Below are 69,546 nucleotides of genomic sequence, written 5' to 3' on the forward strand. Positions count from 1 at the left end.
GAGAAGGACTTTCGGTCGGCACCAAAGTGTTTCTGGAAAACTGTTCGCCACCTCAGGAGGGGGAAGGGGAACCATCCAAGCTGTGTACAGTAAGGATGGGACACTGTTGACCTCCACTGAGGAGGTAATAGGGCGGTGGAGGGAGCACTTTGAGGAACTCCTGAATCCGACTAATACGCCCTCTATGTTAGAGGCAGAGCTGGAGGATAACGGGGATTGTCGTCGATTTCCGGGCGGAAGTCACTGATGTAGTCAAACAACTACACAGTGGCAAAGCCCCGGGATTGATGAGATCCGTCCAGAAATGCTCAAGGCTCTGGGTGTGGAGGGGTTGTCCTGGTTGACACGCCTCTTCAACATTGCGTGGAAGTCTGGGGACGGTGCCAAAGGAGTGGCAGACTGGGGTGGTGGTTCCTCTTTTAAAAAAGGGGACCAGAGGGTGTGTGCCAATTATAGGGGTATCACACTTCTCAGCCTCCCTGGTAAAGTCTACTCCAAGGTGCTGGAAAGGAGGGTTCGGCCGATAGTCGAACCTCGGGTTGAGGAGGAACAATGCGGATTCCGTCCTGGTCGTGGAGCGGCGGACCAGCTCTTCACTCGCAAGGATCCTGGAGGGAGCCTGGGAGTATGCCCAACCGGTCTACATGTGTTTTGTGGATTTGGAGAAGGCGTATGACCGGGTCCCCGGGAGATACTGTGGGAGGTGCTGCGGGAGTATGGGGTGAGGGGTCTCTACCAGGGCCATCCAATCTCTGTATGACCAAAGTGAGAGCTGTGTCCGGGTTCTCGGTAGTAAGTCGGACTCGTTTCAGGTGAGGGTTGGCCTCCGCCAGGGCTGCGCTTTGTCACCAATCCTGTTTGTAATATTTATGGACAGGATATCGAGGCGTAGTCGGGGTGGGGAGGGGTTGCAGTTTGGTGGGCTGGGGATCTCATCGCTGCTCTTTGCAGATGATGTGGTCCTGATGGCATCATCGGCCTGCGACCTTCAGCACTCACTGGATCGGTTCGCAACCGAGTGTGAAGCGGTTGGGATGAGGATCAGCACCTCTAAATCGGAGGCCATGGTTCTCAGCAGGAAACCGATGGAATGCCTTCTCCAGGTAGGGAATGAGTCCTTACCCCAAGTGAAGGAGTTCAAGTACCTTGGGGTTTTGTTCGCGAGTGAGGGGACAATGGAGCGGGAGATTGGTCGGAGAATCGGCGCAGCGGGTGCGGTATTGCATTCAATCTATCGCACCGTTGTGGACGAAAAGAGAGCTGAGCCAGAAGGCAAAGCTCTCGATCTACCGGTCAGTTTTCATTCCTACCCTCACCTATGGTCATGAAGGCTGGGTCATGACCGAAAGAACGAGATCCAGGGTACAAGCGGTCGAAATGGGTTTCCTCAGGAGGGTGGCTGGCGTCTCCCTTAGAGATAGGGTGAGAAGCTCAGTCATCCGTGAGGAGCTCGGAGTAGAGCCGCTGCTCCTTTGCGTCGAAAGGAGCCAGTTGAGGTGGTTCGGGCATCTGGTAAGGATGCCCCTGGGGGCGCCCCTAGGGAGGTGTTCCAGGCACGCCCAGCTGGGAGGAGGCCTCGGGAAGACCCAGGACTAGGTGGAGGGATTATATCTCCAACCTGGCCTGGGAACGCTCGGGATCCCCAGTCGGAGCTGGTTAATGTTGCTCGGGAAAGGGAAGTTTGGGGTCCCCTGCTGGAGCTGCTCCCCCCGCGACCCGACACCGGATAAGCGGACGAAGATGGATGGATGGATGGATGGACATCGCAGTATCAACTGGCGCAATATACATATCACGAAAGGCACTCAGCAATTTTTTTGTGTTAGTTGAGAGAAAATGTCAGTAGAATGCTGCACTTAAATGTAACTGCCATTCTGTTTTTAGTGCTGCCTTTTATATTCAATTCAATGTTCAATTTGTTCAATAAGAGAATGTTGGAATCGATTTCCTTTCATTTGTTTTAAATTCAACAAGCAATTCGTTATATTTTACCAGAATACTGGGTTCACTTTATTATCTATTTATTTATCTCAAGTAATCTCGTTATCGGGATATTCAACAACATTATCGCATTTTTTCCTCATATTGTGCAGCCCTATTTTTGACCAAAAACTTTGATATCGATATTGCGACGATATTGTAGGATTGGCAGTTGGTGCTTTCATTAAATATTTACACAATAAAATGATAAACATCAATGATGTGGATAATGACTAAGTGGGTAAAGGCAAATCATAGAACAGTTACAACAGTCTGGTAAGTTCAGAAAATGATGTCACTTTACTTTAGTGCAACCTTTAAAACTATGGAAAGACAACACTAATAAACACTTACATATTATGCTATCCAAAATCTAAGACGATATCTAATCTCATATCACGATATGGATATAATATGGATATATTGTCCAGCCCTACTTTGGCTCCTTCTTTGAAGGTGCAGTAGGTAGGATTGCGAAAATCCAGGACTTAGCCAACAAATTTGAACATCAACAACTTCTCAGTGCCTTCCCCCCTTTCTGCTTAAGCCCAAAACGGTCTCATAAGCCCCTCCCCCCCACAAGGGAGAATGAATGCGTGAGCTGTGATTGACACACAGTTAGACACCCCCCCTGGACCTGATTGGTGCATCTGAACAGGGAGCGGTGGATTTCTGCAAATCTCACTACAGGCTGTAGGTGGTGCCAGAGGAGCCGGATTTTTTTTTTTTTTTTATTACCTGCTTCACGTAGTTCTACTCGAATATAGGGTCACTTTCAGCAAATATGACAGAAAGTTAGTTTTATAAGTCTTACCTACTTCACATTTAAGAGGCCGAAGAAAAAAAAATCGGAAATATTTGCTTCTTATCATAAGATGGAAGCTTCAGGGAACTTAAAAATATTTTTTCCATATCAATAAGGATATAGCATTTGAGTAAAAGTATTACAATTGATAACATCTCACATGACTGTCAGTAGGTTACTGCAAATTGATAAACAACAGCAACAACAGAAACCAAGATTAGCAGATAGCTCAAGACCTGGACCCAGACAAAAAAAATACCATATTTAATACTTTAAACTTTGTATAAATCTTTCCATTTTCATGTATAGTTAAAATAATTTCGACAGATAAAGTGAACTTAGCAGTACGTATTGACCTACATAACAGTTAATGACATGATGGACAGCAAATTAGATAGTAAGAAGTGTTGTTGCACATAATTGTAATTGTTTGAAATATTCCGTGGAAAACACGGATGTAGCATCTGTGATGTCCCAGATGATCTGGGAGGTTTTGAAGTCTGGATTTGCGATCATCACTTGCCATCTTGGCAGTTACTGAAGCCAGAAAATCCAAATTTTGGCAAAAAGAAGGGAGCCTTGATGGTGCTGAGGGGGGGTGAGCAAGTTGCAACCACCATAGCTGAGTAACATAGGCTGAGAGACCTATCAATCAAGGAAACACACTCTTAAACCTTCCTATCTCTGAATGTTATCTCTTTATGAACTACAACAGTTTATTTTTAAATTGCCACCTACACAAACAACAAGAAGTTGAAGTGAAATGAACTCTCGGAAATAAAGTAATTAACTGAAATCACTGCCAGTGTCACTGTGAAGCCTTGAACTACTCCAAGAGTGTTTTGAAGCATATAAGTACTTGAAAAATGATAGTTTGAGTTTCTTATGTCTCCTCCTCCTTGTTTTAACCTGACCTCATGTGCCATTCATCATATCACTCCTCAGCTAGCTGAGGACTCACTCCTCCTCTCCCCGCCACCAAACAACAGTCCATCTAGATTCCACCCTCTCTCCTCCCAGCAAACACTGTTTAAACAACCTGGTAAACATGTCTGTCTTCATTCATTACCCTGCTTCTCATCATGATCAAGCCTCCCGATTTAATGAGGCAAATAGATATTTCTGCGGTGATTGTCTCGCTCTCCCACAAAGTATTAAGACTATTAAATGGACACATCTGTTTTTAATTAGGAGCTAAAGTCACCTCAACGCTGCCTTCCATGTTAATGGACTCTGATTCCATCAAGGCTCCGACAGCCTGACAATGCCGCGCAGTGTGGTTTGTAGTAAACAAAGGGCCGAAGACGTGCTAAGTAGGGAAGCACGGGGGATACTGTAACTCTCCTCACTCCAGACAAAGACGATCTACATCACTTTATGAGTATTCACATCATTTGAAATATCTACTTGTCATATTTATTGATGATGATGATGATATTCACTTATTCAAACGTTTTGCGTGTTGCAGTAGAAATAAGGTTGTAGGAGGCCTGAGATTTATCCAATTTAACACTACAGCAGCAGATGTTCCTGAATCAGGGAAATCTGTAGTGAAGCTGTCCAATCAGAGTCCAGTTTTGTTGCCCTTTGTACCTGTGAAGACTTCAATTAATTCAATAAAAACACTTACAGCTAAAATACATTCACCGAGTGTGACTGAAAAAATATAATCAACAAAGCCCTCTCTTGTGGATAAAGATTCAAAGAAGTAAGCAAATATCTTCTATTTTCTGTTTTAGTGAAATGAATTATGATTACATCGAGCTTTAATTAACTGCAGGTTGTAGCTATAGAACTTCTCTCAGGGGAGTGATGGTTGAAGAGTTTCACTTTTGTTAACATCACAGTAAAAAGTTTGAAGTCCCAGTTTATGTTTGCATATGAAAGACAAAGTTTAAATTGTATAAAGGTGTCACCTGATGCCCCAAAGACTTTAACATCCCTCACTCCCCGCGAGCCTCACCGCCTGTCAGCATTTACATACAGCATTTCATAGTAAAGGTTAATTTCCACATTATTTAGTGTGTGTTTTTTTTTTTTAAAGAAAGTGCCACATGCTCACAGCTCCACTACAGTGTTTCCTCACGGAGGGGAGCTGCAGTGCGTTGTGGGAGCAGGTTACTGCATTCCCCTGGCATGGGAAAAAAAAGAAAGAAAGTGGGCAGGTGTGATACTCCGGGAGGCAGCTCCCAGCAGAATAAGACCTGATTAGATGGAAAACTCATGAGCAGCTTCAGGGGAAAGAAACTGAGGCGGCGAGTCTCTGAGCTCGACCTGCCATCTAGTGGAAATCATATTTATGTGCACATTTAGATACAAATTTGAATTAGAAACAGATTTGATTCTTTGAGGACAACGTTTTAAAGGGGCTCTATGCATAGACAGCATATAATGGACCAACAGATCCCGTTGGTCTGGACGGAGACCAGTGAACAGACTGATCTCATAAAGTGGCGTATGTATGACACGCTAATTCCTATGCCGTTTTTGCGTGTAATCAAGACGCATAATCGCTTTTTAGCATGTTTATCAACCCTGTTTGGCCGCCATTGACCTACATTACGTGTGAAGTTTTGCCGTAGTGAGTAGTATAAAGAGACATAGGTCCACGGATGGGTAAAACACAGGACTTTCACCCAGGAGAGCCGGGATCACGTCCCGCGTGTGGCGTTTGTCAACTGTTTTTTATTTCTTTTATTTTTTTTTATAAGTCTTCCCCAATGTTTCTTTCCTAAAGCCAACCATTTGTTTTCCTAAGCATGTGACGTTGGGTCGTTTTTTTGTTTTACTAAAGCCCAATGTTCTTTTCCTAAACCCAACCTTTTTTTTTTCACTTACACATCCAACCTTTTTTTTTTCACTTACACGTGATGTGTATGTTTACATCCACTGTATACAGCGTAGACGTGGAAAGCTCAAAATACATACAGATAACTCGCTATTTGGCTTTAGGAAAGTGGCGTGTATGTTTATGCCAAGTCATGATGCCTTGTTGCAGTGAAGGATATTAGAAGCACTTTTCCGGTGAGCGCTGAGCGTTACTGCGCAGCCTCCAACTGAGAGAGACAACGTAAATGTGACGTGAGCAACGTGTCTGAAAGTTGGAAGTCTTCTGGTAGCTGTACCAAGAGAAATCTCAATCATTCCCAATCTTACAGAGATGGAGAGTGTAGGTATATGTAGGGAGATAACATGGGCACAGGCTAATTATTGCTAATTAAAATGCTAGTTAACATTAGTAATTAAACTTAAACAGCTAATATAAGCCGTAACTGCCTGCGAGCTTCTCCTGTACTATACGGTAATTCCTCTACTATGTGACAGCAAGTCGCTTGGTTATGACAAAATAGTTAGCCTATTTTTTAACAAACACGTCTTCTACGGAGCCGAAACATGAGAACAAGGTAATGGAGACTTTTATACATTGTTGTTTCTTTAGAAATAAAATATTGAAAAAATAAAGTCTTTAAACACTTCAGATGTAAAGTTATTCGCAGTCAAAGTGATGTCAAAATGAATGGCAGTCAATGGGATGCTAACGGGAGGTGATCGTTTGGTAGCATCAAAATGGCGCCATAGGAGGTTCGAGTTCTGAAGCGAAGCTTTCCCCCCCTTGGCTCTATGCAGTTTTGACAATTTCTTCGCTATTTTCTTGCTTTTTGCTCGCAGGTTTCTCTATAGATCTCCCCCTAGAGCTTCGGAATAGATATTTGGCAACACTGTGTAAAAACTCGCTCGGTCAGTCTGCCGTTTCCTCCGACAATGCTTGATAGCTTTTTCTTCTTTTTTGCCGGCTCAGCCATGAAGATAGCGTGAAAAACTCCATCGCTACCTTGTTCTTGCTGGCCGGTTCCTGGATGGGGGCGTGTATGTGTGCAGTGCCGGGAAGCAATTCATTACATCGCGAGACCTGATATCACGCGATACTTCCTGACGCTGAGGCCGGCCAAAAGTTGCAAGGGTGGTTTTTCTGCTCACAGGCGTTAGGGGGGAGCGAGACGACCACCATTAAACTCGAAAAAAGTCATATGACCATTCCAATGACTCCAAAGCTGTTCAGTTAAGGTAAATTAAGCACAAAAAAAACTGCATGATTCCCCTTTAATCAGTCATAAGAAGAATTAAAATTTGAGAGAACTCTGATGAAAATTTGTGAAAAAACTATTATGATGATTACCACCGCTGCAGACATTTGGCTTCATGTGAAATGTGCTGACGCTGGCCCTCGCTCGCCTGGAAGCAGCCAACATGAAACATTAAAACAGGTCATGGCTTTATTTAGAATAGGAAAGGCTGTGTGGACAGCGTGCATTTGATGTGCAGCAGTGCATTAGTATCGAACTCCCCTGTGACTGCAGTACATTTACATTACTTCTCTTCGGCCACCAGATGGCAGTAGACGGCCACTTTTAAAGTACATACTTACCCAAATCAAAGACTGTATCATGGAAGGCTTTTCAGGCTATTCTTTATTATAGTTGTGTTTAAACGGTTGAATGAGTTAATGAAACCTCACAGTACTGTTCTTTGTCCATGACAATATGAAAGCCTTTTTTAACATCGAAAGCACGGGACTACAGATGAAAAATAGCCTTTTGGCTAATTCTGGCTTTTTTAACCCATGGGAAATCATGTGTTTTATTAATTTGCGCTGTCCCCTTTTATAAATAAACTAAACTCAAACTCAAACGCAGTGGTTTTTGACAATAAAAATGTTGAGTCTTATGGGCGTAACTCAAAAAACAAATCACCTATCAAGATTGAATCAACATGCTTCAAGGCCAAAACACTGCACCTAACTAACATGTGAGTGCAAGGGTTAAAGCCATACAGCCACAAGATAGAATAAAATCAATATTAATCCTGTAATTCTTCAGCAAATAATTGTGTTTTAAATATCACTAAACACAATACATCTTTGTTCTTTAGAACAATGTCGGAAAGGAAGCTTCAGACAAAGCAACAGAAAGCTGAAGATAATTCAATCAGGAGTCCAGTCACTTAGGAAAGACATTAGCAATTACAATTGTTAATGTTTGACCACAAGAGCTCCAAGGTATACTACCACTACTACTACTAATAATAATAATAATAATAATAATAATAATGATACATTCACATGCACTGACATTGAAGGGAAGACAGCAGTATTTATCAAAGTATAAAAAATGTCGTTTAGTTGTTGAGATGATAGCTGATGGACCTTCACACTCAGCCACACTGTTTGTCTTTAGTGCAAACACAATGTTGTGGACTTCCTCTTTTTCTCTCTCTTAACAAATGGTTATTGTACCATACTGTTTCCCTTCTCTTTCTGATTCCCCCTCTCTGGTTTTTCCGCTCAAACAATGGATCATAACTCAGACAGGAACCAGCTGCTTCAGCAATTGCATTAATATATGTCCCAGAGTTTATTGGTTGACTGACCACTCTAATCAAGTCAAAGACAACGAGGCTGTCCCTCTTCGTAACATATAGCTCTCCCTCAATCTGCTCTGTAGGGTACAATGTTCCTCTTAACCATTACATCCCGTCAAGGCAAGCTTGAGTTATGGTGTCGGACACACAGGCAGCTTTGAGAGGAGAAATAAGCAGTTCAGGCCCCGCCAACGTGCCTCTGAGCAAGCCAGGCGAGACAAACGGTCCCGGTGACTGCAGTGTTACATCAGCTGCTGTCACTTCACGTACTTTAGTGACTGCATTGTGCAAGAAGAAGGCGCCATTATGTGGTAGAAAGAAGCAGAGTATAGTCTGAGTTTGTTTGGGGAGCTGTCGAGGGGAAGAGAAATCCTGACAGCGCAGTTATGGCACCAGTCCAAACAGAGCCACGATGTTCAATGGCAAGAACAAGTCGTTATTGTGTCACACTCTGAGAAATACATTGAGCTGCAGCGTGACATTGTCTGTAACAACAGGTCATTCAACACTACTTCCTCCGTGAAACCTCTGCCAGCTTATTATTTAGCAGCAGCACTGATCAGATGCATGATGATTATTCCAAAGCAACAATTAACCAGGAATGGAATTTTGGGGATTTATTTTGGACAAAAAGTCCCAAAGGTTTATCTGTTAAAAGAATAGTTCAACATTTCCAAGAGCGAGATGAGATCAATATCAATCTCGGGTGTGTCTCTCCAAAGTTTAAAAATATGCCCAAAGAACCAGCACATTTAGAGCTCACTGATTTACATTCTCCATCTATTTAGTTTATTCTATACATAAACAGTGCTGTAACTATTTCTTGGCCGAACGATTAACAAAGTATTAAAAACCTTCACTGGGAATAGCTTCTCAAATATAAAAATGTGCTGCTCTTTGTATTTAACATCATTGTTATTTTAATATATTTTGAATTTGGACTGTTGGTCAGACAGAACAAATTATTTAACGACTCAGTATTGATTGTAATTGATTGATTATTTGGTGTAAAATAAATAATATGTCAATGACCGTTGGCCACAGTCGAATGTGATGTCTTGTTTTGTGCAACCAACAGGCCAAAACCCCAAAATATTCAATATGTTTTTATAGAAGCCGCATTTTTGCTAAATAAAACAAACTATTAGCCGATTATCAAATTAGTGGCCAGTGTAATAAAAACACTCTGAACCTCTATCTAAAGGCTATGGCTATGGATATCACCAAACAAAATTAAAACCATAAAACACTGGCAGATAAATATGAATCCATCTGCTAATTTGGTTACAACCTGAAACATTGGTTGGTCATAAAAAAATCCTCGTCTTGTTAAACACATCATGGTTTAACAAGCCAACTTGTTAAACGGTGTACCCTGATGGACATTAGTGATATAAATGTCCCTTCCTTTAAGGAACCTATCTCTTAGGCAGGCGTGCAAAACTGTATCTCATCCTTCCAGCTAGGGCTGCACGATAAGACCTAAAATCAAAATCACGATTAATTGCACATTTTCCTTCGATAACGATAAATGAATGATAATAAAAAAAACAATTGTGACTCGTTTTTTTTTTTTTTTTTTTGTCCTCATAGTTCTTTGGCAAGGTTTGTTCTGTAAATAGGCTCAACTATTGAAGGTGATATATTTTTTCTAATTCAAAAGTGCTTATTTTTGTGATTTTAAAATAATTGAAGGAAACACACAAAGCGGGAACTATTATGACTATTTATTTAAAATGTATAAAATTGAAATATAAAGGCACACATTCCTTGAAATAAAAATGTCTTGTGAAAAAAGTCACATTTTAGTTTTATAAAAATGATCGAAATTATCGTCATGGGAAAAATAGGTCGATAACAACTTCAGACTTTAGATGTGGATACATTTTGGATGAATCGTCCAGCCCTATACTACCAGCTGAGGGAAAGAGTGTTATTGTCGGCTGTGTTATCACGGCAGCTGCCCAATTTCTAGGAGATTCCTCGTTGGCTCGGAAAGGAAAGGCCTGTCTTTCAGCCTTAAGCCGAGCACTACGTCTGCATTTAGTGAAGCTCCTCTGAACACTGCTCGTACTGTATATGCCTCGTCAGTCTCTCCTTTAACTGCGCAGTGGGGCTCATGACTCGGTCATGATCCTGGCAGCGCTCAATCTGCGGCAAAGGCACTAAGTGCTCCTGAAGAGCAACCACTTGCTTCCCACAAAAGGAGAAAGACGGCGCTCTGGGACAGGCAGTTTAGTGACTAGCAGAGCATGAAATATTCACAAAGAAAAGATATGAAGGGTAGTGGGGAAAAGAGGTAACTCTGCCACAGCTTGTGTTGCTGATGTACGCCAGGCCTGGATGCCTCGAGGCGAAGAGGTTCTTGTGCAGAATAACAGAAAAAAGTACAGAGGAAGTAGAAGTATACAGGGATTATCAGGTAACTTTGGATGTTCTATCAGGTCTTATTTGTCAGTACATGTGCAGCGGATTGATATTGTTAGTGTTGTTGCTGAGATTTCTGGCTTTCTGGTCTGTATTTTATGTTAAAACCTACTGCCAACGGACATTGTTGTTATTATTGCCATTGTTATAAATAATGGTTTTTCCGTTCGGTCCATGTCATCTTCTAGCCTGGATGCCAGCCGAACTTAGCCCCGCCCACAACCTTTGAGGTCGGGAAGTTCGGACTGGACTTGTTCAAATTGGTCAGGGCGGGCTTTATACGGTGATGGACAGATGATCAACAGTAACGTAATCAACCACGTCACCAAAGAGCGCTTGGGTTGAATTTGTTTATAACAAAAATGGCTGCCGCTGGAGAATTGAGATGTGTAGATTCCGCCATTGTGTCTGTTATAGAAGATACCGACAGCGCCTTAATTTTAAAAGAGGAACAGAGAACCGTGATCACGTATGTATACACGTTGCCATACCTGTCCACACGACACGGAAACTGCCGCCTCTGCCTTTGTTCTGTCGAAGCCTGCCTTTGACGTGCAGCTTCTGTGACGTCTGTCTCCGTTGCTCTGATTGGTTGTAGGTCTATCCAATTGAGTGCAGAGGCATTTTCTTTCCTGGTTAGGTTGAAATAAAAACATTTAAAAAATACCTATAATAATGTACTGTATGTGGACAAAAGTGTTTACCCTATAATTGTTTTTATAGTTTTATAACGCCAAATGTTTATTCCAGTGTTTTTTTTTCTCATATACTGTATTTCTTCTGCAGCGGCACAAAAACATGGCAACTGTCTGTGGTTAGTTCACATGTCTGTAATAACAGCAGGACAGTCGAGTGTGTTAACAGCTGAAGTGAAGATAAGTAGCCTACCGGTTACAACCAGGCTGGGTAGTGAACTACGCACTAGCGTTGCAGACAGATTCAGTGTTTTGGGGTTTTTAGCTGAGCTAGACCGGCAAATATTCTGTTAAAACAGATGGATGATGCTGTTTTACCCTCATTGTTGTCCGTGAAGAATCTATTGCCAAAGTGTTTCTGGTTGGCAATAGAGGTAGATAAAGGTTATTGATTATTGTTAATGCCCCTTCAGAAGTAGTCTCACTTTAAGCGGTGTTCACTCAAGCGCGGACAAACCATTTTCAACATATCGGCTTTCGTCAACTGTGGATATCAAGTCATCTTTGATTTTAACTGGGTCAAATTTTTCTTTTTTAAATGTGAAGCTCAATGCATTGAAAAAGCAGAAATCTACCAAAGTCGAACCAGGGCAAATATAAAGGGAACTATCTGCATGTCCAGATACCACAACTAGGAGTAGCAGTGCACACTACAGTTTGCACTTTCTTCTGTGTGTCATGCTTGGCTTTCCAACCATGATGAGCTGCAGCATATCACATGTCAGCAGCTGTCTTTTTATACCCATATGAACATTGTGTTTTGGGGTTATTTCCTGTAGTTGCAGAAACCATGTCCTATAACCAATATTACATTGAGCCACTATACCAGGGATCTTCAACAGGGGGTCTGGGACACTTTTTTTTTTTTATTAAAAAGTCTTAACATAAATCAAACATATTATTAGCAAATATAAATCCCCACTGATGATAGGCTTACTGGCCTATAGGTAAGGTAGGCACTAAGGTAGCCATCCACAGATATTGTATATGCTGAGCATTCACTGAGCCACATGTATGTTTGTTTTAAAATTAAAACATGATTTATGAAATCATGCCAACAATTATAAGGCTATTTTAGAAGCTTAGTATTGTATGCAAAAAAAGGTATGTATAAAGGCTTTAGGCCGCCCTACATGTAATTGTAGGCCCGGTTTAATATGCAACTTAATTTTATACAATATCTCTAGTAGGGGGTCCCTGGCTTAAACATTTTTTGAAGATCCCTGTACTATACCATTGGACAGCTGTGGCATTAATGCTTGAATGATCTAAGAATTTTTTTCTTAGTCCATAAAATGTCAAATGCCAATCCCAATTTCTAAGAGCCCATGGGCATATCTTGAAAAAGCTTATTATTACTTATTAGTATTGATATTTGATCAAAGTAGTTGTCAGTTCCACTTATCAGCACCTGGGACAATATCTAGTCAAGAAGAGGAGCTGGGTGCACTGAGGTTGTAGCCTGGTTGACACCAGACCCTTCTCAGTTGTAACGGAGAGTGGGTCTGGGCAAGCTTCATTCACAGCTCATTTCCAAAGGGGCGTCACCAACGTACGCCGCTCAAATGCCTCTGGGCGCAATTGGATAGTCCTTCAACCAATCAGACCAACGATCCGGCTGACGTAGCAGCGACAGCGGCATCAACGGGTTGCTGCGCTTCGGCGGGCGTCATGGGCGTCATGTTGAATGCGCTATCGTCATCGTGTAAAGCCCGCCTCAACGGCTGTGATTGGTGCCTCAATTTGGAAAAATTGGAAATGGGCTCTTGGCCAGACTGACTTGCAGAGCAAATCTCAAATTTGCCGGAAGTTCGTCAGGGTTTTCCCAGGCTACTGAGGTTTGAGTATGATCCTGTTGACATTTTCAGTACAACTGTAAAATCATTTAGCACAGTGTAGTATGACACAAAGCCAACCTTTGGGAAGTGTTGTCACTAGTGCCAACCAAACCCCTGGCTGTCACAGTTTTTGTGACCTTTTGGCCATGTTTTCTTTTAATGTAGAGCTCAAAAAAAAAAAAAAAAAAAAAAAAAAATAAATAAAAAAAAAAAAATATATATATATATATATGTATATATGCCATAATATATATACATATTGAATAACTGAATATCATAGGGGTTTGGACTGAAGGTTGAATAAAAGATATCTGGAGAAGCCTCCTTGAGTTCTGGGAAATTATTAAGGGCAATTTTCATAATTGATTTGATGTTTCAGACAATCTCCTGCTGAACCTGCCACTGCAGATAATGTCGAGAACTGCCTGAACCTTTAGTCATGGGGAGATGTAGTATACCGGTGGTATCGTTTTCCATTATTTTGACTGAATACCCAGCATGCCCGTCTCACAGGTCACTGACAGCACCGTACACTTTCACACGCTCGCTGCTGGGCTCAAATGTCATTTCAGCTGATGAGGCCAACTGCGGGGGCCCCGTATCGGAGATGAGAGCGGTGCGTTCAGTGGAAGGGACGGAGGACGGATCAATAACCTGAGGGAACAGAGTGAAGAAGAGGGGGAGAAGAAACAAAGGTGTTAAAAGAGAGAGAGAGAGAGAGAGAGAGAGAGAGAGAGAGAGAGAGAGAGAGAGAGATGGATGGAGGTGGAGTGTGATGCATTTAGTGACCTTTTACTACATTTGGGACCTCATCTGTAAAAGGTATCTGGGGGCTGTCCTGGTGTCAACCCCGTTTGGTTGCAGAGAAGCTACCGCAGGACACAGTGACATCCACATCCAGGACGGTCTAAACAGAAAGCACCTTGCCGAGAGCATGTCCTGCACAGCCTTTTGTTTTACACGTTGTCCAAACATTTCCCAAACAGCTCATCTGAGTGCCACCGCTCTGCTGTAAACACGGAGGCTCAGGCCCAGACTCATCCATCCGTCCGTCCATCCGTTCATCGTCTCCGCGCTGCTGTTGCTTACTTCTGGGAATGTGTGCAGCGGCGAAGAGGCCTTGTCTGCTGTCTGTGACGGCGGCCGATTGATTCCAGACGACGTTTACTGTCGAAACCCTCCACAATGAATCTCGTGTTGTTTGCGTGCCCGGCCGACCCCTCTGCAAATTAAGAGCGCAAACCTTTAAATACTGATAATGCTGTCTGCTTTCCTACAGTCCTGAATACCAAAGTTTCACTCATTTAGGTGTATGTTTTGACTTGGAACAGCCGCTATCATAACATTTTCACATCGCACGTAATGTAGTTGTAGAAGAAAGCATACTTATCCCTTAAAGTTTGCTGAACTAAACCTGCACTTCTGCTGTGTTCCTGAGAAGTGTTTGGATAAATCAAGTTCTAAGCTTCGAGAAATGGTCTGGTGACTTGATGGTGGTCAGAACGAAAGTTCTTATTTCATTTTGTTTAAAACCTATGTAGCATTAGAGAAAGACCTGCAGCGTTGACATTACATGACGGTGTTTAATGATACCCAACAAGAGCAATCTGCGGCTATCTACGGCGCGTACAGCTCATAAAATCCATTTCACTGAATCAACAGTGCCCCAACAGTAACACTCGTCAAGAAAAGCTTGTTAAAGAGTGCATTAGAGGGCCATTCTGGCCAGGTTACGTATTCTTTACACACATTTAAGCTAACTGCCGAGCCGTCTGTTGAGGCAATAGAGCCGCAGGAACATGTCTGGTGTATTTATGTTTGCAGGGCTTATCAGTCAGTGATACGACAGGTAGGCTTTTCACTTTTTATAAGAGCAGAGATCATTAAGGTTAACTCCTTTTTTTTTTTTTTTTAAATATACATCGGCTGCAAGCTGATAAAAGATTTTAGTGATTACTTATAAGTAACAAAAACAAACTCAGTCGCAGCTTATAGCAATTTTAAAAAATAATTTTTTTCTATACAGATCCATAATCTTAGATCCTTAGATCTATGTCCTCTAGACTTGTCCCAGGTCTGGATTGTAGTCAAACAATGATCAAGCATTTGCATTCGGGGGCCTTAAATGTAATTTACTCTTTGTGTAGGTAAAGTTTATGCGTGCTGGCCAGTATCTACACAGCTGGCGTTGTTCTGCTTTCGCCTGTTACCTCTGAGAGAGTTTGTGTGTGCGTGCTGAAGGCCGATCCATCTGAAGCGAGCTGAATCGATTAGGTTGCTGCAGGGAGGAGGGGAGCGCATGATGGGATCACACAGACGTAACTATTTATCAGGAATAGTGTTGGGCATTTTGATTTTAACGATTCACTGAGGGGGAAAATAAAAGAGCTGCAGATGGACAGATGGGCATTGTCATTTAACAGTCCAAAGAGAACAATAACTGTATGTGTGGAAATTCCTAAGTGAATTAAAGTGATTGATTTCTTGCTGGTGATCAATATTTTGACTAAACAAATGTTAAGCACATGCCCCCCAAAACAATCCTTGGAAATACTTTGAAGCAAGAAGTGTGGCTACAATTATGTCAAATTAATTTATAAAGCTAATGTGTAGAGACTTAAAGCAGGCCTTTAACTGAGTATCCACTACCAAGTTTTTACTTTTTGGATTTTATAGCTTTATAACTAACAAATAATTTAAAACAGCACAATTTTTTACATTGTATCAGCACATAACATCAATTTAAGCATATCACCTTAAAATCCAAAGATACAATGCACAGCTGTCAATGAAAGCATTACCGCGTCATGCTAACATGATTAGTTGCGGTGTTTAGTGTTTTAAGCCCCCAACGTCGTCTGGAAGGCACTAGGATTAGGTTAGGGTTAGGTGCCTTACACAGACGTAACTATTGCTTAGGAATAGTGTTGGGCATTTAGATTTTAACAGTTCTGATTCCAGTTCCGATTCTTCCTTTTGATTCCGGTTCTTATTGATTCTTGTTTCCGATTCTTTGAGCGGTTGGACTTGAAACGGGTCACATTATTTCACAGATAAGAGGAACATTTTATTTTTTGATTCAATGGTGAATTAGTTTTAATACCGGGCTTTTTCAGCCACACTTTAGAGCGCCGCCTACTGTACTCCATGGCAGCAGCGTAACAAGCACCTGGTCGCTACGGAAACCAAAACTTGGGCATGTTAAATTTGGAACCGGTGATGGGGTTCGAAACCAAATTTTCCAAACTATTCCAATAAAGAAATGATTTCATTAGGGGTCCAAGCCCGAGGGGGCTGGGAACCACGTCGTTTGCAAGGCAACGCGGTTCACAGATCCAGCGGAGCTGGGAACCCTATTGTAATCGCTAAGATTCTTATTATTACGATTTTTCTTATTTTTTTTCGCCACTAAAAGTGTCACTACAGCCTAAACCGTGCATGGTGGGGCGGTGTCATTTTCAGGACTGGTCCAGAACTCTGCACCCTCAGCAGACACAAAAAAATACACACTTCCGCCACTAGGTGGCGCTGTAGCAGAAGAAACGCGTTTGGCCCTATAACTCCCAAACTGTATGGTACATTAAAGAACTTCATATCCACATGTCCCCTGAATCCAGCTGAATCTCCTAATGTAGGCCACACCCATTTCCGCTTGGGCTTTTATGCGCGAAAAATCGCGACTTATTGTAAACCTACTTCTTTTTTATTGTAAACCTACTTTATTGTAAACCTACTTTTTACCTAGGCCATGCATCCGATCAGTACGAAACTTGGCACCTAGCATCTCTAGATGATCCTGACTACATTTTATCAAAAGAATTGTACTACGTTAAACTATGCGCAATTTACAACCAAACAAATTTTCGTAGCTAGCTACAAAACACTTAGCATATCTCGGTCAAATTAATAGTTATCACCGCAAAACTTGGTATTATTGTTCAACATCCCACTCCGACCCTCTGTACCATATTTGGCAAAAAATCGACCATTAGGGGGCGCTATAAACAACGTAGATGCGTTTTGGCAAATAACTCAATCCATTTAAATGGGAAATTCGCAACTGCAGTATCTCTGCCACAGTAAATGCTGTCAACGTAAAACTTGACACCTGTAGCTCAATGGATGCAAATAGAAATTTGCAATTGCGATTTACTACAGAGCTTGCAGCTCAAGCATTGCGATATTCCCTGCCGTTTGTGGGCTCGCAGGTCATCAGGGCCGACTCTCGCCGGGGAGGCTTGGACCCCGTCATAACTTTCATTTTTTTTTTAAACAATTCCATTTTTAACCAGTTCTTGATGCCCAATCCTACAGTATTTGTCAATACAGGAAAGTGATTATTACTTATTGGTGCCATTTTTAGAACAAATAGTTGAATTACTGTACAAAACACATTAGACAAACAAATCTATCCAACATTGTTTATTCAGAGGTTTTTTTTTCTTCTTTATTTTTTTGGACTTGACAGATAAGGACATGAGACTGGAGTACAGTTGAAATGCTTCATTTTTTTCATTCTCTCAACAATTAGGAATAAGCAGACTTGCACAGCACTGAAATTCAGAGACAACATGTTTTCGTCTTGTCGTGAGATTTGCAGGAAGTGTGGACAGTGTTTAAAACCAAACATTGTGAGCACTGATGGGGAAAATAAAAGAGCTGCAGATGGGACAGATGGGCATTGTCATTTAACAGTCCAAAGAGAACAATAACTGTATGTAATTCCTAAGTGAATTCAAGTGATTGATTTCTTGCTGGTGATCAATATTTCGACTAAACTAATGACCCCCAAAAAATCCATGGAAATACTTTGAAGCAAGAAGTGTGGCTACAGTTATGTCAAATTAATTTATAAAGCTAATGTGTACAGACTTAAAGCAGGCCTTTAACTGAGTATCCACTATTGTATAGCTTTTATGTATGGCTGAACAACTAATCAATTTAAAACAGCACAATTGTTAGATTGTATCAGCACATCAATTTAAGCGTATCACCTTAAAATCTAGTTAGCATTAGTTCAAAGATACAATGCACAGCTGTCAATGAAAGCGGTGTTTGGTTTTTTAAAGCCCCCAACGTCGTCTGGAAGGCACTAGGATTAGGTTAGGTGCCTTGAAGTTGACATTGGGGGCTTAAAACACCATCGAGCATTAGTTGCCAATGAATCAATACTATGTAGAGCACAAATGCAGGCCTGTAGTTTAATTTAAAGGAAGTAATGGCAATTTAATAAAATGGCAATTTGATATTTTTTTCTCAACTTTTTGAGCACTACTTTTGCAAGCTCACATTGACTCAGTTGCCAGTTTATTAGGGACACCTAGTTAGAAATAATATAATCTTACACAACAGGTTCTAATGATCAGGGTTAGTCAAAACTGTTTCAGAGAGGTGTTGAAACAAGGCTGTAGTTTGTGGTGCTGTTACATTTTGAGTTAATATTTAGCCTACCCTCATCGATATAGACTTGGACAAATATTGGGAACACTTCTCAGTATAATGTAATACAACTTAACAGCAACACAAACCACAGCCACCAAAATCACCACCACAAAGCAGTTTTGAGAAAAACTGAAAGTTACAACTTTCCTGAAGTTAGCATGTATTGCAGATTGGAGGCTTGTTTGTCCAATCAGTAGAAAGTAAGTATAACTAGGAATAGGAATCAGAACTTCCGTGTATTAGATTTGAAATAAAAGACGCACATTTAGACTGTTAAATGAATAGCAAGCAAGAGTGGAATTGAAGCAACATGAGGGGAAAAGGCATTTTAAAAGGCAAAAAAACTTCCTACTTGTCAACTGATGCAATATGTTTTAGTTAGCATGTGGCACAATTAAATCACAGGGTAATTGTGGGTCAGATACTACTGGATCAGATACTACTTTCTCCCCAGGAATGGTTATGAAGCTATAATTACTCTGAAGTTCACATCCTTCTCAACCATCTTCTCAACAGACCTGAGTTTAAATTCTTACGAAGGGTTATCAAAGTGTTGTGACTTGTTTGATTTGTCTGGCAGACAGGAATAGGGTTGGGTATCGTTTGGGTTTTTTCCGATACCGGTGCTAAAGTGATACTTTTAAAACGGTGCCAGTGCCTAAAAAAAAAAAAAAAAAAAAAGAAGGGTACTAAACAACAGTCAGCGACATCAAAGAACGGCTTGTTTATTGCTAAGGCCATATGGTCAAAATTAAATGATTTAATAATATAGTAATAACTATAACTTATAACAATAACATATTTCACTAGTGAATTGCTGTTGAACAACAAAAACAACCACCAGATGGGAAAAGGGTATTTTACATAACTTTGAATGCACCGCTAGGCTACCAGTTTCAAGTGAACGCACCGTCTGTGTTGTTTTTCCAACGGCAGCTGCACACTGCTTAACGTCCCGCTGTTGGATTCTCTACAGTGAAATACAGTCACACTTTAAACACTGTTAAAATGCTGCCAGCTAAACAGTGTAATCTAGCTGCTAGCTAACGGTAGGCTAACGTTAGCTGCTGTCGAGTGTAGTGTTAACTAGCGTGAAATGCGTTTCTGTTGCCTGTAACGTCAGTTTCGGAGCATCCGAGAGCAGCACATCAGTGGCACCAAAATGAGGCGCCGAAATCCGCGTTGCTATTCGGTAGATACCGGTCGTTAAGGCACCGGTGCCGTATTAGCATCGGGTCTCGGTACCCAACCCTAGACAGGAACCACTTGAGCTGTCCGAAATATGCTGCACAGTGGGTTCCCCAGACATAATCTCAAAACAGTGTAAGTGGGTGCACTTTGCATTGAACAGTGACTATTGACTAGTGACTGTTTTCTCATTGGGGGTGTTACAAATAAGAAAATCTGGCACCTTTTATGGGTTGCAGACTATTAAAAGTAACTATGGAAAGAGTTTTTAGAAAACTTGGAGAATTAAGTTGATTTTGCTCAAAATAATTAAGCGACCTGAAATGAGAGGACCATGCCCCAAAAATAAATGCTGATTATATTCCCAAGGGAAATGCTGAAATATGGAAACGTGTCAATGTCCAAACTGTTTTTGTTTTTGTGTGTTTGTGTGTGTGTGTTGTGGTTCCCTCTCATGCAGTTGCTGGTTGTGGTTGTTGAGACTTTGCTGTTGTTTGCACCACAGACGGCACAAATACATTCTATTATTAGTCCTTTTGTCTCGACAAAACTCTGTGTCACTTTTTCTATTGACAACCACTCCTCATCTACAGACAAATCTTCTTTTTTCCACATACATGTTCATATATCTTTTATAAAATAAATCTTATATTTCCAAGTATACAATAATAAAATGGTGCACTCTGCAGAAAAAAAGGTAACGGGAAACTCCATATATACACATAGTACATCTTACTATTTTGGCAAACATGAACAAGTTCAGTATTGTAAACAGCTCTTTACTCCCATTCATGATATTTCTGTCCACTTCTTCTTGTCCTCCCTCTGTCCTGTTACATTCATAACTCCAAAAAATTGTGCTTTAAGAAATCTCTTACAATTCAAGGGCCCTTTTCTTTGTCTCCTCATGTAACACACCCGGTCCGCTGAGTAGAAGAGCACTGTCTATGAACAGTAGGTCAACGTCTTGAATGGTCACGTGGCTGCTCGTTCACTTGGCTCTCCCAGCTCACCCAGGAAATGAGAGACGGGGTCGGGAGGGCAACAAATGAAGGCATTAGGACTATAGATGAAAAGGTATGTGAACTTTATGCTGTTTCAAGTTAGGTTAGACACTTTGATAATCATCAGCGTTTCTACATATCCCTTTCAACATTATCCCCAAAAGTTATGTTTTTGCTGGATGTTAAGATTTGTTATTTAGATAACGTGTGCTCATATTGGCTAGGCAGCATCCGATGTGTAGCAAATGTCATGATACTTCACCACTTCTCAGTACAGCTCATAAATATTTTAAGACTTTAAGATGATTTAATGATGGCAATTTTCCAAACGTTTTTTTGTCATCCGAACTTGGGTAGGATTTGTGTCTTTGAGAAGTGGGGGCATTTTATTGATGATTACATAGCGGAAGTCTGAGAGGTTACAGCTGTGCTTTGGATACAGGAATGTACACAGTGGAATGTGGAAAAACACTGGTTGTGTGTAGAGCGATGATGTCAAAGCGTGGTAAAGGAGAGAGAGCAACAGCTTTGGGTTTTGAGCTCAGGAGGCAGGAACAAAGTCGAGGTCTGGATGTGGGTGCCGTGAGAGCACCAGAGTGGGACTGTGGGCCGTTAGTTGTCCTCATCGGTAAGCTCCTCCTCTGCGGTGGCTTTCTCAGCAATGGCCTCGAGGCTTTGTCTGCCTTTGTACTCTGAGCCGGAGGAGCCGCCTGCTGGTCCGCCTTTACTCAGGTTACAGGTGAGCGCCGCGTAGTGGATCTGCTTGAGGTTCTCCTGGACTTCACTCCTGGCGCGCTTCAGTAGGTCTGCCTGACCCTGAGGGGGGTAATGATCAAAGAGTTAGAGCATAGCTTCTCAGAGCGCAGCCTCAGAAAGATATGTGGCTCCTTTTATTAAGATATGAATGGCATAAGAAAGTCATTATAGTATGCCATCAAATTTCATTTTAATGTTTTACTTTTTTCAGAGGGTGGTGAAAACCGTGCAACACATCACCGGTTCTCCACTTTCTGCAACCCAGGCTGTCCAACACAAGCGGAGGGCGCCAGCATCGCCAGGAACTCCACTAGCCCCGGCCACAGACTATTTGCTCTCATTGACTACCAGAGCACACTTACTGCACTATTTACTTACTATTAGCATGACTGTAATTTCACAAAAAGTCATAGTATAGAATATCATTAAAATGTCACTAAAAAGTTGTAGTACGTTGTAAAAAAAAAACAAAAAAAACCTCATAGTATAGTATGTCATAGTTTAGTACAGTATTTTGTAAAAATGTCATAAAAAGTCATAGCATAGAATTTCATTAAAATGTCAAAGTCATGGTATGTTATAAAATGTCATAGCATAGAATATCATAAGTATGTTGTAGAAAGTAACACAGTATAGAATGTCACACTGCAATAAATATGTTATGCTTGCACTGGCTACCATGATCTGTATATATCTTAGTGTATTCATACTGTTTATTCCATATTTTACCCTGTATCTTACTCTGCACTCCACTGCTTTTTGCACTTCTGGTTAGGTGCTGGATTGCATTTCATTGTCTCAGTGCCTGTACTCTGTGCAATGACAATAAAGTTGAATCTTATCTAAAAGAGGTCATCAAATTTCAGAATATAGCATGCTGAAAAGTCATCGTATAGTGAGTCTAAAAAAAAGTCATAGTATATCGTAAGAATGTCATAAAAAGTCAAAGTATAGCATAAAATGTCACAAAACCGTAGCACAACATAGCATAGTATCACCATTTTTTTTAATGAAAAGTCATTAGTTTTTTGTAAATAATGTCATAAAAAGTCATAGTATATAGTATGTCATAAACATTTCACAGTATAGCATGTCATCAAAATGTCATAAAAAGTCATAGTATAGTAAAAGTAAAAAAAGTACCCTTGTACCACCACAATAATAATCGGACCAGCAGTCTCCCTCCATATATTTTCCTGAAATTAGTAATATCATTCTAAATACTTCCCATGAAGCACCTGAGCTAATATAAATGAATGGGAGTCCCAATGTCTTTCATTCTATGCTTGTGCACGGTTGGCCCTTAGAAAATAGGTAGCAGAATTGTTATCTAAATGACAGAAGTTTGGTTACGTCTCACACACTGGGTGCCAAATATTGCAAGCATTGTGGCTATTCCCGTAAAGGGTCATGTCACACCTGCATGAAGTCGCAAGGAACATTTACACAATGGACCCCCATTCCTGAATGACAGGAAGCCGTCCCAGCTAGATGAAGCCAGCAGTGTTGTGTGTACTCCATGTATGAAAAGGGCTTTTGGAAACGCTTTTCACTGAGTTCAAAGCTTTGTTGGATAGTAGCCATTTTTTAAGCTTGAAGACCTTCAGTCGATAAGTTGATGTACTTTTAATTATCAAAATCTTAAGTCTGTTTAAGTAGTGCGCCTGCCAACAATAAGATCCATATAAGCAAAGTGACAGATTAACACGGATAGAAAATACAGCACACATGAGGAATTACACACACTTGCCTGACTCAACTCAATTGCCTGGTGACAAAGTTTAAATGAAAGCTGAGTATGGAGATAGAATCATGCCAGAATCATGCCAAAACCTCACACACACGCAAGTACAAAAAAAAAATCCTTCAAGTACAAAACAAAATTCTACAAGTACGAAAAACTGTCACGTGACTTTTGGCACTAACTTTCCGCCTTGTGTGGATCTGAAGGCATTTGTGTGTGGATCAGCAAGGCGGAAAGTTAGTGCCAAAAGTCACGTGACAGTTTTTTGTACTTGAAAGATTTTCGTTTGTACTTGGAGGATATTTTTTGTCATTGAAGAAATACGTTTCTTTGTATGTGTAAAACATACTGTATTTGTTTGATAGGTAGGGTTCTTATTTGCAGAACAAAATGCATTAGTTTGTGAATAATGTTTTGTATTTGCAAACCACACTGAGTTTGTTTGTGAATCCTTGGGCGTGAGTAAAACACGTTTTGCGTGTGCGTGAGGTTTTGGCATGATTCTATCTCCATAGCTGAGCTATTTGTGTGGTAATCCTAATTATAACTGGAAAATACCACAAATAAATATGAAGAAGGTCATTCATCAATAATGACCCCTTGTGTTGGCAGTGGAGGTTGAAATAACACGTGTGGTGTGCAGACTGGCTTAGACTAGGTAGTATAGTGACTCACTAAGCACTGGTGTTAGTCCAAAAACAACATAAAAAAAAAAGAAATACCGTTAAATGTAATTTGGATTACTTTATCGTTAGACCTTTCATTTGTGAAATATTAGAAAAAATATTACACATAATAATATTGTAAAAATGATAGATGGGTTTCAATTAACAATCAACGATGCATGTTACCACAATGCCATGGTAGCCTCTACAGTCTATGGACATTTTCAGTACTGAAGAAAAAAAAATCTGAATCACTGAATCACAGTGATCTGAATCACTGGTCACATCTCAGATGTGTTAAATAAGTCTTGTACTGGGCCTATTAGTGGCTGTTAAGAATGTCAACATTAAAGTAAAGATTGTTTGGTTACATAAGAGTGACATGACACGGTCATGAACGGGTCATAAAACATTATAAACAAGTCATAAATGAATGAAGCGAAATCCAAAAGGCAATTCGGTCTGATTTTCAGATGTGGATACTGCGGCAATACAGGGGATTTATACATCCCTCAGTCACTCTGGTTGGTTTTCAAGCCCCTGTGTGCGTGGGTTCTCCTGACAGCTGTGCTTGAAAACCAGTCTATTGCTAAGCTCTAACAGAAACTGTCATTTAACTGACAAAAGAATAAAAAAGCGATGGTAAAATTCATCTCTAGTGCATTGTACTGCCTGCTGTGCAGACTGATCTCATGAAGTGGCGTATGTATGACACGCCAATTCGTGTGCCATTTTGGCGTGTTACCAAGACGCATGATCGCTTTTTAGCGTGTTTATCAATGCAGTTCGGCTGCCATTGACCTATATTACGTGTGAATTTTAGCCGTAGCGAGTAGTATGAAGGGACATACACTGCATTAAAAGTGGGATTTTCGTCAGTAAGCGGCACTGTAGAATGTAGAATATACACACATTATATATATATATATATATATATATATATATATACACATTATATATATATATATATATATATATATATATATATATATATATATATATATATATATATATATATATATATATATATATATATATATATTTATTTTTTTTTTTTTTGTTTTTTTTTGTCGGGTTTTTTTTGTGTTACTAAAGCCTTTCCCAATGTTCTTTTCCTAAACCCAAAAATCTCACCTTCAGTATGGTGATGTTCCAGGTGAAGCTCTCGACCGCCTTGTGCAGCTTCCTCCCCTTCAACCCCTCCTTCACGGCCAAGTCATGGAGGTTCTCGTGAAATTCCATCGCTGCGAAAGAGACAGAGGAGAACGAGTGTCAAGTCGGTCTTTACGGTCGGAACTCACGGTGCTATGGTAAAACAGAAGAGCAGCTGTGAGGTGACTAAAGTCTGGGAGACACGACTGGGTGCTAGGCCTGTTGTCACAGCGAGGAAACGCATTAGAGCAAAGGCACTGGCATGTACTGTCAACATTGCATAGTCTCCTCCTGCAGCAGAAGGGTCGAGTCTGTGGCAGTAGAGAGATTCTCTAGAGAGAAGGGTTCCCCTCTCATTACTGTACGTCTGCAGAGTGACTGCTGTTGCAGGTGTACTGCATGTCAGGTCTGAAAAAAACCAAACCGTGTGACCAAATGGATTTTCATTCAGCAAGCTGTCAGTTATTTGACAGCTAACAAAAGGAAGATACGTCCCGTTTCCCTTGGGTCTCCTTTTTGTTTTAACAATTCACACAGTGTTGCATTTACTTTCACTACGTAGGTTAACGGTTTTCTGAGCAAGTGTGCCCTCCTTCAGCAACACAATGCTTCACCATCATAAATCTGAAATCTATATCCTGGAGTGAAATGTTAGTAAGTGGAGGGTAAAGCACAATGGCACATCCCAATGAGGTGTTGATGGGCGGTCAAGTGAGTGACAGAAGTGGGCAAAAAACTGATGAATTGGTTAAAAGATAACTCGAAGGAAGAGAAAAGCAGAGTTGAAGGAAGCAGCGAGGGAGGATGAGAGGGAAAATAAAAAGCCCCGGAAACAGAGAGTGAGGCAGACGAGAGAGGCTGCGTAGGCAGACAGACATGACGTTCTTTCACTGTGGATTAGCATCAAGGCATCGAACAGAGGACGGATTTGTATCCCGAGGAGCTTTCCCACCTCCTCTCTTCTTCTCTCCCTCTCCCCCCCCCCCCTTTGCATGACTGAGTCTGACTAAAGACATGTTTAATGTTGAGTTGGCTTCACAGTGCAGCACTGACACCGCAGCAACAGGCAACCGCAGCCTGTGAGGTAAATAAACCAAAAAGGGGACATGCAGCAGAGTCCCTACTACGCGCAAAAGCCCATAGCTGCGTAACGCACACGTTTGCAGTGGAAATTCCTAGCGAGGATGCACACATTTCCGTTTGAAGCGCTGATTTCAGCTGGAGCCGGTTCTGGCCCCTGTTGGTGCTGTTGCCATGGAAACATGGCCTGCAGAGAGAGAGAGAGAGAGAGAGAGAGAGAGAGAGAGAGAGAGAGAGAGAGAGAGAGAGAGAGACCCCTTTGGTGTGAAATCTCCATAATAGGTGTGGGGTTTGGGAAGTTTTAGATTCTCTCAGCTGTGGAGACAAGACGCCACCAGAGCCCAGGTGTGAATATAATCTCCAACAACTGACAGAATGTACTATCACATTGATCATCTTTGAACCTCACGTCACACCACCGCTGCTAAATCACACATGCCCCCCCTCCCCAACCCCCCTTTTCTGTGTTCTAACCAACATATACAATTATTTCTCTCTTCTATTTCAGGTCGCTATTCTGTAAACTACCAAACTGCTGATGTGCACGTGAACCACGACTGTGCTGAAGGAGGTGCAGAAGGGGAGACACACACACACACACACACACACACACACACACACACACACACACACACACACACACACACACACACACACACACACACACACACACACACACACACACACACACACACACACACAACTCATGCTGGAGGTTGCCTAGCAACATTTTATGGAGTCTGGCAGGCAAGAAAGGGGGAAGCTCGTTCTCAGCAAGGCATTTCAGACGGATCTCTGTGAGGTAATGCTGCAAGACTACAACTGTACAACACAGGCTGATGCTGACACCCCGTCTCACAGCATGAAACAACTACAGTATGCAGTGGCAGATCAGAGGAGCTTGACCTGAATTATTCATTGGATTGATCATTCTTTCAAAAAGAGATGATTGTATACAATCATACCTTGGAATGCCACATAATCAGACATAGAATACCAAGGAAAAGCTTTAACCATGATTGATCAATAAAAATGACAGCTACTGCTCCATCTTAATTATTTATAGCTCAATTCAGTTTTGAGCATATTATTATTTTCTCAATTAACTAACGTAAAAAAAACAAAAAAAAAAGATCATTTTCTCAGAGCCCAAAATGCCATTTAAGATCTATTGTTTTGTCTGACCAACAACTCAAAACCCCTAGATAATCAATTAAGATTACAATCATTATAACTCTCGGACTCCATAATACAGTACGCAATAATGGAACATTTCGTGCAATATTATCATTTTGAATTAAGCATATACACCTACCTGTACTAATATTTATTGTACATACATAGCTATATGCCACTTTTTATTCATATATGGGGTCCTTACTGTTAACCTGTTATATTTTTGACAGTGTTTATTTGTATTTGCGCCTTACCGTTCACCAGTTGACAAATAGTATGGTATTATATTTATGACACTTTACATCAACCGGTTTACATTTCTGGCATTGTGTACATTTGGTTTTTTCCACCTTATTGATCATGTTTTATGGTTTATATTGTTTTTATTTGCACTCTACATAGGTGTACACTTTCCAACTTTGTACTGCAGCTGGCGAACAACAATTTCCCTCATAAATAAAGTTCTAACTTCTCCTGTTGTATCTTAATTTCTATCATATATGGCACAGAGAAGCTGGTTCAAAGTTAAATCCACATTGAAGTGTATTTTAACACAAACATTAGCCCTTTGCTTTGTATTCTGCAAAATGTCACTGCAGCGCCACACCATCATTTTTGCACTTGGCATTTAAGAACATCTTCTGTACTGATCTTGTTAGTCTGCAGCAGGTTCAGCCATCCATCTGCCCTGAATGCTAATTGGAACCTAAATGAGCGTTGACCCGGTGAGGGAAGGGACATCCCTGTGTGAGTTTCAAACACCTGACTGTGTTCTCTGTTACTGCCTTTGTGTGGGTCTTTTTTGTGAGGGGAAAGTGGGCACTGACTGAGCCAATGTGATGGATTATTCACAAATGTAATAGCTGTTGCTGCTGGAACGTTGTGCTTGCTGTAAAGGGGGAATTGGGTTTACACTGACCCAGTTTCTACACAACAGACACGAAACCACGCAACATGCCATATTGAAATGAGCGCACACACACACACACACACACACACACATACCACTGGGATAAAATTATGTCAGTTCAGGAAGGAAAAGAAATCAATGCTCAAGTTCATCAGTTTGCCATCTGTTGTGTCCTAGTTTGCAATTGTTGGCTGTTGAATTTTCTCCAGCTGATTTTAGATAATCATATATAATGTTGCTTTGAGACCAAAAGCCCCGTAAAAAAATGTTTGGTCTATCTGAGCCTTTTCACTGCTGTGTTATTCATTTGACTATTGTTTCATTAAAAAAAAAAAAAAAAGATTCACTCTGACAAAGTGTTTATCAATCAGGGCTAGGACTCAAAAGGAAAATAACATCAGATCCTGTTGCGTTTCCAAATGCACAACTCATGAAACGGAGTGTCATCTGTCCCCAAACAGGACTTTACTAATAATGAAATGTCAATTTGTTAAGATGAGTAAGTATTAACGTAGAAAAAGATCTTATAATGTCTGGCAGACATCTCCTTTGGGTTTAAATACTTATTTCAAAATAGTAACTTATATTAGTCCAATGGAAGATAAGCAACAGGCAGAACTCACAAAAGTTGACAATACACACTTGCACATGTGCTCTATGGATCAAAAAATGCTCAATTAGTAATTAATGTGTCGAGCCAATAATTTTGCACACTGTACATATTGTAAATAACACAGTATATTGCTGTAGATCTGTAAACGGCTGGCGAAACAGCAGGTGGTCCTCAAAATAGAATAATGCAAATGCTACAGCAAAATCTCCGAACCAAATAGAAAACGGTCAAAACAAAACTCCCAGCTGCACAGATGTGAGCAGAGGCTTTTGGTGGATCTTTCTGATGCCAGTATGCTCAACCTCACAGCATCTTTTTCCTCAAAGCCACTGGCGGCTAATTGTTAAGGGCTGGAAGGTGGTCCAACTGAAAACACCAAGGAAAAAAAACAGCACAAAGCCTTTGATCCCCGCATTGGTTAAAAGACACAGTCCTCTTCTTCTCTGATGTTCCAAGACAATAGAAATTAAATATTTTATAAGTCTGTCCATCTGGAAACCAATAAAGCTGAGCCGATGGTCCGCCCTTCCACTCTCCCTCAGCGCTTCCAGCGGGATTACTCAGTAATAAATTAGCCTGCTATACTACAGATATGAAATTCATGGCCAAACAGTGCTGCGTTAATGTAAATATTGTATTTGGGTTTTTACCCATACGTCTGCATAGACCGCAACCCTTGTTACATTAAACAAGAATTGTTGCAGAATAAACACCTCTGAAAACAACAGGAGCACCAGATAAAACACACCAAAAGGAAGAGAGCTGTCCGTCCTTTGACTATCCTCTGGAGACTGTGTCTCTGTGCATATTCTTAAATTCAGCAGAGCCTTCACTGAAGAGCTGCCAATAAAACTTTGCTTCCCAGAAAAGCTGACTGAAGTTACTTTACCCCTGGTTGCATTAAGTCATTCGGTAACAATAGCCTAGAAAGCCAGGACTGCATAAACACATTAAATACACATGAGGGTCTTACTAGTATCGAGCGTCTGGTGCAGAAAAACTATACATGGGCCGCCTCTGTTAGCTTTGATGTTGTCCAATTCAGTCATCTCTCTGAACCCTAAACCAAAACCGTGTAATTAAAATACTGCACAAAGGCGGTTACTGGCGTGAATTAAACACCTCGGTCTGAACCGCAGCTTTTCAAAAGGGAAACAGTGACTGGATCCCATACTTGAACACAATTCAAATGGTAATTGCACTTATGCAAATAAGCAAAGTGTAATCAGTTCTATCAAATTTCATATCGAGTGATCTGCATTGTGTGGCTTCAGAGAGATGGCGGGTCCATTGGGCAAGCATTCAGGAGCTGTCTAATGGTGTCAGGAAAACAGCCTTTTATGGTTGTTCCACTTTGCCATCTGACCATCTCTTACCTGCTTTTTGGGTTTGTAGAATTCTCTCATACACCCCCTCAGAGTTTTCTAGCAGAGTCTTGCTGGTCTGGATCATCTGAGAGGAGACAAAACATACTGTTTATATTTGCCTTTATTTCCACATCAGAAAAAAAAAATTGGCAACCCACAATAAAGCAGGGAGCAGTCTCCGTCTGGTGGCCGGGTGTTTCTTACCAGGGAGGGCTCAGAAAAACAAGCTGTTATTACAGGCTTGACGGTGGGCGTGGTTGCTGAATTGCATTTTTGAAAGCCAAAATTAGAGGAAAGGAGACACAAGCAATTAGGGTGTTTATTAAAAGGGACGATTTTTTTTTCCTCAAACAGGAACAGTGTCTTGTCATCTGGAGATATACATGTCAACCCTGATACTTGGTTTTAAATGTATCTCTTTTAAAATAAAAAAGGGCAGACAATCAAGGTGGTTATGATTAGGATGAGATTAAAACGTAAACAATTCAGTAATATTAATCTTAAACAATCTGCGGTGTTATCTGTGAAACTGCAGCTGTAAAAGATGCTAAGTTTAGCTCCTGTGGTGTTGTGCTCAACCCTAATTGAATGCAAAAACTCTGCTGACCTGCAGGTTGTTAAAAGTCTCATGGCGGCCGTTAAGGCAGATTTTGGGATCTATTTACATGTTAAATGCCAACAATGCACCCGCCCAACACCACCCTAAAAAAAATAAAATAAAAAACCTTAGACTTCCTTACACAGGGACAACATCACAGTGGGGTTTTACAAGGTTAATGATGCATATGTAGCCTGTCACAGATAGAGGTAAATACATACTGAGTGAACAGGGTGCCTAACAGGCCATCTGGATCTTTCGCTTCGATTATCTTCTTAGTAAAAGCTTAATTGTTTCATCTGACGGAGATGATACAGTATATGTACCCAAATATTGCACTGCTTTTGATTTCAATCTGTGCCTGTTGGGCACTGGGGCCTTTGTTTATGCAGGATTGCAGTAATTGACTTGTACTCTTACTTGTACACTCCCTAAGTGACTTAAGTGCACCGCAAGGTTGTGTCACAAAGCCAGGCCGCCCTGCTCTGCTGCCAAAATGGAAAGGAAGGAAAGAAAAACACCATTTCATTCAAGCTCAGTCTAACAAAGCCACTCTGAAAAAAAGAGCAGTGACAAACATCATGCCCCTAAGATCGATCTCTGGAGCATGCCAGCTCTGTGGACCAGCCAGCGAGAGAAGAGACCGAGTAGGGGGGAGCGCAGGGGGTGTCAGGAACAGCATGGAAAGGAAATGTGAAGGACGGAACTTCACCGTGGACACACGTTATCATTAGTAACACCCTCATATTAAATCCCATAGACAATTTAATTTTATTAAGTGAAGTCTGGTGATATTCTATTGTAATATGCCATGAACCAACAACCAAGACCAGAACCAACAACTGATTGATCCTATTGACTTGAAGTACGCCTATTGTCTGTGCATATAATGTCTGATAAATCGTATTCCTCTGTGCCATAGAGCCACACTCTTGCATTAATATGAACATGGGCACTGTGGTTTATTTTGAGTCAATCCCACATACTCTATCCTGTTACTGGAAATACTTAGCCTGGATGCCAGCCGAACTTAGCCCCGCCCACAAAATTCGAGGTCGGGAAGTTCGGTCTGGAGTTGCTCCGTTGAGAAGCAATTATTGCCCGAACAGGATCAGTTCGGACCAATCAGATTGTCGGACAGATGATCAACAGTAACAGAATCAATCAAGTCACCAAAGAACGCTTGGGTTGAATTTGTTGAGATGTGTAGATTCCACCATCGCGTCTGTTACAGAAGATATCGACAGCGCATTCATTTTAAAATCCTCAGCGGAGGAGCCTCAACAACTGCCCGAAAGCACAGTAGCGTTATATGGTGGAGAGTTAGAGAGAGACTGAAGAGAGGGACCGCCGGCGCTAGAACAAAGCCGTGAATCAGAGAAATAAAACGTGTTTTCACCGATCCATCTCTAGAAATGTGACTGTAGCGAGAATGTCACTATCATTAACGTTATCCACATTTATATTTACAAGAAACAAATGATATATCCAGCTTCAAAAAAGTCTAACACATTCTGACTAGAATCTGAGTAGGACCACGTCAGGCTAGGAAATACTCACAAGAGCACCAAATGCATTTATCCCCAACACATGCACTAGTTATTTCTGTTTTTAAAAGAACAGTGCACAGTTGAGCCTTTTTAAAGTACTATTGCTGTATGTATTTGTGATCCGTTTGTTAAAGATTAATGGCATTAGTGGGAACCAATAAGCTTGATAAAACACATTGTTGGTTTTGATCTTTTCATTAGATTTGCTGACAGTAAGATAAACACCAGACATCCTTTAAGAGCACTGTGGTAGGAAAACATTTGATTAGCAACTCAGGCTTTAACATTGAATATTGTTTCTTCTAAATTAGTGGTAGGGTTTCTTATTCCATCAAGTCCTACTGGATGGTCGTGAGATCAATTAGAATTTGTTGGTGTGCTGTGCATTTGTATTTAAATTAGTTGATATGGGTACCTCTACCATTACATCATCATAATTTAGATCTAGAACTCATGTTTATGAGAGTTAGAGAGGGCATGGCAAAGTGACAGATTCTTTTCTAAAGACAATCTTGCCCTTTTTCTGCATATAAAGTCCATCCCCTGATACCGGGTACTGTACGGGGGACAGATGCAGTTTCAAAAACCCATGAAGTGAATCACTATGTTACACTGAAAGCAGTCATGGGTCATGACTAAGCGACTGTGGCTGTTTTGTGTCACTCCGCAGCTGCAGTTGTGGCACTTAGAGCTGTCGCACACGCTGTGATTACTTTCCTAATGGGAGAAGAGATTACCGTCTTGGTGGCAGATCCCGCATCTCAAATGTTTTTAAAAGGTATAATCTAAAGGTAAGTGGGTGGACTGTGCCCCATTTGCACACTAAAGACCACTCTCTTGAAAGTGCTCTGTTTAGTTTTATTATTATTAACATTACCCGTATATAACGGACACAAATGCTCATTTATTTTGAATGTGATATTATCTTAGCAATACCATTAGGTATGTAACTAGTAACATGTAAAGGGGGATACATGTTAAACACAACAGACCTTAATTATGAATAACAGATGAATAATAATACATAGAACTAATATACAGGCTATGTATAGTTCTAATATATTTAAGAGCCATAGAAAAAAATAATATTGGGTCAGACAAATCAATAACTAACATATGAGCTTTATTGCCCTTGGTTCAGTGCTTCAGAGATCGTGCATTCCCAACTCATCTATTTACAGGATGGCCCTTACTGCATCGGTTATGAACAAAACAGAAATCAGAGCATATTATCTAAGACCACAAGCTGGCATCGTGCAGACTCTCTCCACCTCCTTCTCAGCACACAAATGGGCAGGAATTGAGACCCAGATTCTATTTTTGCCAATTAGGAAGTGAAAGTCTGGATTTTGACACGGTGCCTGGATTTCAAATGGTACCGTGCCATACATTATTTACAACTCTTTAAAGTTTGTCTCTCCTGCTTTCATGTGGGCCTCTGCATTCGTCAGCTCTCCTTCAGCTGTGCACCTAGTTGCTCTCCGTCTCATCTGGCACTCAGGCCTGTAGCTTCACACCACTTATGATTTTGGTCTCCAAACCCTCGTCATTTTCTCCTTTCTTTCCTCCAACTCAATTTTCCTGGCACTCTTTCCATCAGGCCCAATTAACTAACCCTCTACTCATGAGTCTGAATCCAGCAGAGGGGCCACCTTAATCCTTCATTTCAGCATCATACCCCTTCTCAGATGTTCATTTCCCACAGTCCCAAGGGATAAAGTGTGCCATAAAAATAACACAGTTGGGTGCAGATAACACTTAATTGTGTCTCCATGCATTGAGTCTATCGAGTCCCATCTAATAGGGTTTACTATTCTAGGGGCAAGATGCTACAGCCAAAAGGATGGTGATCAATCTGATAAGATAAACTCTAATTACTGGATGCAAAATTATTTTTAAGTCGTTCACTTGCTGCTCTACTTCAGCCAGTGGATTTATGCAGGGGATTTCTGCCTCGTGACTGAAATAATCATGGAAAGTCGACTTGCTCAGGATGGGTTTAGGGTAATGGCGTCTGAGAATAGCCTCGATGGCATGTTGCATAACTTGTGAACATTGATTTTATTACTTAACAGAGCTCCTGCCATGTTACCCAACCATCCAGAAAAGCCACAGTATTGATTTGATTGGAATCAAAGGTTGTTTGCTTGGTAAGGTCTTCTTTGTTTTCTTTAGTGGGTTGATGCATACATAGATAGATACATAGATAGAGACAAAGATAGATACAAAGATAGATACAAAGATAGATACATAGATAGCACCACTGCCAAATACAAATTATCCGTGCACTGCTGCCTGCATGAGAACCACAAGGATTGACAAGAAAGTAAAAGCACATTTACCACAAAAACATCTTAAGATTAAATCATGTGTGCTAATTTGTTTCTCTAATTTTTTTGTATTATTTTAGGTTTGTATAACTGAATGTAAAATCCCATTTTATATTTTACCCACACAGATCAGTAATTGGTGTCTCTTCCTGTTTTTAATTTTACAGTAATTTATCTGATCCATCTGCTGGCATCACATACTTCCAGGTGGTATTATTGTGCAAACAAAGTCTTTCAGACTATTACTCACCATGTCATAGGTGGTGACGACTTTTTTGAGGACCTCTGGTAGCAGGCCTTGGGGCTCCAAGTTAGGGTACTGGTCGGCGAGGTTGAACACCAGAAGGGGGCTGTTGTCGGGTCCAGTCAGTCGAGGGGAAAGGGCCAAGATGCACTGCTTCATGTTAGCCACTGCTGAAGGGCCGCACAGCTCTTTAAAGGACACAATGGCATTCTGCAGAGAGAAGAGAGAAATTAAAGCTGGGCTTGCAAGCAGTTACACTGGTTTATACTGGCATGCCAATCAAAACATGTGTCTAATGACATAACACTAGTAAAAGTCTGAAAAGAATAGGAATATATTCAATGTCGCTAAAATCTGGCATTGATCTGGATTAAATATAAAACCACAACCCCACGGAGCAGTCAAAGGAAGTGGCTGGAAGCTCACTCATTACTACCTGTGAGAACTTCTATTTTGGCACACGTTAGCTAATCATAAACAATCCTTTTGGACTGACACCAGTTTCACACGGAAATGGAATACACACACACACACACACACACACACACACACACACACACACACACACACACACACACACACACACACACACACACACACACACACACACACACACACACACACACACACACACACACACACACACACACACACACACACACACCTTCCTGTGAAAGCACAAATTTAAATCCATAAACATAAAGGACCGGAGGGACAAACTGTGACAGGACAGCCAAGATGTGTTATAGTCTCAAAGCCAGTGGCTTGTTATTACACAATGACTGCAATATAAACAGGGCTACCAAAATAAATCCTACTACAATGCCTGAAGAAACACAACATGGGACCAACCACAGATTGTTGTGACACTCCAGTACAGCACTACTCACTGAATTTCTTTATGGAGACTTCAAATGAGAAATAAAGTCCACAAATGAGGCATAAATGTGAACATGAAAGAGAAAATGACGCCGTGCTCATGATCCCTTTATCATAAGAAGAAAGGTTTGGGACTGGATTTGTCTAGATTGGGAGCCATTAAAAATAGGCTAAAGGCCCTGTTCATCTTCTGTAGTAGCTGCAGTGATTTTAACATCACACAAAAAGATTTACCATTTCAAAAAGGGATCTCATCACAATGTTTCTCAACTTTATTCCCACATTTGTTTTGACTATTGCGCAACACATAAGGATTAGATAAAATGTAATTTAATAAAGCCTGGTGGTTTTGTGTACATCTTTCCAGGGAGGGAGGCTTTTTTTTTTTTTTTTTAGATGCTCAAGATTCTTTGTAGTAAATCTGGTTATAATCTTTACTTGACTTGGGGTTACATTTTCTTCAGTCTACCCTTTCAGAGAAAAACATTCCCATGCTGGAAGATGGAAGAAAAAGTTGGCTCACTAGTGCACACATCAGAGGTTACTAGTGAACAGTATAAGCATTTAATGGAGTTTGATTTAATTGTCTTACCTGCATGTTTTCTCTGAGATCTGTTGCCTCCCTCAGTGGCAGCATGGCTGTTTTGAAGACATCATCCACAGCCTTGATCAATAGCACTCTCATGCTGGCATACTCTCTACTTCTCTTGCCCTTTCGTACAGACAGTCCCCTTTTGTGTGGTTTGCCGCCCCCTCTTCGATTGGTTATGGCCACATGAACAAACAACAAGGTATGTGGCAGAACCTCGCCTGTCAGAGATTGTAGTGGTACATGGCGAAAACCTGGCTGGAGACACTCAACGGGGATTGTGTATTGGCCGATAAATTCATCACCAATGTAGTCGTCGTCTAGCACCACAAAGCGCACCATTGCAAGCTCAGGGAGATTGATCTGAAACTCAAAGCTCTCATCAAACAGAGGGTTGTCCCCATTCTGGTTGACCGTTTTAGTCCTTTGTTCAGCACAGTCAGCAGGAATTCCGTGAATTTCCACGTACACGTAGGGGTCTACTACGTCTCCTTTGGCACCGGAGCCTTTGGGTTTGGGGAAGTTTTGTCCACTGATGATCTTGATGTGTAAGAGCTGTGGAGAAACACCAGGTACTGAATCTTTAGTGTTGGCACTAAAATATGAAACCTGCTCCCTCATGATCGCTGGACGCAGCACGTAGCCGCAGTTCCCATTCTGACGGAACCAGCCGATGTTTAAATCCATCATCAGGCCAGGAGTCTGGTAGTTCATTGCCACAATCTGGCAACCACACTTCCAGAAATCTTGTGGATTCATGTTGCTGGAGTCGATGCGCATGGGGCTGGGGTAAACTCGTGCAAGGTACTTTTTGTTGTAGTTAACAAAGTCACCTGGGAAGTCACTGGCACAGCGAGTGGCAAAGACCTCATTGAAAGAGCAAAGCTCCCATTGCTTCTGGTTCTGGAAAGATGTTGGAAAGTCTTTGAATTCCACAGACTTACACAAGGTCACAAGATCAGAGAGGTCCTTGGACAGCTGGAATTTTTTGGGTGCGATAGTCTGTTGTTCCGCAGACTCAATGCTCATCCTTTGAGACATTTCTGCCCCCTCGTCTTCATCGGTCACCTCACCTTCTGAAGCAGTGCAGTTTGTGCTCAGTTTCTTACCCTTCAGCAGGATCTTTCCCTTCAGTTCTAAGGGAGAGGGCAGGTAGCAGTCCTCAGGTTTTGGAGAATCTATGTGGATCTTGTCTCCAAGGATCTTCTTTAGGTGCTGAAACATGACTCTCTGCTGCTTTAAGGAGCAATGATTTTCTAAACACAGTAGTAGTGGAAACTCGGATGCAACAAAGGCATACTTGTTGATGACGTCAATGACGCTGCGAAAAACTATCCGTGATGTCATTGTGTGACCGGTGTAAATAACGGGTTCGTTATCAGGTCCATCCCACACATCCAGCTCTACACTGCGGCAGCCCATCTTGAGGGCACGGATATACCCTGTCACATCAGAGGGACCTCTGAACTGATCTTCGATCAGATATGTGTTGTGGGATGCATTGATGTAATAGTGGGACAAGGGCTGTTTCATGTCTTGGCATACGGTTTTTTGTTCAGGGTCAAATATATGGCACTCTGGAGACATAAGATAGTTGGTGAACCCATCGAGAGAAAGCCAACCCTTGAGCTGGCCCTCTTTAGACGGTTCATATTTCTGAATGACGTCTATGCTGGTGTCTTCACTGACTTGTGCCATTCCCTGCTCTGCCTCCAGAAATATCAGTAAGTCCTTGGTATCCAGAAATTCTTTGTTACTGGAGAACTGAACAAAGAGAAAATAAATTTCTGGTCTGGTGCAAAGATCGTGAAAGACCTCAATGAACTCATCTTTTGTCACATCAGAACCTGCTTTGTCCTTAGCTTTGTGAAGCTCCTTGAACTTCAGTTCTATTTTCACATTTTTAAGTCCCGGGTTCAACTTTTTGACTAGCTGCACAGCAGCACATATGGTTATTTGTTTGCTGTTGTAACCACCTGCCTCGTCGAAAAGTTCACCCAGCCAAGACAAGCGCATGTTGTTCTGACTGCTCTCTATCATGTTCAAGGTATGTTTCCCATAGGAGATCAGGTATCTCAGCCCTGTAACCCAAATGTTGGCAACATCTGCAGTGTTTGCCACCAGGTCCAGGGACTCATAGTTCTCCCCAAAGATGATTGAGAAGGCACAGTCCTCTGATATCTGATCATAGGTTCCATTAGTTCTAAAAGTGTCTGTGTTTTTCCCTGTCCGCACCTCCTTGATTGATTTTACATCAATTTTGGCCTTTTCGGATTCCTTCTTCGAGGGCTCCCATCTTAAAGACTGCATGTCGGCATCGAGGAGAAAGTAGCGGTGGTAGATGCGGGAATTGGATCGCACTTTCTTCAGCTCAGAGCCATCCACCATTGCACTGATGCAGTCACTTGCACTGCTAATTTTCTTCTCTGTGGGCATGCTGCTGAATGATACGGTCTTCTTTCTTTCTTTACGCTGTCTTGAGCTATCCTGCAGAGAAACAGAAAGTAGTGCATGAATAAAAACCCTTCTGTAGATACTGAATGATAAATAAAGTTGTGTGATTTATAAGACGAACACTACTAAAAAGAGTTTGAAATAGAAGGGGTTTTCCCAGTGCTTTACTTCTCATCATTAGCTCAACAAATAAATCAAGTCTACAAAGAGTAAATGTTTGATGCACATTTACAGTTATTTGCAATCTTTCAAAGCTGAAGAGAAAGAAATATAAAATAAATAAAAATTTTAAATTAGCTATACCTTGACAACATTTAAATGCTGCTTACATGTTAATGAATAAGTAATAATATTCAATTAATATGATAAATATAACTGAAGGGGGGCTATTTTGCATAAGGAGTACTTTAAGTATATTTTTCAGCTAATACTTATCTACGTTTACTTAAGTAATATTTCCAAAGCAGTATTTTATCATTGTGGTACTCTTTCACTTATGTAGAAGATCTCAATACTTCTTCTAGCACTGCTAACACTGGCTTAAGAAAAGCATAACCCTGCTGGGACTACTTCCCATTTATACATAACCTAGCCAATGCTGAGGATGCATGTTTGTTTAAACTAATGACAAAACAAAATGTGGTTCCATGTGTTAATTACAGTTTATTTTTACCTCAAATTAATTTTAGATTTAAGGCCATCATTCCTTCAACCAGTCTCTAGACTGGTCACCACAAAAAGACCTGAAGTAGAATTGTCGCCTTGCGGTTGTATGCCTCTACCAACTAGTCAAGTTGCAGTTTACATCCATGTCTGTCCAGACTCATTATAATGTATGTGTAGACTTTAAAGCAATTTAATAAAAAGGCATTAAGTGTATTTTTTCACACACACACACACACACACACACACACACACACACACACACACACACACACACACACACACAGATCTATACAATCACCACAGTTTCAAGGTGGGCACGATTAGTGTCACCAATTCAGTATTCGACCAAATGTCTCCCTTTTGGTTCATGGGTTATATAAAATGTCATCACTTCGACATTTTATCCTATTAGACATTTGTGTGAAATGTTGTCATAATTAGCATAGGAAGTCTTGAGTTATGCCAAAAACACATTTTGTGAGGTCACAGTTACCTTTGACCACCAAAATCAGTTCATCCTTGAGTCCAAGTAAACATGTGTGCCAAATTTGAAGACATTCCCTCCAGGGGGTCTTGAGATAGTGTTCACAAGAATAGGACAACCCAAAAACATAATGCCTCCAGCCACAGCTGCCGACACAGAGACATACACATGTTTTTATAGTAGGTTTCAGGACTAAAAATTCTGTCTTCAAGTTTTCAACGTGAAGAAATAGTAGATCTCCACCTTACATAACAATACAACAGAACACAACATGCTGTCTGCTCCGATATACTGTTTGCATGTTAAGTCCTTCCTTCCTTCCGGTTCCCTCTTTGTTCCCTCTGAACATTTGCTGAGCGGCACAGCACACGGCAGCAACTTTATTGGGTGACTCAAGGTACCTGTCACTGTACATTATGGAGATACAACAGGAAATCTCCCTAAGGAGAGTATCGCCCACAAATATCCAGTCATCTACAGCAGCCACATCTCCGAGATTTTAAATGAATCTGGCTCTTTTTCGCTGCAGCAGGTTTTCGTCAGCACAAGGACATCATTTTATATTTTGGATTGTTCCAACTCATTTGACACATTTTGCACCAGCCAAACCCATGTTAATCATCAGGTGGCAGCTTAACAGTACCACTTTTTACAGAAGCAATGCATCATTTTGTCTACTATATGATGTTGCCAGGTTAAGAATTCCTTATGCTGGACATTAGTAGAAACCATTGATCTTAATTTTCCTTTGGGGTTTAATGAAATGCACAAAACCTTCACAGCTTCTTATGCAATCAAACTGAGATGTGCATACCTCACATACTGAAAGAACCAGCACTCATAAGCATGTGTTAAAGAAAGATGGACAAAGTCATTAGGAATGATGGGTTACGTGTATGATTGATGTGGCTACATCTACCTGACTACAAATGCATATAAGACTGCTAAGTTCCCCCCGCGATTGGCGCACACACACACACACACACACACACACACACACACACACACACACACACACACACACACACACACACACACACACACACACACACACACACACACACACACACACACACACACACACACACACACACACACACACACGGTGGATGCAGGAAAAAACGGAGATGAGACGAACAGGATGGCCTAAATTGAGGACAGCTACGCTCGTTATTCCAAGTGCAATGATAAGTTAAAGTCCAATAAGTTCAAATTTGATTTCATTCAATAAATTCTTATTTTGTCTTAAAAGGTGTCACGCTTTTTTAGGCTACAACATTTTTTGTCACATACAGCAAACATCTCCTCACTATCTGCTAGCTGCCTGTCCCTTGAACACACTGTAAAAAAAAACAATTAATTGGAAAACTCAGCCCAGAGTAGTTTTATTCTTCCCGAAATAAGTTTCCTTTTTTTATTTTTAAAGAATGATACCAAAAAAGAATTGCAACTTTTTTTTTGCAATTTTCACTGTCTCTCGCAACTTCATTGCAACACTTCAATATAAAGACACAGCAACTTTTATCGCAACTTTTTACAAAAGCTGCCGCAAAAATCAGGCATTTTGGACTGCAACAATCAAAAAAAAAAAAAAAAAAAAGGCTGCGAAATCCTGGAGGGACTGATAAGAGCTTTCACATGTCCTCCATCTGATATTTACATTTTTCTCCACTTACTTCACCCATTCAGCTGACATTATAATAAGAAATGTGACAACGCTGACTTAGATGAAATTGTAGCGGCCATTCTTTTACAAGACCAGCTTTTCTGTAATTTTTGAAGCCGTTTCATCATAAATCACTTATATTTGTCTCCTGTCTGTCTGCTTACTGTTTCCCCTATTGTCTCACCATACTACCATGGCTCAGCAGTTGCTGTTAGAAATACACAGGGATTAGCTGTGCTACCTCTTATATATACACACTTGTTTGCAATTGGACAAGATGAGGAAAAGAAAATTGATACCGACCCAGAGTGCTGCCTGCTGCTGACAGTTTGCACAATTAAGACATCAGAGTAGATGATAGAGTAATAAAACTAAACAGATGATGTACAGAGGAAGACGAATGCCAAGGAGGCTTAAACAAAGTCCTTCCCAACATTAAAAACCTCTCAAATACAAAACACCTTATCTAACAGATCCAGGGAAGCCTGTCAGTGGATAATTCTGAAATTACAGAAGGCCAAAAATATTATGCAATTATTTATTTTTTAAATCAATTAATCATTATGAATCCCATCTGTGTGTTGGAGGATTGCAAAACACACAGGCTGACACACTGCTGGTAGAATCTTAACCTCTCCATGTATGGACCATGTCAATTAAATGTAAACACAATCATCACATTCTTTTACACAGTCTGCTGCTTAAGGAGAATTTACTATATAAAAAGGGGAGCTTAAAAACTAAATGCATGACTGCAGATAATCCTTATGATCTGGGCCAGGATGTGAATTTACGGTCATTGCTTACTGATAGTATGTGTCTGCTTCCTGCTGTATTTATTAACAGGAGCGCCATGCCGGGCATTCTTCTCAGGTTTTCCCTCGGCTTCCTTTACCACAAACTAGAAAACAATACTGCCCACACCCATCTCTGTCTTAGCATTTGTTATTATTTCCTGAGGACACTCAGGAAATAATCCCTTTTCGGTCTCTGGTAAAAGTCAGATTGCCCATAGTGTTTTCTTAGTATAGGCAAGTCCTTAAATGGTACTTTTAAAAACACGAGATTGGCGTCATCAGATTGTCTATTTATAGTTGATCAGATATTTGTTTTATAGGGTACATATTCTTCTAGACATCAATATTACTTATCTATGTTCATCTCTGTTTCTTCAAGTCCAACAATAAACTATCTTCAAAGTGAACTTTGATCCAGATGTTTTGTGTTAGCCAGGTCAAAGCACAGTGCCAAAACAAGCGGAATACCTGAAAAGACCAAGGAATCTCAGAAACACAGCCTCAATTAGGAACTCTATCTTTCCTACAAGGTTGCTGTGTTTTAGTAAAAAATAGGGCTGCTTTTAAGGATTTATGGAACTTTACTGGTGATCATCAAGTCACCTGTATAGTTGCAAAGTAAGGTTGCAAAGGGTCTGTACATTTCTAGAAATTGTCCAAGGGATTTTAAGCTAGGGCTGGGCGATAAAACGATAACGATATGTATCGCGATAGACACATAATCAATATCAATAGAAAATGCGGTCGATAAAACGTTCGATAACTTGTTTTTCTTCATCAGAAGAAACCAGAGGTTGTGAATCAAGTTTGGTTGCATGAACAAAGGCCCTCACTCTCTGGCAACCTAGCAACGTGGGGAGTGACATTCTAACAGCCAATCATGTAACAGTATCATGTTTGGTTGCGCCACATCGCTGTCTCGTGTTCTTCAATAACAGAACCGGCGTGGAGTGGAAAGTGAGTGCTGCAGCGAGCGAGGAAATCGTTGATAAAACAGGAAAAGTCAGTATGGCAGTTTTGGGGATTTTATAAGTCTGACCGTAGTCAGACCAATGTCGTCAGACCGTCGTCCCCACCAGCACTGGTACGACCATAAACTTGTTTTACCACTTTAGCCGCGCTCACACTTTGGAGCACAGCTGTATTCGCCATCAACGTCCAACAACATCTGCAGCTGCAACACGGCACAAGCAGCAGAGCACCATGGAGAGGTACTCTGCATCAGCGCCTTACTAAACGCTACAAGCAGCAGAGCACCATGGAGAGGTACTCTGCATCAGCGCCTTACTAAACGCTACAAGCAGCAGACCACCATGGAGAGGTACTCTGCATCAGCGCCTTACTAAACGCTACAAAGAAATAACGGAGGCAGACGTGCTGAGCACTGTCCAGAAGCCAGGTTACCAACTTAGCACTAAACCTGCAGAAAATAGTTCCTTCTCAGGTTTCTTATATTTAGCTAACACTTTGCACTATTTTATGACACTTTATTAAGCATTTCTTACTTATTCTTTAATTTTGCACCTTAATGTTAAGAGATAATTGTTAAGTGTTCATTGTGATTTTAGACCTGTTTACATTTGAATTATTTGAGTGTTTTCCATGGTTGTGTTGACATTTCTGCTTTTATAACTGAGGGGATTATAATCAGAGGAGGGTTAAGTTTAAAATAAAAAGGTTTAAATTTAATATATTTTTTTCCTGGTCCTTATTTTAAATAGGTCATAAAAAATATCAATAATTATCGATATCGACCGATATGAAAAACTTATATCGTGATACAGTTTTCAACCATATCGCCCAGCCCTATTTTAAGCTCGACAATTTGAGGGTTTTTTTGCACAATTTTGTGAGGGGGGGATACACATTAAAAAAGCAATAGGTCTTATGGCATGTTGTGGTTAAAAGTATTCCCATTTAATTTACATTTAGCAAAGGTACTCTTCCATCCCATTAAATAGGAATTCAGTAGAATTACAACCCTGTGCATGCAGGGCAGTCTGAGTCAAAGGACTACATGCTTTCAGGTAAGTTTCAATTATATTACTGAAGTGAATATATTTAATATTTGTTGTGATATTTAGTACTATATACATTTTGCACACAGCCCACATTGTCGGCTCACATTTTCAAAAGGACCTTTCCCCATTAGTTAACTTGCTAGCTTGATAACTCACCACATGGCTCATTTTACATTATATTTGACAAATGAACGGATTAGGTCTGCTTGTGATATGATAAAATTTGCATTCTATTTGCATATGATATGGTAAATACAGCCTGAGCAAATAACCCCTATATTTCCATTTTATTCCCGTTATTTCCCATGAGCTACCATAAAGTCTTGTTAATTTCCATTAAAAGTTTTACCTTGAATATTTCAGGAACTTTACAACCCCAACTTATCACTTTTTGAAACCTGTGAAACTGTATGAGTTTATACAGTATAATGTCGGGGGAATCAAAGTTGAAGTCTTTCTTTCATTGCTGAGAGAAATTCTTGCATAACTGTGGCTCAACGGTGCTCATGATCCATTTCTGGGTTTATTTTTCTTTTTAGTTATGTTCACAAAATAAAGGATATTAGATGTTGGCAAGGTGTTTCATAATAGAGCTAATCCCATCAGTCTCACCCTGACATGGGATATTACTTTTATGCATTTACATAATATATACTTGGTGTTTAAATTAGTGAAGGAGACAGAGGGTGAGTCAGAGAGAGGCAAACACAAGAAGTGACAATAAAACAGCAAGTGAATAAGTAAAGACTGCTCCAACTGCTCACAGATCCCATAGGAATCTGAATCCCCTAATGGACTGAATCCTGCATTTCTTTCTGGCTCAGTGAGCAGTTATGAACTGTCTGTACAACTGAGGACCTGACAGGGGACCTATTACTTCCTGCTCCACTGTTCTACCTAAATGCCCAACAGCATATGCAGCATAAATAAACTTTTTAGCTTTCACAATAACCTCAATCTATTCAATGAAAACAATCACATCAGTAATAATGCTACCAGACTTGTACAAATGTCACCCTATTGTTAGCCTAAAACACATCTCTATTGTTTTAATGTCAACTAATGGTGTTTATGAACACTCCTACTCAGTGATCAATTAGTTAGGCCTGTATATAATTACATGCAACATCTATGTTATAAAACTACTAATTAAATTTGACAGCTTTTGGAAGCGGAAACAGATTTCTAATGTTCCTCAGTCCTCTTATCAAGCTTGAGATGCTGAATCTTTGTCTATCTCTGGGTTAGGTCCAAGACTGCATTACAGTCGCCTCCACTACCTACCAAGCAAGCTAAGGCAACAGCATGGTTACCTAAGAAGCTCATACATATCCCACAGCTCTAACAGTGGGATATGTTCCTTTTTTTAGGACTAATAGTCCAACCTCAGAGTAAATAACAAAAGGACATACGAAGCTGGTCGCCGCTAGAAATCAGTTAGCCTGAAGACGTTCTTCTTTGATTGGGAGTTAAAGAAGAGTATTAGGATTTCACAATTTCCCCATCTAAGTTTCTTATTTAACATACTGCTGGTTGGGTAAATATAGTGTAACATTATTTTAACACTTGGACACCTAAATATTGTGGCAAATTATAAAGTGGAGTTTGCATTATACCCAATACGTTGACATGGTCACATTAGATGCAATTACTGACACTTAACTTCATTAGTCTGTGTTGCCTACAATGTAAGTCTGGACTTTATACGTTGCATAAATTATCTTCACTCCTTTCTACGACTGGATGCTAATTCAACTTTATTATTGTCTCTCCATTCAGTCATTATATGTCAAGGTTCTCGTATTGATACAGTATATCATAATTTACAACAACTTGTAATTGCGTAAAAAAAAAGATGAAACATACTACAACATATTCGATAATGTAAACTTAAATTCCAAAAAATACAAACCACAGATTTTGGGTCATGCGGTTTTTGGTATAGCATGTCACATTAAAGGGTAACTACTGTTTTTTCAACCTGGACCCTATTTTCCTATGTTTTTGTGTCTAAGTGACTGATGGGAACAACATTATTTGACATTGGTCCAGTATTAAGCATCTAACACTCTCATGCACTTTGAGCATAATATGCTTAAATCTAATGTTGTCTATTGGTTTGACTAAGTATTAGGGATGATTTACGATTTTGAATCATGCCTCTATGCCATATCATTTGTTCAGGATACCTTTTCTGCTACATAATTAGCAGGGAGATTTGCTGCATCAAATCAACCACTACTAATTTCTACCCAAGTTGCATCATCATACAACAATACTGTGTTAACACCACCTGATATGTTCAGAAGGCAGAGAAAGCTGAGATGAAAATAAATATAATGTGTGTGAAAGAGAGATGGGAGAGTAACTCAGTCAAGAGCTTTTGAGGAACAACAAATACTAGAACAAAATGAGTCACAAGGAAACCCAAACTGCTGACAGTAAGGGAGAGGAAATACATATTTTGATAGCCAGTTCAGGTCCAGATTTTGTGCTAATACCAAACAAGGGTCACATTCTGTTGTGTAAGCTTTTCAAAATTGGTGATGACAATCACTTTGTGCACACTGCAACTTTCTCTCTGCTCTGCACCGGGTTTGTGCGTGCATATGCAAAGCACCCGCCTCGTAAAAACAGAGATAAAACGAGAGGAGAGAAACCGCGCAACCATAAATGACGGAAGCAAACTAAAGACTTTCACGCTAAGCTGAAATGGAAACACTGCGCTGGAACACGCGTCTTTCGGTTTAATTAAAAGGCATTCATTTTTAAAGATTCTCTTATTCTACAGTATTGAGGAGAAAAAAGAATAAAAAATCTGGATCCCAAAATTGAAAACTGAATATCTACCTAACGAATGAATATCCAAATAGTCAAATATTCGGGTCCAGTGTATAGTAAATGTAGCCTGAAGTCGTCATGCTCAGATTCCAGTCAGAATATGAGTCTGATGCTGATCCATTGGGCTGTGATTATGGGGGAGTGTTTCAACCGAACCAGGACAGAAAATGCTTCTGCACTCAACTGGATAGACCTACAACCAATCAGAGCAACAGAGACAGACGTCACAGAAGCTGCACGTCAAAGGCAGGCTTCGACAGAAGAAAGGCAGAGGCGGCAGTTTCCGTGTCGTGTGGACAGGTGTGGCAACGTGTATACATACGTGATCGTGGTTCTGTGTTCCTCTTTTAAAATTAAGGCGCTGTCGGTATCAACGTGAAGGCAGCCATCTTTGTTGTAAACAAATTCAACCCAAGTGCTCTTTGTGGTTGATTACGTTACGGTTGATCATCTGTCCATCATCGTATAAAGCCCGCCCTGACAATTTGATTGGTCCGAACAGCTGTGGTTCGAGCATAGTTGCTCCGCAACGGATCAAGTCCAGACCAAACTTCCCGACCTCAAATGTTGTGGGCGGGGCTAAGTTTGGCTGGCATCCAGGCTCCAGTAAATGTACCATAACACCCCAATTTGTTGGGATGTATTATTTTTAATAAATGCAGTGAGACCTGTCAAGATGGTTTTAATTTGAATATGTACATACAAATGCTCAGAATCATGAACATTTTCATCAAGACTGAAAAATAAGACTGCAAACTGTATAACACACTGCATCAAATCAACATTCAATAAAATCTAAGAAATAAAGTAAATAGCTTGTGGTTTGATTTAAATTAGCATACAGAGACTTTTTGTTATCTAGCTGCTCTGAGGTCAAACCTGGTAAGGCCCAGCTGCTTCTGTTTCGTACCATTGATATCAGTCATTGGTCAAATCAAGTGTGAAGAAAGGTGACTACCCTGGGACTAAACTTTTAAAGCTCTACCATTTTCTGAACTAATATAAATGAAAGCAATATTTCTATCTTTGGAACATTGTGGTTGTGACTCAGAGTCATCAGCTGACAACAAAAAAGGGACCTTAATTCAGGATCTATTCCCCTCAGTTTTTGACTTTCTATCATGTTGGTTTGTTAACTGCTACTCTATTCTATTATTTCTTACCTTTATTAGTATTCGTTTTCTGTATTTTTCAAAAAAATATTTCTTGTCAGTATTCAAACCATGGGTTTGTAAATTTGAGGGGATTTAGTTGATGTAATATGACGGACAAATAAGTCTTGGTTGTTTATCGGCATTAAAAGAATAGGCTTCAGTCACTGGATTGTCTGACCTCTTAGGACCACATACTCCATTGCATAACACTGGTGGGTGGATACACACAAGTGACAAGAACATGCAACAAAATTACATAACCAGTTAAAAGAGACAAACAAAATGTTTTAATATGGTCCAAACACTATAAAATGTTTCCTTGAAATTTAAACTCAAATGTGCCTTTTTAATGGCAATATTTCAGCTCTGAAAAGGGAAATTATGCCAAATTAAACTCAAATGAGCTGTGAGAAATGGATAAGGAAAATCAAACCATTAACCAGAGAAAAAGCACCTTAGGTGTTCTGAGTTCATTGTTCACCACTATTTCCCTCCAAACTGTTCCCTATGGAGCTGTTCCAGGGTTTACATCATCAGCTCTTAGGTTTTTGGCTCTAGGCTTTGGGAGAAAGACTCATGTTCTCAAATATTGATTGAGCCATTAACCACAGTTACAATAAATTAATTTGTTAATTCAGTAATATTAATAGGTACGTTTCAACAGTTATCACAGTGGCATATTCACAAAACATGCAATTATGTTTCTTTTAAATACTGGATAGGGATTAGGGAAGAGGAAAAAAAGACAACATATAGCAATGAGTCCATAGCCCCTGGAAAGGATGACTTCAGTGTTACCAATAAACTGCTGATTAATTTAAGCCTGTAAAAATCATCAGTGATCTCTGGCCTGCAGATATCAGCTAAATGAAAAGAAAGGTAATGGTCTCCCTTGTGTCTATTTTCGTCCTGCAAGCCAAAATGGCCATGTAACTCTATCCTGGTTCCCTGACATTTATGGCTAGAGTGAATAAAAAAAATAAAAAATAACCTTGAGAGACATGTCAACCACCAAGCTAAGCACAATGATGGTGTGAATCATTACCAGTACTATTTCTGATATCATAGTGAGGACATCTCTTCCCAATCAGTATGATGGGCCTACTTCAGATGGAATAAGACAAGATAAAGGAACAATACTCAGCTGGTCTCCTCGGACATTACAATGCAAACATGTATAGCCAACCATTTCAGCAGCAAAACAAACCTCCACCTTATAACATGGCTGTTTGGCCCATTGTATACAGTTGTAGCACAAAGTATGGAACAATGCATACTACTACATCTTATAATTAGGCCAGCCTGCAAAGCACTTTTAGACTTGCAGTGTAAGCACACCAAAACAATCACAATCTATCATTAGAGCTACCCTTGAAATACCTGGGTGAGGAAAACAGCACTCAGCTGAGCTGATAAATGAACAAGCAATGATTCAGGTAAACGACTGATTACTACTGCTGCAAGTTGCCTTGAACGCACGCAGCCACAATGAGTGAATGGGAGACAACAGCAGGACCCTGCATCAAGGATGGCTGTCAAAAGATCTTTAAGGAATTACCACATCAACTGCCAGTGGCATTGGGTTGGACAACTGGATTACAATCAAGCATGTAAGCTGCATTGCTCAAAGAAAGTTTGGGTTAAACAACAATCTGTGGGTGGACATTTTAGGCTAAATGATGGTAGGAAAGTCTGTAAGTAACGCTTAAGTGGCAGTGTCTTGAGTGACATTATCAATAATTAATTTGAAAATGCTAGGCAATATCAACAACATCTCCATCTCCACATTCTTAGTGGGAACTTCAGCTACCCACTTAAATAAACAACAATGCGCAGTAGGCTGGACGTGGACACTCCGTGCAAGTACTATAAAGTCAGGTTTCTTGTTCAAGGCCACTTGAACAGTCATTTCAGGAGATTCTGTTTGCCCCTGCATTCCCCCAATTTATTTGACTTGCTTCATTTGGTACTACAAATTTGGCCATGGCTATCACTTACTTTGTTCCAATGTAGGTACTCACATAGACAAATGTACTGTAGTATGTACACTAGTAATTACTGATTACAATAAGTCAGACTGCAGAATGTAAACATGTGATTGGAAGCTATTTAGAAACACTGAACTGATGACTACATTAGCATTACGGGTGTGCACTAAGTACTTCACATACAGTAGACATATTGAAAACATCCTTTTACTTAAAGTTACAATAACATTTTGTCACTTCAAGACTTTAGGGAAACCACTCCCAAAACACTTGCATATCAATATATTCATAAGTATTTGAAGTAAATCTACCACATAACACTGATTTTCAACTGTCAAATGTATATGTAGGTAGGAACGATGTAGCATGCAAAGATGTATGGTGCAAGCTTTCTGAAACCTGACGTACAAATTACAGATGGTATTTAATCACTCTTTGGCACATAAAGCAAAAGTTGACTTCACGGCAAAGTTACCAATTCAAAAGGAAATCCAACTCTCCGACACGGTCTTATTTTAAATAAAGAACAACTGATACCAATTCAGTGTATACTGTCAATTTTGCTCTTAACCTTAACAGGAGAAAACAAACCAATAAATCAAAAAGCACACCTTGGCTGTGATGCACTGGTCTGAGTAATGCAGGCTTAATTGCCACTGAGCCTGACTGAATGATATGATACAGTATGAGGATTCCATGGAGAGACTTATCTTTGACTTCCAGCACTGCTGGTCCACCATAATTAGTACCATATTGTTTTCCCTTTTAACAGGGTGATATCACAAACTCAGTTTGTTTTCCTCTCCTATCAGAGCTGTGAAGTAAGTGTTTTTACCAAGCAATGGAGAGATCCTCTTTGTTTAAGAGGATGTATGGTGAGACGTAAGGGTGGGAAGAGAAGTGTAGCCAAGGGCTTATTATTTCTCCTGCCACTTGCCACCCACATACAACATGGTTACAATTTACTGGAGAAGACAACGTTAAAAATGGACTAGTAAACACCGAAGCCATAACTCAAGCTGTGAATAAGTGCCTTAGTTAGTATCACATAGTTGCTCTGTAACCTAAACATATACTGCTCATTGGATATTTTAAGTGCATGAACAGTTATAATTTAAAGTACAAAGCACTCAAGGTGTGCATAACTCTGGCAAGGCTGTACACATCTCTAAATTTGTTATTTTAATATTAGAACAACGGTGATGTAAGGTTATGGAGTAACATATTTTTCCATTCAAGTTTTTATAATAATCTGCTGACTAACAAACAAATAGACAAACACAGGACTGGAAGGTTGCCTCCTTAATGGATGGATTACTATACATTTTGATTTGTAATGTAAAGAAGGTTATATTAAAGTGGCACTCCACCCAAAATGAATCTTTTGAGTATCAAATATTTACCCTGTGGAAGTTGGAAATATGGCTGTTACACATGGTTAGTTCCACCTTTTACATAGAGGATGATGTCATAGGTTGTGGTCAACTTGAAAACAAAAAACAGTTAAAATGGTTTCCATAGAATCAAAAGATCCATATATAAATTCTCTAACCTCTCCTGCAGCATAATCATTATTTCCCCATTGTAATCCATATGCTCAGCATGTCCCAAAAAAAAGAAAAAGAGCCTCTGCGTGTAATTGGGGGCGACACACGGACGCAGGGTATATGGCGAAAACTGCATAAAGACAACGGTTTGAAATATACAGAGAATACAAATGGACAGTGAGAGGTTTTAGATGAGCTTCTATGAATGTATTGGTACTTGAAAACTTGCCCCCATCGTTAAGCCCAGTTCAGAACAAAGATTCGCAACAAAGACTTGTTGAAACTTTTTTGTAGCTGCATATAATATAGATATCACTTATTTTTTTTTTTTTTTTTAAGATTATTTTTTGGGGCTTTTTCCCTTTATTAAGCAGCAACAGTGGATAGACATGAAAGGGGGAGAGAGATGGGGGACGATACGCAGCAAAGGGCAGCAGGTCGGACTCGAACCCGCGCCGCTGCAAGACCCAGCCAACATGGGGCGAACGCTCCCACTGGGTGAGCTAGAGGTCGCCACGATATCCCTTACGTTCTAAAACCAGCCACTGCCGCTTGACAAGCTGAGTCACAGGCGACAACATCAGCTGGCTTGCGTCGAGCTGAGCCGGGCCTGTTCAGACTAGCCTATCCGTTTTAGCCTATATTCTAAAGAAGTTTCGTCTCGCCGGGAATCTTTGGTCTGAACAAGGCTTGGGAGTGTAGATTTTGGGGGGAGTAGGCTATCACTTTAAGTTCAGTATTCAGCAACCATCAAATTAAAAGATCTGCAAAGGTGCTATTTTACTGTACTGCACAGTACTGCAAGCTTCACTTTTTTCAGAAGTACTATTTTGGAAGAAAGGTTTAGATGTGCCATTAGCTTGTAACCCCTCACCACACAAACGTGATGTTGTTAAGCACTAACTACTATACCTGTTAATATGAGAATGAGGTTGGTGTCGTCCCGACCACATCCTCCCTTCTTTTCAGAGAATCAGTTTACCAAGAACTGAGGGCTCTGACTGCCAATGTGAAACAGGCTGCCTTGTCAACACTGGTCCAACCCTTCACAACCACCGTCTCAGTGCAATATTCGATCAGTCATAACTGTCAAAAACAAAAACAACTGCCTTCAAGAAAATATTGCCATGTAGACAAGGGCATGGCTTGCTGCATACTCCATTTCCTTGATAGCCTTCAAATAGGAAATTCTGTTGTGTTGGGTTCACACAAGAACAAAATGAGGGATTATGATATCACATTATCACTTTCTCTATCCAATGCCACATTTACTAATCAACATATTGCCTCCTTTTTTTTTTTTTTTTTAACATAACTGTTCACCGTCTCCACATTATTAATAAAGTGTTATCAGTGACGTCCAAATCACTTTCAGAATATGAACTCTTACTTTTTGGTTTGTTGGTGTATGAGTAGCATTACATAACACACTTATTAGGAATGATATTTTTCCCATCTTGATTAAGAAATCCACTTCCTGCATCAATCCAAACCTTGGTAACAGTCCATGTTCTCTTAATGCTTAACATGACATTTATTTTGGCTTCAACCAATCGAAGGTTTTCATCTCTGCCGTGACTCACTGGATGTTGAGCCGTCTATGTGCTGTGTTGCTTAGCAAACGCCACATAATCATTTCAAACTGACTTGTGCATTTCACTTACTTATGCCTTTTCATGAATGCTTTTATTCTGTAGTCTGATATATAGTAGCACTTACTGAATTTAGGTCATTGAGCATTTCCAAATGATTTAATGTCTGCATGCATACCCTGACTGGACAACCATGTGGAAACCTCTGGACCAGTTCACTAAATTAGACAGGGGAATTGATCTTAACAGAAACAGCAATGAGGGGTTTTAAAAGTTGTGTTATATATAAATAAATAAATAAAAAACTTTCTCTATGTCTTCTTTTAAAATAGTTTTTGAGTTGAATCTAAAATATCTTAAAAAAGGAGTCAAAAATCTATTGACATTTCTCTTGTTCAAATAAGCTTCAACATGTTTCGACAGAGCCTATAGCTCACAGGAGTGGACACATCACTATGACAAATCATGCTCAAATGGCCTGGGAACTGTAAGAAATTAACTGTAACCTGAGACAGAGCCTTGTGTAGTGAGAGATTATTTGGAACTTTCTAAGGCAGAAATGTCAATATTACCCCCATCAATCTCCAGGCAGAGGGCACGTCAAAGTTCAACACCCACAATGTGTCAAGAATGTGTTGCCTGTAAAACCTCCGGTGAAAAGGTGAGCAGCTAAACCCTGTCAACTGCCAGAGACCGTACCCAAACCAGAGAAATCGCACTGAAGCATCAAATCATAGTCCTAATAATGGCATTGGATTGATTGTGCACATGGTAATGAACTATTAAGCAAGCAAATATGGTCAAACAGCACCAGACACTTTAATTTGAAAAGTGCATCTCAACAAATTCCTTACACAGCTCATGCATTTTAAATCTAGCTGGCCCTAGAGGGAATTACATCTCTGGGTCTGACTACTAATTTACTGACCTCTCAAATCCAAATGTAAACGTCATCAAAATAAGAAGCATACATTTCTGACATCTCTTTCTTTCAGGATTTCTATGCTATGGTAATCTGTAAGGGTAAAGTACAGTTAATGTAAAGAATAATGTAATAATCAATCCTTTGTTGAGTACAGCCTAGTGGTGTACCGGACTATAATTGATCTGTGGTTTGGATTAAAACCCTCCCAAGGAACACAAGGTGAAAGTCCTTTGTTTTCCCCGGAAAAGCCAACTCTGCTCCCCGGCTTGAACCTGCTGTGTTTTATGACAGTTCTTTAAGTAATATATGGAAAGCATTTAAAAATATATGTACTGTCCCCCCTTTTTTGTGCTAATCCAAAAATGTATCCGATCCATGACTCAAAACTGTAATACGAACCTTGACTTTTGTGATCCGTTGCACCCTTGTATAGCCAAGTAACTCACCTTCACCATTTTCAAACTTGTTTTTTTGACAGTATTATGGCTGACATTATGACAGTTACAGCAGCAGAGGCAAGACATTATAGAGTTGCTGACAGACAATGGCTCCAAGGCTTTCAACATACAGTAGATTGATGCAATGCGAGGAAGTGTCATCATCTTTGTTACCCCTTAAGCAATACTACCAACGTCCATTACAGTGAGATGAGTAAACTGAAGTGCAAAGCTTTAGACTGAAAGTCAGAATCACAATGAGTCTAATGTCAAATAGTTTAGAAATATGAATCTGATAAAGGTATGTTTTTATTTACATATCCCTCTGAAATATGTACATGTATACATTTCAGCAGTCATAAGAGCATCAATTATCAGCTCCTGGAGCAGGTTAAGACTTGAGTGCCTTGCTCAGGGATTTTCTCCGATCACTAGGGTTGGGTACCGAAACACGGTTCCGACGTAAACGGTAGTAACGAGACCGAACAAGAATGGAAATTTCGGTGCCTGACTCTTTTTTTTTTTTTTCTCTTTCTCAGAAGCATCGCTGCACGGGACGCTACGTTACCGTTAGCTAGTAGTTGGATTAAACACAATGGTTATAATGCTGACGGCTTACGTTAAGCGGTGTAAAGTGTGACTGTATTTCCCTGTAGAGGATTCCTACACCGGGACCGAACAGTCTGACTAGAATTGCAGTGAGCGGTCATTTACACCGCCAGATTCCAAACTCTATAATCTCTCATAATAAATACCCAATTGCGATGTTAATGCATGTATTGTGTTAGGATATCTTTAGAAAAAAGTAATAACATTGAAAAAAAAACATTTTAACAAGTTAAATTATATAGTTGAGTAGTAGTAATGTGTTTCAATAATTCATATCGTGGCATAGTAAACCATAATTATTTCATACATTCATATCACGAAAAAATGTGGTGTGGACCTCATTCAACTTAACTCATATTAACAGCCAAATAACAATTAAAAGTATGTTATTTGAACATTTATAACCTAACCTAACCTGGCACTGCGTCCATTTTGGTGTCTGCTGCGGTGCGTGCGCCAGTGCCCTTTTTCCGCTCCCCTGCCAGTTGCTGCATGAACTTCCTCCGGGACATTTTACAGCTGGTGCACTCCTTGCAGAGGATGTGTGCAAGGATTTCAGCCAGGTCAAGGATGTATAAAGTTATATGAACACACGCGTACCGCGCCTTTCACAGAGCAAGCGTGTTTGGCTTCTGATTCAGAACTGAGTCCATCCACGCCGTAGTAGCCTACGTTACTGACTCTGGCTTTGCCTTTTTATTCAGCAAAGTTATTACACGTATAAATTTCAAAACGGTCAAAATGACCGACATGGCCGTTCTAGTGTTAAACAAGCTGTTCTTTAATGTCGTTTTGTGCTCCTTTTCTTTTTTATATTTTATATTATATTCATTATAAATACATTATATACATTTCGGTTCAGGCACCGGTTCAGGCACCGGCACCGGCACCGTTTTAAAAGTATCGTTCTTGCACTGGTATCGGGAAAGAAAAAAAAAACGATACCCAACCCTACCGATCACCTAGGATTATTTTCCGGCAATATGAGAGTTACTCACTACTATATATATTTGGCTAACAGTATGCAACGCTCACAATGTTAAGGCAGACCCTATCATTATTCTAAGCATATGCAAAATCAACATACTGCATTCAGGACCCCTGCATGATATTTTATTAACCAGTAGTCACTATTACTCAACACTATTATTTGCTGCTGTTTTCTGAAGTCAGAAGTGTGTATTCTGCTTTTCACTTATTGGACAGTCCCTCTCATATTGTATTGTATGTTATTCCCTGTCTTTGCTGCTTTCTACAATAACATCCCATTACCTCAGTCCACTTTCATGCAAGCTTTATTTAGTAATTTTAAAATACCTGTTTAAGATATCTGTTTTAGCTTCCATATTATTAGTATAATGAACACAAGCACCTTCAACCACATGCTTCTTGTGTATGTATGTAGAGTTGTGCATATACTATTTATCTGACGTATTCCATTGCTTTATTCCTGTATTTCTCTGCTGTTGCAAATATATTTCCCCATCTGGGTAAAATAAAGATAATCCTATCTCATTCCGTCTCGACAGGCGTGCACATTTGGTCAGATTATGCACATGCAAGATCAAATAAAGAGAAGCAAAATAAATCAGACAAAAGTACAGGATGTGCTTCTGGTGATCCCATTACTGGCCTGTATTGTGAAAAACACCTATTTCCCAGAAATATTACGTGTAAGCATGTTATAGGCGAGGTTAATGAAAAGCAGGCACAATATTGGTATAAAAGAGACTAACGTTAGTTAAATTAGAGCATGTGTTATGCATTGTAACTTCCAACACCCCTATGTTCAGCGTCAATGTGCAGGCTACAGCCCACCGGAATGAATGGCATAATAACGGGACTTTAACTTCAGTGCTTACCTTGATAATGCTGCTCCTGCGTGGTATTTCAGATTTGGCATCAAATCCGACAGAGGTGTTGGCTGTTTCCACCCGTGCTTGGCTGCCAGGTGAAACGAGGGATCCTGAACCGACCATATTTTCTGATATGCCACAGTCTCCATTCAAGACCGACACTTCGCAATGCGTCTTGCCAGCTGCTTCGTCGCTGGGCACGGCCGTATCCCCAAGATTCAATGGAGGCAGCCTGCCGTCATCCCCAAACTCCGCCATAGGCACTTCGAACACACACACACACACACACACACACACACACACACACACACACACACACACACACACACACACACACACACACACACACACACACACACACACACACACACACACACACACACACGCTGGCTGGCAACCTACGGGGTAGCAAAGCCTTATGTTTAAGCTTTACCCCAATTTCCTGCCTGGCCTATTGCCTCGTTTTAACATGTGCACGCAATTCTGCCATATCATCTCTCGGTGCACATATCTGTCAGGTTCCTACAGACAGTGGGGCTTTCTCCGTGCACTGCGCTCTGTAAAGAGAAACCACAGCGATTCGCATGATTAGTCAACATGAAACTAGTAACAGCAGTAACGTTAATAGTAGCAGCTATTTTACGTTTTAAAGCCATAAGAAGAAGAAGAAGCTGAAGCGTAACGTTAACGTTACTGACATTTGGTGTTCACTGAACGCGGATGTTAAGTTACAATCAGAGAACGCTGTCATCGCAAATGCAACATTGATAAAGCACATACGACCGACGTGCTTCACATATTCACATGTCACGTTCATGCATTTTTCGGTGAGTTGACAGATTTTAGCACGTTTTCATCACACATACCACCCCGTGTTGTTGTTTTATTTGTTTTGTTTTTTTTACCGTAGTAAACCAACCCTCTTCAGTTTAGCAGTGGTGGGTAACGTTAAGTTAAATATATAAAAAGCATGTTAAGTTATCAGTTCAATCAACTCACAAAACTCATGATCCGCCTACTGTAACGCACGGTAGCTTTATCTATCTAGCTAGCTAACGTTACTTACCTTTCAAACTGCCTTGTGTTTCCATGGGAATGACGGTGTGTACGGGTCTTCCTTAGTTGCTGGAACTGCATGAGCAGACTACCGTTTGCTGTCTGTGCTGCTTTGTGCTGGGCTGGGCTAGTTAGCTAACTAGCTAACTCCCTAGCTAGCTCGGTGAAGTTTAGTTTTCACAGCCAACTCAAAGTCCAGTCAACACAACCTCCGTTGTTAGCTGGTTTAGCAAACAAAGGAAGAAATATCCCCCACCGTCAGTCAATCTCGACGGACAGTGGCTATCCCGTTTACATTTTAAACACTTAATTTGCTGTTAGGTGTCTCATGCAGAGTCTTGTCAGACCTTCACTCAGACAAGTCGTTATGTCTCGTGAACGAACGACAGGCATAACAGGCTGTGTTGTCAATCAAACCTAATTATTTTTTTTTCACTGAGAAGCAAGAAACGCCCCCTTTTTACTGTTCCGCAAAGCAAATAGACCCACAAATACATGTTTCAATTTGATCACTCGATGTCTTCTGTATTTCTGTTTTATTCAGTAGTCTAGTAGCCTATTTTGATTGTAGACGAACGAAGTGATTTATATTAAAAGAGACCAACTGCTTATAGTCACTTTGACATATTGAGTCCAGGAAACTTAAGGTGCTTTTGAAGATATAGAAAGCTGATCACAGAAAAGATTTTTTTCCCAAGCGCTATTAAACAGAGAAAAAACAATTATACTATAAGCCTGTATTATAGGTTAAAATGTCGACCTCACTGGGTCTAAATCAGGGTGGTCATTGCAGTTTTAAACCACTATACCCGACTAAATAAAGGGAATATATCTTCTTTTCTGTATCATTAATATTGTTGCTGTTGATGTCAGCTTTATTCATAAGCTATGGCATCTCTTAAGGATGGCCATTATCTCCCAGAAAGGCTCACATGACTTTTTTTTCTTTCTTTGTTTCAGTCACATTGTGTCAGGTCTTCCTCTTTATGTGGACAGTGCATTATGATGGACATATCACAATGGTGAAGAAATAACCTTCACTGAATAACAGCCTCTTGTGAAACCTGCACATTTACCAAACAGAATCATCACAAGTCATTCATTTGTGGAGATTGAAAAGAGCTTTAAAATATTAGTCAAATATGGTAAAACACACATCTTACATGTAGTTCATATAGCCTGAAACTGTAGCCTCTTGTAGGCCTATAAGAGAGAGTGTGAGTGATGAGGCATAACATTGTTGATACATGATTTAATGCATGTTATTCATAGGCCACTGGTTCAGATGAAGGCAGATAAACTAAACACTGGCACCCATAGCAGGAGGTGTGGTGAGTTGTACAACAGAGCCCTCTGCTGGTTTACAAGGGTTATTGACTTTTTGTTTATTGTGCAGTGCAGATTTCCTTATTACTCTCTGTATTTATTCTTCTAACAATGCACTGCTAGTCAAAATTTCTCTTTTGAGCCGCATTTTAAAATCTAGGCCAGTGGCTTCCAGCCTTTTTGACCCGTGTACCCTTAAAACAAGCAATGTCTACTTGAGCCCTCTTGTTGCCTGTTGCATATCTCCTGGCTGTGAACTTAAAAACATCAACTAAAGAGTTTTCTGTATTTTATTTTAGAGGCCTCAAGAGGTTAAAGTATCCAATTATTCTCTATAAAAAAAAGGCAAGAGAGTCTATCTTGCGCAGCCCCTTGTGGGGGTCTCACCCCCAGGCTTGGAACCACTGTTGTAGAGTTGATCTATATATGGTCACGCAATGATATATCATAGCTGCTCATTTATTCAAGGTGAAATTCAAAGAAATACACATTGCAGTCTTGACAGCTGATAAAGTTACCAATGCTGTAATTACATTTACCCTACTTACAGTTATGCATCATTAATGTCAGATATGACGATAGCAAGTTATGTTTCTAGATAGATATAGCCAATATCACAGAGTATAAAAAAAAGGTATACATTGTATTGTCAAATTGTACTTCATGCAAGCAGGAAGGAAAAACCATCTTGCTAATGTAAACTGACGTTAAAGGAATGATTAAGAGTTTAAGAAGTCCTCTTGATAAAAAATCTCTTATCTTTGGTCTACCTTGTGATCATATTTAAGATGGGACATGGTGTGTGTGTGTGTGTGTGTGTGTGTGTGTGTGTGTGTGTGTGTGTACGCAGGGCTCCAGAAAGATATATTTGCTGGAGTTTGAATGTGCAAACATTTATAGATTGCAGTCGTATTGGTTATTGGAATGTTTAACAATAATATTCAGAATCAATTGACTAACTGTTTTTAACCTTCAATGTAGAAGATCTAGCTGACAGTTGAAATTGAGTGTTAACATAGTACTAAATTGACTTTAAATATATATATATATGCTGGTGTATGCTGTAATTGTGTTATGGTTGATAAGAGTTAAACATCTCATGGCTTTAGTTGTAACATTTTATTGATATTCTGATATATGAATGTCAATAAAATGCTACAACTAAAGCCATGAGATGTTTAACTCACAGCATACACCACTTGATATCCAATGTAGTCTTTTTTGTATGATTGTGTAGAATTCATATTTGTGGTTTATATTATCTTTAGCTTGGGTGGATTTCTTGCTTGTGCTGACACATTTCTTGCAATTCATAACGCGGAGTGGGAGATATCCCCATATGACATCATGCATGGCCCTGCAGGTTGAGTGAAATCCAACATGATGTGCATGCAACACTGGGACTATTTTACAAAACTCTGACTAAGTGTCCCAAGGGGGTTTGGTTAGAGATACAGAATTTAAAACACTCCCAAAACATCCCTTTAACTTAAGGCAATCAGTGCTAAATCACAATATTTTCAGAAATATGTTCTTTGGTTGCGTCACGAGTATATTATTATACGCTTTCAGGAAATTGATTACAGTTAAAGTAGCTTAGACAGAAAATCAACAAAGATGTAAATGTGTAGATTGAGTACAATTTGCAGACTCAATGGCTTGTGTTTAGGCTATAGGAATGATTTGATTGGTGCAGTTGCATGAAGCAGGACACCAGGCCTTCACCAGCTTATTGCCGCATCCAGTCGTGACGCTCAAGGTAGGACAGTTGATGTATTTGTTTATGTAAGGACAGGGGTTGGCTGAAATGAAACAATGAAGCGGTTAGCTCATAATCTTTTTTTTCCCCTCAGTAGACAATATTCCTTGTAATATATATTGCCATACAAAGAACCGTGTGTAATTGTCATAATATCTGTTACTTACTGCAGAGTTTGTCTTCACAGTCATTGGGGCAGGAAGCACATGGGGGTCCAGCTTTATAAGGTGGCCATCCCTTGAAGTTTCCTCTGTGAAACAAATCAGAAATTTGATTCTCAAATAACCTCTCATTAAATACATAGACAGTTTCATAATTTGTTTCTTTCTACCACTGTTAAGCTTTGCATGCAAAACAATGTCAGGGGTTTTATGGGTATGGAGGGTGAATTAGGGTCACATACGCTCGATAATAATTGCAGCCGTAGAAATAGATGTTGTTCGGGCACAATGTCATTCCACAGCCAACTTTGTAGGAGCTGTTCCACACCACCTGACAACAACAACAACAAAAAGTCATTGTGAAAGTGTAAAAAATGATGGAGGGTATGAATCCATTGGTAAAAGCAGGATTGGTGATTTTGTACAGACAATTTACCATACAATTTATATTTAGGAAAACAGAAAAGAAAAAAAGGCTCTTTGAAACCTGGAATCCACAGAAACAGTCTCTCATATGCCATGCATATTGGTCCTTAATCTATTGGCCTAACTTGTTAGCAAACAGTTTGTTATTTACACATCCAGCCGATACTGAGAAACATTATTCAGAGTTGTGTTTCAAAGTCCAATATTCAATCTTTTTTTAACCCTTGTGATTTCCTAGGGTCAAATTTGACCCTTTTTCAATGTTTTTTATATCAGAAATATGGGTTAATTTCAACCGAAATTGCCCAAAAATAACTTGACACCCAAAATGCAACTTTCATTGCATTTTGGGTGTTTTATTCAGTTTAATAGCATTTCAAAAAAAGTTTTTAACTGGTATCAAAACAGTGTCCTGACTAAACTTTGACATAAAAAAGCGTTAAAATAAATGACAAAAATGTTTTTCAAAAGTGACAAAAACATCGAAAAAATTAGACAAAAAATAAATTTTGACCTGAAAGGACAACAAGTTCATGGTCGACAGGGAGACAACACAAGGGTTAACTCTGTGTTTGGGCTCTACCAACTCCTGAGGGAATTGTCTGTCTCTTTAACGGCTAAATGCTCTTCTTTGCCTGATGTGGCTGAAAACGAGGCTATAGGTGCATCTCATCACCCTTATTTGATAGCTCCTCGACTCCTCGGGTCCTCGGCTAAACCGGAAGTTGTTTTGTCCCTCCACGGTGAAGGCCGTCTCAAGGCTCTTATTTCTGCCCCGAGGAGCGAGCGCATTGAGGAGGAATCACCGAGGAGCCATGAGCGAGGATACACGAGAGCAGCCTTCCCGGAAGCCGTGCAGCTGAAAGAGTTGCTAACTCTGCCCATACAGCTGCAAATTCATGTGACGCTTCAGAGGAAAAGACCTCTCATCCCTCTAAAAGCACATTTCCTCGATTCCAATCTCCTCCCATGATTTCCTCTCGTCTCTCCCATACCTCCTCGGGGGGAAGGACTAAGCCGCTAGGAAGGGACGCAAGCAGAGGAGTCAAGGAGGCAATTTAAGGGTTATGAGATGCACCTCATGAGATCAGTGAGAGTGAACCAAAACGGTAACGTTGTGGGTTGAAAACAAACATAACGGTGAGCTGAAAGACACTAAAACGCTCCATAGAGCTGAAGGGAACTGCAGAGCCACTACTGGATTACATTTCATTCATTTTTTTATATAAAAATATTGATTATAGATGCTTTAATTAAAAGTAACCATCCATTAATAAAGCAGCAACATGACATGTCGTTATTGCCGCCGTTGTTTTCCACAATTATCTTTGTCAACACATTACTGTTACCTGGGCAACAGCCAAGTGTTACCTGTGTGTAGTGACCAATAGATTGGCCGTTGGTGGAGCCTTTGGGATACAGGTAGTGTGACACCTCACTGTGCCAGGCTTTAATGACTTCCGTCCACGGGTAAGGTGAGGATGAATAGAACAGATTCGCCCCCAATACATACCCTGCTCGTTGGGTGAGAAACACATGGCAGCACTGATTAATGGGTTCCTGCAAACACACCGTTTTATTTCCATGTCCCAGAAGTTATTTAGATAAAACAGGTTTTATTAAAAGGCCTGTTGATTATAATCTCCTTAATGATAGCATTTCCTACTCTATTTGTTAATAAAAGAAGGTATCGAGACCGCAGATAAGATAATGTTCATTGTGAATCTGATAAGGTCAGTCAGTTCACAGCGAAGGTATTATTTAAAGTGCTCATATCATGCTTTTTGGCCTTTTCCCTTTCCTTTATTGTGTTGTACGGTATATCTTTTTTGTGCATGCTATAGGTTCACAAAGTGAAAAAAGCCCAAAGCCCACACCAAAGGGCAGAGATGGGAAGTAACAAAGTAACAAAGTACAAATACTTTGTTACTGTACTCAAGTAGATTTTTCAAATATTTTTACTTTACTATTTATTTTTGTGCCGACTTTTTACTTTTACTCCTTACATTTTTAAACACGAATATCAGTACTTTCTACTCCTTACATTTTACAAAATTGGCTCGTTACTTTAGTTTCAAATCATTTCAGTGGGCTTACCGTTATTATTATTATTTTGCGTCATCAATACCGAATTCAATCTAATTGGATGGGAATATACGTTGCACTTGACGCACCACTACAAGGCGACTCGACAGATTCGGCGGCATTCATTCGCGCCAAATCATTGCGGCGTGATGGCGGTAACGTTAGCACATAGTAGTATGGATGGCGACATGATTGAAAATGAAGAAAACGGAGATCCCAGAGATGCAGCAGAAACGCAGCAAGACATTCCCAATCATCCTTGGCCTTATCTGAGAGAGATGTTTAGGCATCAAGAATGACTCCTGGCCAATGTGCTGCAAATTGTGCCAATGTTAAGGGGAAGATTAAAAAAGAGAAACTGGATTTGTGAATTCTCACAGAATCACAATTGAATTCATATCTTGCTACTCAGTCAGAATCTTATTAACCTGGAGTCCCAGTCTCTGTCACAATAATCATATATTTGATGTTTTAGGCCTATTGGCAGACATCCATTTAAAATGTAGCCAATGGCATATATATAAAGAGCCTTTTTTCCATGTCCATTGAAGTTTCTCAGCTTGCACTCTAGTATCATTTGTGTGGTCCAGGTAGCTTTGCAAGGCTACTTTTAATTTTATACTTTAAGTAAATTTCCAAGCCTGTACTTTGTTACTTTTACTTGAGTAAAGAAGTTAAATCAGCACTTCTACTTTTACCAGAGTATTTATTTAACACAAGTATCTGTACTTCTACTTGAGTATGGGAAGTGAGTACTTTTGCCATCTCTGCCAAAGGGAGTTACCATCTCCCACAGAAAACACTGTTCACAAACTGCTCCAAACAGCTCTATTGTAGTCCAGCCTTTACTTCCGTGACAAACGCGTGTCATTTCGCGTCACTTTGTAGCCTAACACACGTTATAATGCTCGCCTAGCTGCTAGTGTGGCACGACCTCAAACCAGTTTGTGGAAGCCCGAAGAGTTCAGATAGTTGTATCGCCATGTCCAGGATACAGTGCAGAATTAAAACGTTACATGTGAAAGACTAGTTTCTAACATTTAAATAACTGACCACTGAAACATCTTGCTCCAGCAAAACTGGTTCGGGTTGTTCTGCCTGTGTTTTGGGATCAGACTTGCGGGTTTGTTTTGGATCACACTAGCTTGCTTGTCAGGGCCCGCCCTACTCTGCTTCTGACTGGCTAGTAGTCTTTATCAAGTAAAGGCTATGCGACTCACAACAAAGATGGAACAGAAGTGAGATGTCTCACTCTGTAGCTAAAACGGAGAGCTCAACACACAGGGTGAAAAGAGGAGCTGCAGCAATGTGCAGTACAACATAAATATGGTGTTTTTTGAAAATTAAACCATGTAAACCTATTCTGGTACAACCTCTAGATACAATTATGAACCTGAAAATTGGCATAATATGAGGTTTTTAAGGTGGAGCAACATGTGGAGCAAGTTAAAAAGGATAAAAAGAAAGAGTAAGAATAAAGGAAGAAAAAATATACCATTGAGCATGTGGGTGCTGGGTTCTCCATGAGCCAAAATACATTTGTCAACCCAGGCCTGAGCACTGACTGCTACCTCCTGACTATAGCTCTGTAAAAAAATAAAAAAATATTTCAAAACACCCACAACCACAATGCAAGAAAATGATCCTTTCTCACACAAAATATTGGTTTTGAAAATGGGATCATTTGTTATTTGAAAAAAAATATGTTCCACTCTAACCCTGATAATAAAAGGTTGTGATTGATGGGCGCTTCCCCCTTTGAGACCCGCTGGTGTTCTTTTCTTATACAGCCCAAAGCCAAAATTTTGTTCCAAGTAAACACACGTTTTTTCCTTTTTTTTTATTCTTTTGTGCAGAAACCTTACACTTCCTGCCATCCAATTTTTTTGGTCAGGAAATAAAACATCTTTACTCTTGTTGACTGCTAGATTTTCAACTTTGTACTATGAAATTGTAGTAGTTGAGTTTGGCTTCCTGCTTTGAATAGAAGATGTTGACATTACTCAACTGTATTAAACATAAAATGACATTTTAGAGTAACATTTATCTATGTTAGACCACAATCAAAATGTATTTTCACATTTCAAATAGCATTCATTTGTAACGTCTTTGTACTGTAAACAGTAAATGGTTTTGACCTGTAACTATCAGGGGGAGTTCACAGCATCAGAACTATTAAGGTTGAGTCAGCTCTTAATCATCAGACTATACAACCCTGATTTTCAAAAGACTTTTGTGATTTGCAGGCGTCGTGCAGAAAACTGTGTTGGCTTTATTGTTTTTTTCTTTTTCTTTCCATAAGCGAGGGAAAACAAAGGCTGGGAAATATTAGCAAATACTATCAGAGCCTTTTATTGTGCGAGTAGAAAGCAGGACTGACCATTATCAGCATGTCAGAAGCAGTAGGCTGAACCGCTCTCCTGAAGGCATTGTGTTGGTCAACGATCTCATTCTGAACCTCTGGGTTTTCTGTGCAAATGTCTGCTGGCACACACAGAAACACACACACGTAAACCCATTGGGTAAACAACATATTAAAGATAAAATACAGAGTGATATTTACTCTGGTGGCTGAATATCTATGATATGAATCACAAACATATCCTGGTTTAATTACTCTGAAATGGCTTGGCATAACAAAAGAACACACAAAGAGGATTGTACCAAATCCCATAATCTTACTGGGGGATTTATTGGCAGGGTCTTGCTGCTGGAAAATTAAAATTCCTCTGTAAAGTTAAACAAACCCGATGCAGTAAAGGTTGTGCTTACCTTGCTGTGGACACACCATGACATGCAGAAAGGTACATTTGAAAAGGAGAAGAAATTTAAAGGTATCAGGACATCAGGAAAGTAAGAAATAGTCAAATCCTTAACCTTTTTTAGAAGGTTCTTACACAGTGTTACACACTGATATAGGAAATTAGTCTCTGGGATAGTGGTATTTATTTTTTTAAATATTGTGAATACACAATTCTGGTGCTGTCTTAATTAACCCTACAAAAAAACATTAGTCAGTTCATTTGAACCCTGAAAATACATGAATTGCAGCTGAAAGTGTCATTTCAGTTTATCATCTCCAGTGGGATTTAAAAAAGAAAATGTATTTAACCTTTATTTATACAGGTGATCTCAATAAACACAGGGTCTCGTTCTCAAGAGAGACCGTTTAAGGACAATATACATCAGTTACAGACAGACAGATTAAATCAGTAATAAATAATTTTACATAATATAACAAACATATTAGAAGAAATTCAAATTGCCCAGACCTAGATTAGACTCCAGCAATGGATCAAGTTTGATTTGCTTACCGTTTAGTTTGCATGCAAAACCTTATTCTGCTAATTATTCAGTTAAGCAACCAATAATATGTCTGCCCAAAATGTACTAAAGTCTTACAAAATCTAAATACTCCAGTGCAGTATTGGTACATTAAAACTGTACTCAAGTACTGTACTTGAGTAAACGGTACTGTACTTGAGTAAACGTACCTTCTAGCCTGTAATCAAAATAAAATATTGTATTAACTTATAACATTAAAAAACTTGGTAAGATTCTACTCACCACGACGCAGGCAGAGTGCACTTGCTGCAGAGTCAAGACGCAAATCAGGAATGCAAACATTTTTCTGGACAAAAAGGAAGATGCATTCACAGGGAAGGTTAAAAAAAAAAAGGAAGACTACTGAAAAAGACTTACTAAGACATTTGTTTCATGTTGTTCTTGCTTTATTATTAGAATAATTGCATTCTTAATTTTTTTTTTAATTGATTGCTCCGTTTGAAATTGAATGTGGATCAAACTGATGAAAAAAACACATAAAGAGAAAAAAGCAATAAACAGAAAAATAAAGTTGACATAAAGAAGATGTTGCTGTTCAAGTGACATGGGTTCTGATAGTGCTTGATCATTTTCTGAAATGAACCTTTTCGTATCATCAAAAGATTTAAAATTATGAAAATATATTAAGAAAAACCTGTGAAGTGAGAGGCATGTACCTGCTGCTCAGTCGTGAGGAGGTGGAGGTGAGTTGGCGCTTTCCTCTCCCTCCTTTTATAGACTCCGCTCAGTTGCTAACGCTTAGATATAGCCTGCCATCCCCCTGTGGCCACTAATGATGCAGCAATATGCAAGGCTTTACACAATGGATACTGGACAAAAACAAGTCAATCATGCAGCATTGAAGAGGCTTTTTCTTTAAAGATTGCAACTGACAGAGAGTAAACAAGGAATTGTTAAGGCCAAGGGTGTAGTGACTTTCTGATGCATTGGCTCAAGTTTACACAGCATAGAATGGATAAGCACATGAGGTAAAGGTAAATAAAAGAAAAGAAAAGGAGCATTGATAGATTACAAAAGACATCCGTGTGGTCCTGTATGTAAATGGATTGAAGTCATATAGCCCATGTCGACTTAAGACACACCCATTGTTTGGCACAAAATGCAGCATATCAGAAAGGTCATTCTGACCAGGACAATGGAGAACAGGATGGGACAGCTGAATGTTTGATAAATTGTATACATTTATATTTATTTTTTTCGTGACGTGTATCATTGTCAACAACCAGTGTAGTGGGTCTGTGTGTGTGGCTGTTGCCTGTTTGCTAAAAAATGCAAAAAGATTGTTTTTGAAATAGCATCAAAAGCTCGGAGGTGAAATATAATATATATGTCTTAAAGGTTATATAATCAAAAAATGAAACTTAGGACTTGTTGCTTACATTGGAAAAGGTTATTTAAAAAATATGACTGATCCAACACAATTAATATTTTGACTGAGGAAGCATTAAACATAGCTTTCCTCTGAATAAATATTTTGGTTTTTGTTTCCTAGTGCATGCTTGCATGTTCACATTCCTCTCTGTTGACTCTTGATTATGTGTCTTAATGCACAATAAGCATTATGCTGCTATCGTCTGTTTGCTTAACGCATTACTGTGTCATTTGTCATACAGTACAATGGACAGCAGGAGTCAAACAGGCTTAGTGGTCAAAAACAAGTTCTACTTGAGCCGGCTATTTGGAGTATGCTTACTCGTGGAATTGTCTTGTTAGGGCCCGAGTGCTGACAGCGGCGAAGGCCCTAACTGAACGAAGTATTATTCCTTTGTCCGGCAAATGAATTGCCTTTTTGAGGGGCTTATCGTATTCAAAAATTCACCAAAATTGGCGGTCACATCAATTCTGGTGAAAATTTACATATTGTAAGTGTTTCGGGAATAGGAGCACAAAAACTGGCTTGC

General features: G+C 40.0%; 1 protein-coding gene and 1 long non-coding RNA gene across 2 annotated transcripts; one reads left to right on the forward strand and one right to left on the reverse strand.

Moving 5' to 3' along the window:
• Positions 1-10,048: 10,048 nt before the first annotated feature.
• LOC114556941 (uncharacterized) lies at positions 10,049-22,031 on the forward strand. Its single transcript, XR_003692754.1, has 4 exons — positions 10,049-10,625; positions 13,736-13,858; positions 20,728-20,870; positions 21,765-22,031. It is a non-coding gene; the product is annotated as an uncharacterized LOC114556941 (long non-coding RNA).
• Positions 19,509-57,824, reverse strand: plcl2 (phospholipase C like 2). The gene is made up of 6 exons (XM_028580088.1): positions 57,494-57,824; positions 36,454-38,937; positions 34,989-35,192; positions 30,270-30,345; positions 25,097-25,206; positions 19,509-21,613 (listed from the first exon to the last, which is right to left on the reverse strand). The coding sequence occupies exons 1-6, from the start codon at positions 57,743-57,745 to the stop codon at positions 21,410-21,412; spliced, it is 3,330 nt and encodes a 1,109-aa protein (XP_028435889.1). The 5' UTR covers positions 57,746-57,824; the 3' UTR covers positions 19,509-21,409.
• Positions 57,825-69,546: the final 11,722 nt, after the last annotated feature.

This window comes from Perca flavescens, chromosome 6, assembly GCF_004354835.1.
Source record: "Perca flavescens isolate YP-PL-M2 chromosome 6, PFLA_1.0, whole genome shotgun sequence".
Lineage (NCBI taxonomy): Eukaryota > Metazoa > Chordata > Actinopteri > Perciformes > Percidae > Perca > Perca flavescens.

Coding starts and splice junctions, on each gene's coding strand:
- plcl2 (XM_028580088.1), bottom strand. CDS start 57,745: ATGGCGGAGTTTGGGGATGACGGCAGGCTGCCTCCATTGAATCTTGGG. Junction 25,207..30,269: donor TCTACAAACCCAAAAAGCAG/GTAAGAGATGGT, acceptor TCTCTTTCGCAG/CGATGGAATTTCACGAGAAC. Junction 21,614..25,096: donor GGAACATCACCATACTGAAG/GTGAGATTTTTG, acceptor TACCCCCCTCAG/GGTCAGGCAGACCTACTGAA.